The following is a 65,368-nucleotide window of genomic DNA, read 5'->3' as shown; positions in this document are numbered from 1 at the left end:
TCTCTTTATTAAGCGTCCATAGCAACCGTTTCTATTGCCATGTGAGCGAGCTGGTGACAAGTTCAACTTGGTTTCAATTAAGATAACACACACACACCCACACAATTATAATTACGGAACGAAGTCTCTCTGCAGATATAAATGGCAATGCAGTTTCCCGACACATAGGCACCAGAATCAACAGGGGAAAGCTTCTTGATCATTATCAACATGATCAATGTCAGCAGTAGATAGCATTTTCATCAATATTAGGATAGGATTGAATAGCTATTCCATGAATACAAAAACAGAAATACATTATCAGATAGCTATTTCATTCAGCAATTAGATAAAGTACTTCTTCAACACTGATTCAGCAGGAGATTTTTCATGCAGGAGGTATTTCATTTACCATGTTTACACTGATATAAGCAGTAGATAGATACTTCTTCAATATTTATCTCAGCAGTAAATATTATGCACTTCATTAACACTGATATAAGCGGTAGATATATAGTTACTTCATTAATACTGATATCAGCAGTAGATGGGTACTATATTGTACTACCGTGACAAGTTCGGGGCACGGAATAATAATCCTAATTTCTCGACCCAATGTTAATACTGATATCAGAAGTGGATTTTATTGTTACTACATGTATATTTGTTGTTGTTTTATTAATTGGTGTTATTTTATCAATGTTTAATTGTTTCATTACTTCTTCAATATTTATATCAGCAGTAGATATTATGCACGTCATTAATACTGATATCAGCAGTAGATAGGTACTTCATCAATATTTATATAAGCAGTAGGTATTATATGCACTTCATTAATACTGATATCAGCAGTATATAGTTACTTCATCAATACTGATATAAGTAGTAGATAGTTACGTTATTACTACTGATATCAGCAGTAGATGTGTAATTCATCAGTATTTATATCAGCAGTAGATAGCTACTTCATCAATCCTGGTATCAGCAGTAGATAGGTACATCATTAATACTGACATCAGCAGTAGATAGGTACTTCATCAATACTGATATCAGCAGTAGATAGTTACTTCATCAATACTGATATAAGTAGTAGATAGTTACGTTATTACTACTGATATCAGCAGTAGATGTGTAATTCATCAGTATTTATATCAGCAGTAGATAGCTACTTCATCAATCCTGGTATCATCAGTAGATAGGTACATCATTAATACTGACATCAGCAGTAGATAGGTACTTCATCAATACTGATATCAGCAGTAGATAGCTACTTCGTTAATACTGATATCAGCAGTAGATAGGTACTTCATCAATACTCATATCAGCAGTAGATAGTAATTTCATCAATATATTATACACGTGATTAATACTGATATAAGCAGTAGATAGTTACATCATTAATACTCATATCAGCAGCAGTAGATATGTACTTCATCAATACTCATATCAGCAGTAGATAGTTACATCCTTAATACTGACATCAGCAGTAGATAGGTACTTCATCAATATTTATAGCAGGAGTAGATAGCTACTTCATCAATACTCTTATCAGCAGTACATAGTTATATCATTAATACTGACATCAGCAGTAGATAGGTACTTCATCAATATTTGTATCAGCAGTAGATATTATACACGACATTAATCCTGATATGAGCAATACATAGTTTTATCATTCAGTAGACATGAATAACGACATTTCATTGGTTAATAGCCAAATAATATAATTTCGTATTGTTCAGCGTTCATAAATTGCCGTACAATATATAGCCGTATTATTCAGCTCTTAATCAGTACCGGCAATTAACGGGCCTGCATACTCGCGTTGTATTGTACACTGTGCTGATCGCGTATGCGGTAGAGACGGCAGTTACGCGCTACCTCGCGTCGCGTGCTAAGTGTGCGTCACGCGTTGGCAATGGCGCGCTATATTACATGGCCTGGCGGTAGTTGCATGACAGAAAACTGTAAAGCATGCATGGAAGAGTTTGGAGTAGGCCTATAACTTGATCATTTTATGACTTATTTATTTATTTGTGTTAAATTCATGTCTATACTGAATGATAAATTCGTTACCCCCTGTCTGTTCATATGCAATACGAAAAATATCACTGGTTTTGAGGTCGTACCACACGAGGCCGCATGGAACAGCTTGGAGTAGGCCTATAACTTGATCATTTTATGATTGTGGTATTATTTAATTATTATTTATTTATTTATTTATTTATTTATTTATTTATTTATTTATTTATTTATTTATATATTTATTTATTTATTTATTTATTTATTTGTGTTAAATTCATGTCTACTGAATGATAAATTCATGTTCATATGCAATACGAAAAATATCACTGGTGTTGAGGTCGTATCACACTCGGCCTGCGGCCTCGTGTGATACGACCTCAAAACCAGTGATATTTTTCGTATTGCATAAACAGACAGGGGATAACTAATAATATCGATATGAATTCGGCAGAGTGACGAATCGAGAATTTTGAGTAAATTGAGTTATTGTACGCTTATGATTATGTTTCAGGTGATCTTTTATTTCCACCAAAAATTAATGGTAAATCTTACTCCCTGACGTAACTACCGAAATTTTAAGTTGGACGAATCGCCCCTTAGTGCTATTAATGAATTTGACCAAAAGATGAATCGTATACTTAGCTGAACAAAATAATCAGGTTGATCTATAGTATTTTATAGCTAGAAACACCGAATTTGCTATATTAAATGTCCTATATTATTCTATATATTTGATACCAATGGATAGCTATGGGTATCTTCTATCCAGTGATATCAATATAAGTACAAACATTCCCCATATGATATTGCTATGGCTTAATAATGTGAGTGCGTCCTCGTGAAATACCATAAATTATACGCAAAATATAGACCAATATTGTTATTTGTTTATTGCTTTAAAATCCTCGAGTTTTTACTAAATATTACAGGGATGATTATTTATAACTTATTTATCAAATTTAAAGTCTACAGCCTTAGGCCAACCAGTAATTTCTACACAAAAGCACCACATTAGAGAATGAATTTGGAGAAAACCTTCTGAGAATTACAAACACTCGCAAGACCTTCCCTCTAAGCTTTTAATCCCATAAGCTGATTATCTATTTGTTTTCATGAATTGGAAGACATTCTTTGATATATTACTGAGCTCAATCATCTGAAATTACTGGAGCGTGAGCCACCAGGCTGGTGGCTCAGCATAGTATTTTATTAACAGAAGGTTTTCTCCAAATTCATTTCCTAATGAAATCAAGAATACGTGCCATGGTTTACACGTAGTTGAATGCGTATTCGACCTAATATACAAATGTACAACTATTTGCGCAGCGGTAAAGACATTTTGGATTCAGCATAAAGCCGAATAGCTGGAAATATCCGTTTGGGAGGGATATTGATTGTTTCAGAACATACAATTATTGCAAATAATTAGTGCACATTCACTTCTATAATATACATTTCTAATGAGTGCTCGAGGAATGTTCTCAAGTTTAGAAGGACCAATGGGATAGTACCAAGATTTTCAAACGCCGTTTACTCAGAACAGCAATTTTGCGTATTCGGCATAACGAATTATCATTGATACTGATATCAGCAGTATTTATTTATTTATTGATTGCATCATATTTACGCAGAGTGGCCCGATCAGCTAAAATGCTGTTCTTAATCGGGGCCCTGCATAACATTAAAAACCATCAGTAATATAAAAACCATGAGTAATAAAATAAAGCATAAACATATAAAGCACAATTAAATAGCGTATACGAATTTACAAGTACTTAAACTAATACAATGTTAAGAACAAATCAATCCAAAGTTGAACTAATATTGGAAACTCAACATGGCACAAAATTATAAGCAAATATATTGCACAAATCCGAATCAAAAGCAAACTCATATTGAACTCATATTCTCATATCACCCTCAAATATCCACCATTACACTACTCCCCACACACCATTATCGTCCTCATATCCCCACTACCGCACAAACACATACACATCCCACACTACACCCCTCACGTACAACTCACACCGGCACACCCTATAACACTCACCCCCCCCCCCCACACACACACACATAATTATATACAAACATAAAATGAAGATACTCATAGAATGAAGATACTGTTTATCATGATGTTTTGTGCGCATCAACCATGATGAAATAATTAGCAGTAACATTAAATAAGATACAAATAACAACCAAATTCATAAACATTAACCAAAATATACGATATACTCTTAATGCAAATTAGACCAATATTGGTCCTAAAGCAATAAATGTTATGTTCATCAAAAAGTACATAATAAACTACATAGAAATATACCATTTGATCATAAATTGTACATGCGCTTAAAACATTGAATACAGTAGGTAGCTACTTCATCAGCAGTAGATAGCTACTTAAATTTCGTTATGAATTCGGCAGAGTAACGAATCGAGAATTTTGAGTAAATTGAGTTATTGTATGCTTATGATTATGTTTCAGGTGATCTTTTATTTCTACCAAAAATTAATGGTAAATCTTACTCCCTGACGTAGATACCGAAACTCTGATTTGGACGAATCGCCCCTGAGTGCGATTAATGAATTTGACCAAAAGAAGAATCGTATACTTAGCTGTACCATGGAAATAGTAGATCTACTATTTCCATGGCTGTACAAATCTATATCTATAGCATTGTATAGCTGGAAACCCCCGAAGTTTCTATATTAAATGCCCTATACTATTATATTTGATACCAATGAATAACTATAGGTATCTTCTATCTAGTGATACCAATATAAGTACGTAAACGTTCGCCTAATGGCGCTTTTGGATTCTTAGAAATGTGAGAGCGCCATCCTTGTAAAATCTCAACAGCATTAAGGATACGTGTATGTTAAATTGAGCAACCTGGACATAATGGCTCAGAAAAATATCGTGACATGACCCAATACTTTAGGTCACTAGGTTAGTTGCTAGAGCAGCAAATGTTTTGGGGTTTCTTCAGGTATTCTTTCTCAAAGTGCCATTGGACTTAATTTGTAAATCGATTCAAACGTTATACCTAACTCATTTTGGTAAATCTTTTTATAACATTGTAATTTCTTCATATTTTTTTAATATTCTTCAGTTCAAAATTACACCCTTCTATTGTCTGACGACCTGTTAGCTCAGTCGGTAGAGGGTGCGCCTTGAATGGTGAATGCTACTTGTTCGAATCTTGATTTCTGCCCCCACTTTTATGTGAAGAAGGGTCAAGAAATGTTTTTGGATTTTGTCCCCATTTTACGAACGAATATTGTGAATTTTTTTTAATTTAATTTAAATTTTCTTATTTTTTTTTTAGATAAATAGGCACTGCGAACAAACGGCAACAAAATCCGCTGACAAAATTTGCTCCACCTGCTACCTATCAATGCGTGATATATTCCACTACATTTAAGGGCGTACTACACCCATGTATTGGTTTGATTGGTCTAAAAAAATATTTTTTCATTTATAGCTAGGCAATATATGCACGGATCATGTGAAATAAAGAAAAAATAAAATAATAATAAAAAAGGTGCTTTTAAACCATTGTATAGTAAGTCATTTTAGCCCTATATATTTTTTGTTTACATGTATCCTGGTAACTCAGATGTTTGTTTCATAACAAACCATAAATTGTCCATAATTTATTCTTTTCAACATGTTCAAGTAGGGGGCATGAATAGAATACATTAAATCCTTTGTTATACCATCTATAGAAATGTACTCACTGATTATAACACTGAATAAATTAAATAGGCCTAATCTCTTACACATAGACAATTTAATAGTACACCATGTATTTATCTTCTATAATGTGGTGTTAGGAAAAGAGATTAAAAAAAGGCTATAAGGTCATCAAAGGTCAGGTTATAGGTCAATTGGTTCAGGTCAAATTCAGGCATCAACATGTGGTAGTCTGTGATATAATACATGTCATAATGAGGCATCAATTTTGATATTTTGTCTGTTACTGGATATATAATGGAAATATGTGAGGTGGATATACTAAAATACCTTGGGATGTAAATGGTGAGTACAATTTAGATTGCCTAGTTGAGATGAATTGGGCAAATAAATATAAAATAGTTACCAAAATCACAAAAATGAAGCTTACGGTAAACTACCTAATATGGTGGTATGGGTGACAAAAAATACAATCTTTTTCAACATTGCTGTAGTGTGGTTGTGGTAACCTGTTACCTATGGCTTAATTAAGTTTCAGTGAAATAGTGTCGCAAGTTCAAAATACAAAATATAGCTCAACATTGAAAATAGAAGCATTTTAACCGGTTCGTTTTTTGATAGTTGTGGAGCACCAAGTTCATGAAGTCATAAAAGAGATCAGGGACCGCTTATTCCCATTTTACATATCAACATTATTTCCCTAATGTGTTAGCAACACATATCCAAAATTTTAACGAAATCCGTTGATAGTAAGCTTTCCAAAATGAAGTGGATTTAAAACATCGGTGATGTACCACCTTTTGGCTTATATCATTAGAAGCATGTACGCTTCATTGATACTGATGCCACCAATTGAACGAGAAGATTTGCCCCTTCATTTTGCATACCACTTTGTCCAATTTCTTTTTCTCATTTCTTCACAAAATGCAAAAAAATGCAAAAAAAAATGCATGGGTGTAGTACCCCCTTAACAGTTAAATGACCTTCGAAAAATAGAACGGCCTCAATGTTTCAAATTGTGTAACTACATTACTTTATTCATTTATGCATTATAAATGATCAGCTATTTTTCTTTTCTTAAAAGGATCGAACCCAAGTAGATCAGACCATTGATCATATAACTATCAGACCACGAAGTAGTTACGTAACTCCGTGATGGTATCGGAACCAAGCACTGTTTGTATGGCGATTATTACGATCACGCTATTTTGGTATGCCTTTTTTGTGTACTGATTGTTTCGATCGTGGTTCATTACTTAAGCGCGTGATCCCGTTGACATAGTAACATTACGTAACTTCGATACCGGGCTTCGATACTGAATAGTTGTTGAGTGCACATAATATGGAAAGCCATTGGGGTATTGTGTGCCTTCCAAAGCGCCTTATAACATGTTCTCATTGTGTTGTGGAATCCTAGCCAGTATTCAATGATAGCTATAGAGGCCTTGCGTTTATCGATTGGCTCCAAACAAAGGATTTGAACCGGTTTCTTCCCCGTAATCATGGCGCAGTGCAGTCCATTCAATCAAATGTTGTCATCAACCTATTTGATCGTAGTGCATTTTGTTATGCGTGTGAGACGAACTGTCGCGGTAGATGCAATCATGCTTTTGTTGAATGCATTTGAGTAGTTCGCCATATTTACGGGATGATACGTCATATGCACAGCCTCTATTCAGTTGGTCGTTGTATGATTTTGTTCGTTCACTCATTCAAATTTTATTTATATCATTTGAAGACTGAGCCTATTCCTCCGTGGAACAGTTTCAAACAAATATAGCTAGGGATTATTGGGGCAGAGGTTATCTTTTGAATCCTCTTAGAGGGCTATCATTTTTTTTCTGAATGGGGGGGGTCCCAAATTTACAAAAAGTCTGCGTCAATAAAATTGCGCACCCCCTATTTCGGCAACAAAAATGTTATGATCCCAAACCCCAAAATTGTATTGAAATCAGTCTTTTTGAATAAAATAACACACTTTCTGTGGTCATCGTGTGACTCCCTACATTTTGGTCATAAAACATTTAATGACTCCCTCCTATTATTCTTTCCAAGACTTTATGACCCCCGTATATTTGGGACCCCCCCTTTCGAATAAAATGATATACCTCTTTTGACCACTGATGCATAGGCAAGGACACTCGCGCGAATTGAAACACTTGTCGCACGCGACAGTTCGTCTCACACACATAACAAATGCCTATACAATCAAATAGGTTCATTACAACATTTGACTGAATGGATAGAGTTACTCTAAAATGAAACGATAAAAACAAGAATCATGAAAAAAGACACATACAAGATAAAATAATATAATTATATAAACAATGTTAAAGATAAAATCAAGAAAATAGAGAATAAAATTTCCTCAAATCAGAAAAAAACCCATTGACAGACATCATAATCTGTCAGAAATTCAGTGGCGTAACTCCTATGGGCTCTGGGGGGCGTGCCCCCGGGCACCCGGGCTAAGGGGCACCCAAGCCTGGATAGCCTTTGACACGATAGTACTTTATTATAGGAAATAAGTGGAAAATTTTACCCACCATGCATTGAATTACTCTTCATTTGGGTGCCCCTTCAACACAAAATTTTTCGCGCGCTTCGCGCGCATTGCAACATATAAATTGTCATTTTAAAGACCTAAATTCAACTTGATTAAATACCAAATTAGTGGTATTTATGCACATTTTCGCGCGCCCGCACGCAATTGTTTTAGGAAGAGGGGGGTATTTTGTATTCTTGGCCCTGGGCGCCATATGCTACGTCACTGCAGCTAGTGACGAGTCTCCAAAGTAAAGACATTAGAGAATATGAAAACATTTTGTTTTATTAACATGAACTGCATTGAAACATGATATAAATTTAATCTGAAACACTTCGTAAGTTATTCGGTAGGTCTATGGCTTTCAATACTAAAATTGATTAGCTCTGCACCATGTTGGTCAGGGGCACCCGAACTACTTTCGCCCCCGGGCACCCTGACCCAAAGTTACGCCACTGCAGAAATTACTGCATGAGATTCGAACCATCAATCTTCTCCACAAGTTCTCTTTATCCTCGCACTATAGTCTAATGCTCTGCTCACTGGGCCACAACGTATCAGGTGAATGATTACCGCATTATCATGAACAAGTTGGTTCGATCTTGTTCATAATTGTATGTGTCGATAGGTTTCACCCTTTAACTACACGTACCCTTAATGATCAGTGATAATAGTCGGCTTTTACAGGGATGGCGCTCTCTCATTTCCATGAACTCCATAGCGCCATTAGGCGAACGTTTACGGTATTATACAAACATTCCCCACATGATATCGCTATGGCTTAATGAGTGCGCCCTCGTGAAATCCACAAAATTATACGCAAAATTTAGGCCAATATTGTTATTTCTGCTTTAAAATCCTCGAGTTTTTACTAAATATTACAGGGATGACTATTTATAACTTATATTCTGAAATCTACAGCCTTAGGACAACCAGTAATTTCTATACAAAGACACCAAATCAAGAATGCGTGTTACGGTTTACACGTAGTTGAATGCGTATTCAACATCGTATACAATTATTTGTGCAGCGGTAGAGACATTTTGAATTTAGCATAAAGCCGAGCAGCCGTTTTGAAAGATGATATCGATTGTTTCAGAACATACAGATATTGCAAATAATTCGTACACATTCACTTCTATAATGTTTAGATGATTATACTCCTACATCTAGGCTACAAAATAAAAGTTATTTGATGAAGATGTGATTTTTGGTTGTTAAGATGTGTTGGTTAAAGCGAATACAGATTTGGTACGTCGGAAACGGTTAAAAACTGAAGCCAAAAGTTTAATAAGCACCATATTGTAACCTTAGATACTCTCCATAAAAATATTTTAAAGATGCGGTTGCCCAACTGCTTACTCAGGATAAATATTTTGGTCCTATTTGAGCTCCCTGGCATGCTTTGGGACTTCAAAACAAAATTTTCCAGATTTTGACTAGACGCTTATGGGTAATTCGTAATTACGTCATATACCCTATTCTATTACCCCCCCCATCAATTTCGTGCCATATGGCACGAAATGGCTTAATCAAAATGTACATGTAAAAAAATATTTACAGAAATGTACATGTAAAAAAATATTTACACAAAATAATAAGGCCTTCTCTTTTGAACAGTTTTGATAATTTATCACTTCTCTATCAACAAAACACCTTTTTTCCTAATATAACTACCATTTACACATCATAAAATGGTTTAAAATGTTGTAAACTTGCCTATTTTAACCATTTTTAGGCCAAATTTTGCCCTAAAAATAGCCCAAAAATGTGCATAAAATTTTTAAATAAAGTCCAAATAAACTCGGATTTCTTTTTTATGATGTGTATAGAAACACGGCAGTGTATTTAAAACTGCATGAAAGTGACACATTGATGTACTCATACACTTCAAAAATCTAAATCAAAATATTTTTTCATAATATTTGGCTATGAGCTCATTAATTATTCATGAGCTAATTTGCATAAAATTTACATAATTAATTATTAAACTTGTTTTTCTAAAAGCTTAAAGTCCAAGCTTGCCAATGGTATGTCACTTATTGGTTTTTACCCAACCGATAACACTGCAACGCAGTGGTTAATATGATACCTCCACACCACTCAAATATACCACTTTTGTGGGGGTAATAGAATAGGGTTAAAGCAATGGGTGCATCTTAACGTGGAAATAAGATGAACAGTTTGTTAATAACCTTGTATTTTTCATATAATATACTTACAGAATACAAAAATTGTGCATAATACTTATTTGATTTTAACTTATGAACTAATTAATATGACTTGAACCAACAAGTGCTACCTGATCAAAGTCAACAACCTATGGAAAAGGGTAATTTGAAGGATATTCTGAACATGTATCGGTGTTTTGTGTGCAAAAGACACGATACCCAGTAAAACTGTACTATATATCTGCAAGCATTAGATATTGATTAAATTATTTGAACACAAATAAAGCAACTTAATCATTTAGAACTAAATCTGCAATGAGTGACGAATCGAGAATTTTGAGCAAATGGAGTTTTTGTATGCTTAAGATTATGTTTCAGGATATCTTTTATTTCCACCAAAATTAATGGTAAATCGTACTCCTCGACATAATTTGATATAGATCATCAGCATAACTTTTATTACAAAAGGTGGTTGCTGTACTTCCCAAGAGCCAGATTAAATTTTACATCGAGATTGCCAGAAATAAATAATTCCCATACCGTATATCGACGCCATTTAAACTCCTCAACAAAAGTTTGGAAAGTTTTTTCAAGCATCTGTATCTCAAATTATTTGTGACATATTCTTTTCGTGTTGCATATCATTGGATAGCTACAATACTCCCCTTTACAATGACACCCTATTGGAAACAATAACATTCTTCACGGCTGAGTACACGCCTTGTGAATGTAGTGGGGTCTCAAAAAGAATTTGCCAAATTGACCATTATTCTGTGCTCAAACAACGCTAGCCACTAACCATGCTGCGCCCAAGGAGGTTGATGCTGGCGGCCTTTTCTATTGTTGTCAGGGCTGTCAACTCTCAGGCATTGGCCGTGAGTCTCACGCATTGGGTCACTTTCTCACGGTCTCACGCCAAGGTAGTATAATCTCACACCTAGGTAGTAAATCTCACGCAAAAAGCTGGAAAATGAGTAAAATCTCACGCATCGTCATGAATAACTTGTTGCTCCTACCCCCCCTGCTTTTCACATTCTCGAGCGCCGTGGCTCAAATAATCATGGTACCAAATGAACATTGGAGTCGGCAAATCCCGGTACGCCTCTGTCTCACGCCAAGCAATTCCAAAAAGTTGACAGCCCTGTTCAGTGTTGTTCGAAAGATAATGAACAGGAGAGGACCAAGGATGACTCCATGAGAAACACCTCCATTTGTTGGTTTCACTCTCTGGATGCCTTTCCATTTAGCATTATTTTCATAGGGCTATTCAAGAGGTGATACTTTTGCCAGTCAAGTAGCTTGTCTGTAAAGCCTAGGGCAGATACCTCCGATAGTAGGCCAGACTGCCATGTCCAGTCGATGGCTTTGCAGATATCAAGACAACCTAAAGTATTCTTGACGTTGACGAAATTAGTGAGGCATTGACCTATTGCAGGTCAAAGCATCAGACGTGGAATGGAATGTCCAGCTCTCCATAACTTTGGAAAGTATGGATATAGAAAATGGACGATAGTTACTGGGACTGGGAGTGTTTGTGACCCATCTTGTAGCCGGGAACAACATCAGCTATTTTCCAGGCTATTCTTTTATCACACTTGCTATAACGGATCAACTGTATTTCAGTATTTCACATTGACCCATGTATCGCCATGATATCTACAACCATCTCACTACTAATACAAACGTACCTTTGGTCATCCTTGACCACTCGTTTTGTGAGAGTAACCATGGTGACGAGCGATCAGCTTTTATTGGAGTCACTTCATTCCGGTACATCTTTGTAATTCGCTCTGCACGAATCCGGTAATACGTTTCACCGTAATACTTTATACCGTGAGACATCAAAAAAAGTTCCAAAGAACCACTGGTAAAATAACGCTTGCAGTTGTGAGTGGTATTTTGAAGCACTTCCGGATATTTTAAGATTAGACTCGCCACAGTGGATCTTTATTTATTAATTAATATCAATTGGCCATTAGCAGTTCCCATGTCGTCGACCACATTGGTGTGTTTAATTACTCTTTATCGAGAGTCCATGGCAACACTGGTGTTTTATTACAATAATATTATGGAGCGTTAGTGCTGATCATTGGAAAACCATTATCAGATGCTACTCTCTATAAAGTTGATTAAATGCATCGCAGTAGACCTAATTAGTGCCCGCTCCATAAAATTAGCGCCTCTTTGACGGGCGTTTTTACCTCCACCTGTTAGCGCTCTTTTCAGTAGCATGAAAATTATATAGCACAAACAGAACACCGGAACTTTAACTTGTTAAAGGATGACTCCGGCAATCACAACATTATGCCTTATATGTAAGAAAAATAATTATCAAGCACGAATCACATGGTTTTATTTAAAACAAACTCATTGTGACCATAAAAACGAATAAAAACCATCCATCTCTCAACACGCGATATTCAAAATTCCCGGGCGCCGAAATTGTCGAGTGCAGTGACGTCCCAGTAATACAATGACGGCTGATGACAATTGAGGACAAAATAACCATTACGTCATTGCACTTAGACAATTTTGAATATCGCGTGTTGAGAGCCGACTGTTTTTATTCGTTTTTATTGTCAAAATGAGTTTGTTTTAAATAAAACCATGTGATTTGGTCTTGATAATTATTTTTCTAACATGTAAGGCATAATGTTATGATTGCCGGAGACTCCCTTTAAGAGTCAAATATCTAAATTAAATCGCAATAAGACCAAAAGCCGGTACTGACCAAAAGAGTTGTTACGGTCATCATGGTTTTATAACATTTTCCTTCAGTCCATATTTCTCCTGAATAAGCGCCCACCTTAGGTTCAATAAAGTATGTCGTACCTGAAGACCAGAACTAATGCAGGACAATATTATATTGCATAATATCAATATATCAATAGTCCGTGTAATCAGGGGTCAGTTTTGAGCACGGTATTAAATTAATATTATTATTGTAACACAACAAATCAATATTGTAGTTGCCATGGAAGAATTATTAGTGTTTAATTAAATTATGTAGTTTAAATATACAATGACCACTTAGCAACACAAACACAATCAGGCAATTTCAGAGGAAAGTATAAAGGGCTATTCCCGTATAAAATTGCACCTTATACCTCACCTCACCTAGGCTGTTTCATCCTCTGTAGTAGTTCAGTTTTCAGTTTCAGTAGTATGAAGCCATCTTCAAGAATCTTCCATTTCTGTCTGTCTTGCGCATCCCTTGCCCATGTGGTGCCTATATATGCTGTTAAGTCGTCTCGCCATCTTCGTCTTTGCCTTCCTCTTCTACGCTTTCCTGTTCTTGGTTGCCACTCGGTGAATTTTTGTCCATCTGTTGTCGTTTTTTCTAATTGCCACATATCCTGCCCATCTCCATTTTGCTTCACCAATCCTTTGGATGATGTATTTGACTCCAGTTTTACTTCTTATGTCACTATTCCTGATTATGTCACGTAAAGTTGTGTTTAGCATGCGTCTTTCCATGGCTCGCTGTGTCGTGGTGAGTTTCTGTTCCAGATCTTTAGTTGTCGACCAGGTTTTTGCACCGGAAGTCATGGGAGGTAACACACATTGATCGTACATACGCCTCCTCAATGTCACCGGTAGCTTTTTTTTTTTATCACAAATGATGTCTGTGTATCTGCCAAAACAACACCAGCCAGCTTTGATTCTCAGTAAACTGACTTCCTCTCTTGTGTTGTCTTCCATTTTGACTCTCTTGCACAGATACTTGTAACTATTTACTTTCTCTATCAGTTCATTGCCAATTTCAATGGACTCTCTAGTGTCAAAGTTGGTCATGTATTTCGTTTTTCCTTTGTTTATTGTCAGTCCAATTTTCTTGCTCTCAGTATTCAGACTATTAAGCTGAACTTCCAAGTCTTTAACTGAGGGTGATGCAAGGGCTACATCATCTGCAAACGGTTAACTATTCTCCATCGATGTTAATACCTCTTTCTTCTAAATCTAGTTGTTTAAAAATGTGTTCCATGGCAGCTGTGAATATGTTTGGAGAGATTGTGTCCCCTTGCCGTACTCCCCTCTGTATATGGAGTCTTGGAGACATCCTTATCTATGTGGATTGTAGCTGTAGCATTTGTGTAAATGTCTTCTATAATCTTAACGTATACCCTTCGTTAACTCCAATCCTTCTTAAGACTGTAAATAAGTCACTATGTTCCACAGAATCAAAAGCTTTCTCATAATCTATATACCCTATACAACGCTTCAGCTGATACTCATTTGCTTTCTCAATCAGTTGGTTCAAGCATGCAGATGATCAGTTGTTGAAAAACCCTCTCTGAAGCCTGCCTGTTCTCTAGGTTGATTTTCCTCCAAGATTTTCTTGATTCTATTCTGAATGATACGTGTGAAAATTTTATATGCATGTGATAGCAGACTAATTGATCGGTAGTTTTTGATATTTTCTTTATCTCCTTTCTTATGCAGAAGAATAATCTTGGCTTCCTTCCAGGTTGCTGGTATCTTCTTTTCTGTAAATATTTGGTTGTAAAGTCTTGGATATATCATCAGTGCCAAGTGCTTTGTTGTCTTTCATTTGTTTAACTGCTGTCTCTACTTCTTTAACAGTTACATTTGGTATGTCTGTTTGATCTGGAGACAAGAAGTTCGGTTTACTTTGGTTAGAATGAGAGCTACATACCCAGCAAACACAAAAATGTTAGCCTTACTCAACAGAAAACAAGCAGACGTCGACTATCTACTGATGCAACTGCAGAGAGTTTGCAACAAAGTATGTTGCCCCGTACCTCTTTGTGGGATTATTAAATTATTTATTTATTTATTTATTCTTTTTATATGCTAATGAGAGAAATCGGCGCATATATATTTTTTGACCCCTGTATAACCCTAAGGGGGTCATTTTGACGGCAAAGACTCAAATTAACGCTTGTCACTGCATTTGTTGTATTCAGCAGGTCCAAATTAGTAAGGATACCTTAAGTTATCCACTTTTACTCAAGAATACTTCAAAAAATTTATACAAGCACATATTTCAGATTGCCCGAGTATATCAACTGTGAACTCGGGTGGTTAAGGGGGTACTACACCCCTGGCCAATTTTGAGCCTATTTTGGCATTTTTCTCAAAAATTATAGCGCATTGGTGACAAGTAAGATATGTGTATTAAAGGGGCTAGGAATACAACTACTGCACTGAAAATTCAGCAACTCAAGGCAAGAAGCTATTGATTTATTGATCAAATATTGGTTTTCCCTCATTTTTGACTGTAACTCCACAACTAGCTGTTGTCTATGCTGAAATAAAATTTCCAGTGCAGTAGTTGCAGTCCATGCCCCTATAATATACATATCTATACTTGTCACCAATGTACTATAATTTTTGAGAAAATGCAAAAATAGGCTCAAAATTGGCCAGGGGTGTAGTACCCCTTAAGACCACTGTGGGTTAAGACTCTGGGCCGGTTCGGGGTTCAGTTCCCGCAGAGTCCTGATTTCCCCTCTCTCGAAATGTTCATAATTGTCAGTTTGCTCGAGCTCTAAAATCCTCATTGTTTTTGTTTGTTACAATTGTGATCTGGTCATCTGATAAATATTAGTTGATTCTTGCTGTTTATGTTTAACAGGCTTATGTCAATTCCATTGACATTGGACTCAATTCCATTACAAACGATTATTCTACTGTTGTATAAAAGAGAGTACAAACGGTTGGACACTAGTTGCACAATAATTATTAGATTTACTGACACCTGACACTACAATTACAAAATGCAATGATATTAGTTTTATACTATAGCTAGTACCATTAGTAAATGCAATGATATTACCATGGTTATCGCTACACTTCTACAATAAAGCCTAATTTGTTGCCATGAAACCCCTGGTCACGCATTCTAATGCAGACATGTTTATAATGCAGTATTTTTCAAGAGATTAATCAAACACAAGCTTTGGTTGAATTCTTTCTGTACCCGTAACCATGACGATGATTGGTCAACTGCTAATTCTAATAATATAGCAACTAAATTTTTATATAAACACGGAAACTCATTCAACGATAAAAGAAGTTTGTCTTCCATGAGGCCGTGCTCATGTTACAAAATAACAGAGTACACATGATATAAACAAAATATTTACAATCATATAATTTCATCACAACATAAAATTACGAGCTGCTTCAAGTTAAGTTTATCATTCAGCGAATTCCAAGTCACTGCTTCCCTGTAACTGAGGCTCCTTAGTGTTTGGTTTAGGAATATTCAACATTATGTGAACCTCGTAAACTATAGTACTCATTATTTCTTTAATGATAAAACGATTTGGAGGTAATCTGTCTCGAAAGTTCAGTTCTTTATGATTAAGTCTTCTTTGATTTCTTTCAGCTCGATTTGAATTGCTATGCTGATATTCACGTAGTTTTTGGTTCCCTCTTGGTCGTTTTACGTGTCGTTCGTATTCTTGAAGAACTTGCTTTGCTGGGGTATCCATCAGGTAGTCTCAGGAGGTGTCCTAACCGAAGGAGCCGCTGATTTTATTACTCCACTTTGGTTCCTTGGTTTTAAAAGGATCTCCAAGTGTTATCACCATTCCGTTTGCTTTATTTTCTTCCGTTTTTGTTTCATTTACATGCAGGTTATAGGTCTTCAGCTGTTGAGGGATGTTTTTACGTTTTCTATTATATGTTCAGCATTTGTGATCCAGCTGATATCAATTAGTGGGTTTTTAGCTGAAATCAATTAGTGGGTTTTCAGCTGATATCGTCTGCATACTGCAGATTTATGTTGAGGTAGATGTCACGATTTACTGTGTAGTTATGATCTTTCAGGTGTTTGGCAAGTAAGTCTTCTCCTGTAGTTGGTTTATTATTGTCATCAAGTGTTGCGGCAAGATTAAGCGTAAATAAAACTAGGCTAATGCAATCACCTTGTGGCACTCCGACATTCGTGTTGATGGCAAGTCCAGTATTGCTTCCTATCTTGACCTGAAGTTCGACGTCCTTTATGAGTATTTGCATTATGTGTAGTTCGTCTTTGTCCTTAATACTTGTCAAACGTTGTCTTGAACCAATAAACATGACTCAGATTTGGTCACATTTAAACTAAGTTTGTTTTGAGCAACCCATTCGCTGATTTTAACCAAATCTTCTTTGACAGAGTCTTCCAGGTTATCCATATTACTAGTTACATACAAAGCAGTGTTATCAGCATACATTACATTAACATGTGAAAAGGTCATTTATGTGCATAATGAAAAGGAGTGGTCCTATGATTGAACCTTGTGGAATGCCACAAACGCTTTCGGTAGGATCTGACTTAATACAATTTACAACTGTGGTGTGATTTCTCTCAGTGTGGTAGTTTTCAAACTATTTCAGACTACTCTTGTGGATGTTGTAGGCCTTAAGTTTATTAACACTTCATGATTTACTGTGTCGAAGGCTTTTTTCAAATCAGTCATAATCACCCCAACATACTTGCGATTATCAAGTGCATTATACCGATCCTCCGTAATATTAAGCAGTGCAGACAAGGTGGAATGCTTAGGTCTAAACCTAGATTGCTTTTTGTGAATAATGTCATTATCATCGAGGAAAGGGTTTGCATCTGAAAAATATTTAAATAGGCCTCCTATTGAAGAGATTCATCAGGAATACAGATATTATATATAAAAGTTTTTAAAATAAAATTCAAACTCTAGGGCATTCCCCACTGAAAAAGGCAACAGATAGGATTGCTGAAACTTAAAACAAGCGAATTTTATTATCAAAACTTTTATATCGAATACTTCTGATCAGAGTTATCATCAGTCACACACCCTTTACATGGAACAAAAACTAATATTAATAATTATGCAATCGTAGAAAACGAACCAAAATATTAGTGAAGCTCTATAACTACTTCTGTTCCAAACTTAATCCTCTCCAGCGGTTAAAAAACAACTGTTTGAGTGTTGTTCGCGAGCCATACAGTTAGCCACTTGACTCTGGCTTTCCCTGTCAGGGTTCTCTTGTTTAGGTTGCCAAGTTCCCACATGCTGCAATGTTTTCTGATGTAGCACTTTTGAATGTGCAATATATGTATTTCTAAGTTTGCTTTCGAATAAAATGAAATGAAATGAGAAAAAAATGACACCAAAACCAAAAGTAGGTCAAATTAACAGGGTTGGCGATTTTTTGATTTTTTTTTTTAAATCAAAAAAATCGGATTTTTTTGATTTAAATCGGATTTTTTGATTTAAATCGATTTTTTGATTTTTTTATCCCAAGAACTGCTATACCCCATGATAAAGTCTAAAGAGACCAGTAGAATGCTAGACATATGCACAATCCTATCAGGTATTTACAAAAAATCAAAACATGTTTTCAGATGTGAAAATTTCAAAGAAAAAATTTGGTAAAATCATGGGAAAAAACCTGTTGAATTCTGCACCTTAAAAATTATTTTTTATCAATAGATAAAATGATATCATAGAGGTATTTAATTGTATCCGAAAGGTGTAGACACATTACAAATGAAGTAAAACAGGCAATTCAAGATAGAAATTAACTTAAATTTATCAAAAACGGTAAAAACTGAAAAAGTTGATTTAAATCAGTAATTTAAAAAAAAAATCATTTGATTTAAATCGTGATTTAAATCAATTGATTTAAATCGCGCCAACCCTGCAAAATAACGTCAATGTTTTTTAAGAGTATTCAACAAAATTTAGTCACCAATCATAGAATGATATTTCAGAAGGAAATAACATAGGACTTCATTGACATTTTGGTGTGTTCCATAAGTAGCCATGGTAACCAGTAAACAGAAGAAGCTTTTCAAAATTTATTAGTATTTATACCAGGTGTATAAAACAAATCTGAGCCCCCCCCCCCCCCATAGTGAGCTGTACATCAATCAATCAGTCAAATTCAAAATTAAACTATGAGTTGATTTTATTTATTTCAGTATATCAACAGAATAACAATCCACATATAAAAGTTGCGTATAAAATACTTTTATATTAAAAAATATATATATATATAATATATAATATATAAGTACAAAATGACACCAAAACGACATACTACAGATAACTTTTAAAGTTTTTTCTTAAAGGTTTGTTTCCACAGGGGTCCTTTACACAAACACAGCAAACATCAATAAATACTATACTTACAAGTTTAAATTACCAACTCATTTTTACTTTCAAGATGAGACTCAGCTGCCTTCTTAAACCTGTCTCTTTGGGAATTTGGCTATAATTGGGCTATTCCATGGAAGAATTTGGAAATATCTTCCACAGGGGGATATGAATTTCAAATGGAATGAACACATCAACAGCTCCATTTGAAACACACACACACCTTCTCTCAGTAAAAGATGCAGGTTGAATCTTTCTCAGAGGGTGTATGAAATTCAAACAGAGCTGTCTAATGTGTTCATTCTATTTGAAATACCTATTCCCAAAAATGTTCCACAGGGGTAGTGTGGATAATAAATGGAATGGCCCATTGTCATTGTACTATGCAAATTGGTGCAATCCTGGATGGTATTGAGTTGACTGTAACATTGTGCACACTGTTTTTATTAGGTCTCCTGACGACCACTAGACCATAGTAAATATACACTTTTAAAAGTACTCAAGATCAGTCTCAAATAAATTAGACATGATTTCATCACAACTGCTTGGTTCTGTGAAGTTCAGAAGATTAAGATTGTGCACTTCGCTGGTTATTAAATTATTAGATTATTTTTAGATGATTATATCATGTAATAAACCATTCACAGGCACTGTAAGAAAGGCAGTAGTGCCCATTGGGTAAGAAAGTATATTAATAAGTAAGCTCTATTTTGATTGGATCCTCAGATGATCATGTAATTAACCAATCAGGGGCACTCTAAAAATGGCAGAAGTGCCCATGGGATTAAATCTGTATTTTGATTGGTTACTCCGATGCCCTTGGGGTTAACAAAGCAGGCACTGTCATGTATTTTTAACATGGCAAAGTAGAATTATCTTAAGTTACATACTTTCACAATTAGATTGTACTGATACTGCATATTAAAATAAATTAATTAAAACTTTACTTACTGACACAAGAATTCCAGTAAATGACTTTATTCAATATAGTCTTTATATTGTACAAACCTACAATCAAGTGCAAAATTTTCTAGTACACTTGCTCCTATTTCTTGGATGTGGTTAAGTAAAACCGTCCATGCAAAGTTCACCATTATGATATTTAATTGCTAGATTCCAACCCATTTCAGTAGCCCTCTCCAACCCCCACCAAGCACTGTTGGGGTAAACATGTTAGGCATTTCAAAATTGAGCTGTTTTTTATATTTACTGCTATGAGGGGCATGGTTAAGATTGTATAGGGTGATTCGGATAAGTATGGACTAGGCAGATGATCAGCTATGCTGCCCTCAGGTAGTTATCATTAGCACTAAACATCTGGGTGTCAATGAATTTTGAAGACAACATTTCAGCCTCCGTGTAGAAACTTTCTCCGTGGAATTGGAGCAATATTTTTTCATGTTCAGACCATTTTATGCAGTGTGAACAAATAACTTCCGGTTGCATCTTTGATTTAAAGGGAAAATAGTAACATATTTCCCTCATACTGGGACAAGAATTTTTGGCCAAGAAACAGCCCTGACCTCAATCCAGTTGAAAATGTGTGGTCCATAATGGAAGAGAAAGTCTACTGTCCCCAATAGCCACAAACAAGAACATGCTGGTCAAAAAAATCAAGGATGCATGGGATTATGTGAAATTGGGAGGTTTTACGAATGAAACGATTCTTCCAAATCTTCTCGAGGGAGAACGCGAGTGGAAGAATCGCTGCAGCAAAGTGATAGAGAACCAGGGAGAGGAAAGTTCGTAAACATTCAGTTCTTCAGTTTATAAGCTTCAAATAAAAGTAGAGTTTTGCCACAATTCATGTAAATATATTGTGTTCTATTCATTTAAACATACGTTATAGTATAGGTGGTCCATTCTTATCCGAATCACCCTATAGGTCCAAAACCATGCTATAGCATGGTTTTGAGATCACTGCAGGCCTATAATCTTAACCATGTTCCAAATATAAAGCAGTCAATATTTGTTTTATATACCAAATGGATACTAGGGATGTTGCGATTGCGCAGTTTGATCGGGACGTATGTGACAGGTCAATAGTTCATTTCTATGACAGGTCAACAGTTCATTTTGAGGGCATAGTTAATTCAATGACTGCACTTTCAAACAATCAGATGACAGGAATCTATGAAGTATATAACATTGAACACGGGAGCGGTGAGGGTCAATTTTGCCCTTGATTGCAGACGAAAGATGGAAAATCAGCTTCTTTATATTGCCGTTTTTGTTACAGAGACTGGACTAATTGGGCTTGATTTCATTTCGTCATAACCCTCAAGGGATGTACGTTTATGAGATGGCGCATACAACACCAGCACTGCCAACACATAGATATTCCACATGCCATATACTCCAGTGAAGAAAGCACTGGTATACTGCAGGGTGGATTTTGCCTCGTCCTTCCCCCATTTCCATTGATCCTCGTTGATTTGAAACAAGATGAAGAAGAGAACGGTCATGATGGCGCACAGAAGAGTAAGGAACATGAAGAATCGGACGCGGTGAATCAAACCCTGGAAAAGGTCAATAATAAGTCATTTAATTTTGTATAGGTGTTAGATTTTCAAAATGGAACACTATTGATTGTTTTGGGTCAATTTGAGGGCGCTGGATAAGTTTGAGTCCACTGCATGTAAAAATATTATTTTGGGAATTGCTCAAATTTTTCAATTTTGCCAAAATTTCTATCAAATACAAGGGTGAAATGTCAAAATTTGCTTCTATCTGGTTTCTTGAAAGAGTCTCAATTTCTCCTGGTCAATTTTTTCATTAAAAAAACAACAATTCAAATTCAGAATGGTTAGTCAAATCAAGGATGTTTCTGTCATGAGTGGGGACAAGCTCAACCTAGTCAATCTAAGCACCCATTATATCTCCAGGACCATCTTCCTGGTACTACATAAAAAGCCCAGAAACATTGTATACAGATTCTATGGTGCTACTTTGTGTGTGGGGGTGTGTGTGCAAGGTATATAGCTAGGTTAAGGTTAGAGGATCAAGAACAGAGCCCTGTGGTACATCTGTTGTGACATATACTTGCCTCATAGTGGAGCCTCCTAGCCTTTGCCATGTGTGTCAGAGTAGCCTGTCGCATGCATTATTTTTATACAGTTGCTCGGGAGAGGGGGCATTTGACATTGATATGGGAATGCTGAAGGATATCCCCTGAACACATATGGCAAGTGTCTTGATTCTGACCCATCATTACCCCAGGGATTTGAGATTTCCCTGATTATACTGGAAAACCCTTAAACTCACAAGGTCAAAAAGGTTACCCGGTTTCATCAACCGTTGTCTCAAAGACCTATGATTTATTGAGCAAATAAGGAATACCCTATTTCTCAAATTTGCTTGTCTTACATACCCAATTCACATCTATTTATGTACAGCGCTTTGATCTTGAAAATGATCCATTATAATGTGAATCTTTGTTCATGGTCACCGTTCCCCCTAGCCATATAATTTGAAGATTAAAGGACCAAGGACAGAGCCATGTGGTACACCTGTTGTGACATATACTTGCCTCATTGTTGATATTCTTGAATACTTTATACATCTTGAAGCACAGGAAGAACAAGTAGAGAATACCACACAATGCTCCTGAGATGATGAACGCAAGCTATGTCCCAATAAGAGGTCAGAAGTTAAGGTTTATGCTGAATAAACTGGGAAGTGATCAGATAGTATGATATAAAATATGAACAAAGAATATAAAACATTCTGGATTAATTAACTATAACTAGGGCTTTTGTCGACAAGGCAGTTGTTGGCAATATTGTTGACAAAAAACTAGTCATTAAGTATTAGAGATAAGCTTAACATCGCCAGATTCGTGCAGATTCTTTCCATTACAATCCCAAGATACTTTGTATAATATTCTGATGTAAATAAACGATGTATAACTTGATATTTTGACTTTATCGATGTATTGCTTTGTCGACGTCAGATCTTGAGATTTGATGAATGAAAGTAACTACTCGACAAAAGCCCAAAGTATGACAGATATATTTAAAGGAAGGCTTTCAGATGTTTCACACTAGCCCTGCACTTTATCTAAAAAGAGGGAGATTCGTTAAATTTTTTATATAGTGGGTACCAGTTTTGAAACTTATTTCTTATTTCAATTTAAGGATACATCCAGTTTTTTTCCAGTCTCTGCATCCCAGCTAGAGTAGAATGGGTTGGAAAGACGAAGACCTCTGAAAAATGAGAACATAGAGATGCTGATTACCATTGAAGATATACACTCAAAGATAACATTAAGGTGGAAACTTTCTGCTACTGAGAACATTTCCACGGTTTGGTTCAAGCGGCCTATCTGCAATAGCTGCCCTATAGAAAATTTAGCCTTTCTGCATTCTATATTGCACACGTATGACACCTGGCAGCTATTACAGATATGCCTTTCTAGCTCTAAACCCCCGATTTATAGGTAATTAACACTGTCCATATGCATAGTTGACCTGATGTGAAGAGCTTAAAAATAGGCACGAGGTAACATTGGGCTATTCAAGCTGAAATCTTTAACCCCCTATTTAAGACATGGCCTTATTAACCCACACAGCGAGTGTGAATTTCAAATAGGGTTAGCTGAATGGGTGGCTCCATTTGAAATCTACACCAACTGTGTGGAAAATTAAGGTCATATCTTCCATAGGGAGTGCGTGGATTTCAACTGGAATAGCCCAATATTTGCTCTCAGTTCTTCTTCACAGCATGTAATATTGAGTTGGTCGGTGTAGGGCAAGAAATGTCAGGCTGCATATTGGTTGAAAAAATAACTGATGCAAGGTTTGGCATTCAAGTCCTGTAGTAGCTGTGACTTGATGCCAGTAAAGGAGGCTATTCCCCTCTGCTTTCTATCTTCATGATCTTGGAGTACATGGGAAACTTGGTCATTTCTTTTCTCCAATGTTGATACCAAAAAACAAAAAGACCTACAAATTCACATGCAGAAAAACGTTAAGAGTCCCACGTTACATCGCATGGTAAAAATTGTAAAGAAACTGAACAAAAAGGTGTTGTTCAACGATGTATTTAATATAAAATAATTCACTGACGTTTCGTACAAAAGTACTTTATCAAAGTACCAAATTCACATGCAACTTCTTCTTTTGGTCTTGACAAATAAACTTGAGTCCAGTCCTCATTTACGGAGTTTAGGGTCAGGGTTTAGGGTTGGGGTAGGGTGGTCTTGTAATAAGACTAGTAGAGCTGCACCCTATTCGGCAATCGCTCCAAACTTTGCAAGTAAACAACCTGAGAAGATATCTTATCTTGCCCTTCCCAGAATCCTTTGCAACATGATACTTCACCTCATTTCATCAAATTTATTTATTTATTTTATTTATTAAAACTTCTTTTGCCTGGGTAACAAAACTCAGTGTAAACACTGTTTTTCAGTTTGGCCCAGGGGTCAAACGTAAAACATCAAAAAATAAACAATACATTTTAAAATACAATACATAAGCATATATATCAGATTGCACAATTTAACAAAATTAGGAATACAATCAAAAACTAGACCAGCTAGGCATAAAATTTACATACAAACAACAATGATATATAAAAACAGTGATATTGCACTATAGGACATCAAAAGGTGCAAATAACGCACCCATTACTTGCACATGTTCCATTTGTTTTCAAGTTGAGAATAGACTGGCTAAACATAGGTCGATAATCATGAAATCTACATATTTTGCAAGATCTGGATGTTCTCTTGTTCATCGGGATACCCTTCGTCACAATCGACCCATGTTGCACTAAATAGCAAATTAGTACAGAAAATACAATATCTTCTATGATTAACAACATGGACAAATAAACCTCAGGCCAACAAATGTGATCCACTCAGGCCAAAGTTGGAAATTTTGAAAATTGAGTTACTACCATTACTAACTTGTTCAGTACCTACACTTACTGATGTTGAATCACCAGGTCTCTTGAATAATTGGTTTCAAAGATATCCTATGTTTTTTATTGTTTTTTCTCTTCAATATTTGTCTATATCTCGGTTTTATAATTGCTCACTTTAGCCTGATTAGATCAGATCTGGTCACAAATAGTAGCCCTGTGGTCCTGAGCCTGTCATGTTTCTTTTCTTACCTTTCGCATACATCAAGGAATAAATCAAAGCTGAAGAGACAGAAGCAGACAACTGTGATGGCAGTGACTTGATGCCAGTACACCTTGAGTTTACTCTTCTCTGCTTGGTCCTGGTATAAAAAGAAACAAAACTAGTGAATGCAAGTTTTGGAATTCAACTGTGACTTGATTCCAGTATACCTTGAGTCTGTTCCTCTCTGCCTGCTCCAGATATAAAACAAATTTAATACATCATAACTAGTAAATTGAGGTTTGGAGTTTTGTCTCTTGTGGTACATATGACCTGACCAGTACTATTTGAAGTAACTCCACTCTAATGTATTAGGAATACACCCAAATGTACAAGGTGTCCCAGAATGATTTATACCGTGTTTGAACAAAATATCAAAAATATATAGTCAACAGTGTATCTAATCTTAATACATGCAATACAATGTCACACATGTCTCCTACTTATTCTGTGACTTTCATGGAAATAGCTTGATTCGTTTTTGTGTGACATTGCTATTACTGAAAATGGACGAAAACTGCATGTGCGTAATTTACAGTGCAAAGGCATCATAACACATGGATCCTTTATCACCATCGTCCAGCCACACTGTGCAATATATTGGAGAAATCCTACATTCTTTTATAGGAAATACACCAAATTTGGCACAGATGTAGAGCTTGCAATGTTACATAATTCTTGATATGGGATTAAGTGAAACATTTCAATATGACATGAGATATTTAGGTTGAAAAACATACTTTTTATGTGAATTTTACCCCAATTATTACCCCAAAATGTCATTATTACAGAGGATATAACTTCCTGAAGGATCCTCCGCTGTGAATTTTATTCTTCTTCGTTACGTAGCTGTGGGTTTGCCAATATACTGTGGACATAAATGCATGCTGTGATACTAAAGGCGAACCTTCTCTATACTTTTATCTCTGCCGGCATTTCAAATGATGAAACTCACACTGCCGCCAAAGAAAGAATAGTTTCAGGTCACTCAAGCGTAGCAAATCCTTTATTCCATACAAGGATCGCTTCGTAACATCATAAATACACGATAGATATCGACTATTTAGTAGAAGTAACAACAGGACAACAAATATACTGCATAACACTTTCCAAATAATTTTGTGCTGAACGGTTAGTAATTTTACAGATTTTCAAAATAGGTTGCTTTGTCAAAACTTGGAATTCACCATTTTTACGCAATCCTCTCTAACTTCTACTAGAAACGTCCAATTTGTAAAATCTAAAAAATCTGAGAAAGCTAAATATATGTAAAACTTAAAATGCAAAACAATATGACCAATAAAAATGCAGATCATGCCTAAAAAATTCCATCTTTCCCGGTATAAATCATTCTGGGACACCCTGTATTAGGAATACACCCAAATGTATTAGAAATACACGCCAATGTATTAGAAATACACCCAAATGTATTAGAAATACACCCAAATGTATTAGAAATACACCCAAATGTATTAGAAATACACCCAAATGTATTAGAAATACACCCAAATGTATAAGAAATAAACCCAAATGCATAAGAAATACACACAAATGTATTAGGAATACACTCAAATGTATTAGGAATACACCCAAATGTATCAGGAATACACCCAAATGTATCAGGAATACACCCAAATGTATTAGGAAGAATACACCCAAATGTATAAGGAATACACCCAAATGTATCAGGAATACACCCAAATGTATCAGGAATACACCCAAATGTATCAGGAATACACCCAAATGTATCAGGAATACACCCACATTTGTATTGAATCAATAATATCTTACCATGAGATGTTCACCAATAAATATGATCCAAAATGAAAACATCGCGGCATAGAACGCCCACTGTCTGAAATCATTGACCACTGTGACCATCAGATTGACAGTTGCTGACGGGGCCAAGATGGTAATCCATTCTAATGGAACTGAAATGAAAATATAATGTCCCCTTGATTTGTCACAACTTGTGACAGAGAGAATAGAGCAGAAGAAATCATTTGTAAAATCTTCTGTAAATATAAATAAAATAGGTATTCCATTTGAAATCAACACTCACTCTGTGGAGGATTTAACTAAAGTCTTTCACAGATATGGGTTTCAAAGTAGAGAATAGATAATTGGGTAACCTCCATTTGAAATACTCCATTAATGGAACATAGGTCAAGCAATACCCAGGAGGTGCCCTATATAGTTTTTCTTCTCAGACGGCGATTGCTAGATTTTGTATTTATTAAATTCTAGAATAATTCTAAAACTACAGAAAAATACGGAAGCTTTGGCAAATTTGAAATAAATAGGCCTATGTAATTCCGTATAAATACGGAAAATTTACACCTCTGAAGTTTTGAACGATTTTCTCAAAATATCGAGAGCTATCTCTTGAGCCCCTGAACCAATACTATAGTCCACATGCCTTCCTTGAGGCCATAAAGTAAAATTAAATTTTGTGATTTTCTCAAAAAGTGTACATTTTTGCAGGAATTTGTTAAGCTAGTTGGATTCCTTACATCACACCCTTTCTCTCACCCAATGGCCCCCTTTTTGTTTTACTGAACTCCCTCTCACCCAATGAGCCCCTTTTTGTTTTCTTGTCACCAAAAGATCCCCTTTTAAAAATAATTTTTGACAAATTTCTCACCGAATACAAGCCTAGAAATATGCGGACTCGGGGAGCAAATTTGCCCTCGTAAAGCTACCAATTGCTCCTGGTTTTTGTAAAATTCACATATACCAGGAGCAATTTATTTTAGAAAATTGCTCTTTATGCAGTTGTCCTTGTATGCTATATTGTATATGCAGAAAAGGATTAACTATTTGAAAATTGCTCCTGTTTCTTCAAATATTGCTCCTGGTGCTGGTAAAATCCCAGTGAACCATGAGCAATATTCAAAAACAAATTGCTCCTGGTTTCAGTCTGCTTATTTCCAGGCTTGACTGAATGACCGTATTTTAGATTGTAACATCCACCAATTAATATCTGTGCAGCTCCTCAAATTCCATTGGGTCAAGGAATGTTTTTGATAACCAAACAACTAATCACCGATTTTTTGAAAGCAGGAGGAAACCGGAGATCCCAGAGAAAACCTGCTAGAGTGAGCATGTAATCTGGATAAACCAAATGCACATACAGTCCTTGGACACGGCCAGGGCTTGAACACGGGACCTCAGCCGTGCAAGGCGAAGGAACTACCGCTGCGCCAACTCGCTCTCTTATACCAGTCAAGACTTTAGTTTTATTCAGCACTTACAATTCAGGATGCTTACAACAAATGCCAATTCCAAGATGGTTCTGTAATAAAACAAATTCGGGATTTATTGGTATTTCTATTCTAAAAGTACAGGAGTGTTCAGAAATTTCTTGGTGGTGGCAGTGGAAATAACATTCAAAATTCAATTATTTAAAACTTCAAGCACCCTCAAACATGGGCAGATTTTAATAACTCTTGTATGTTTTTTTAAATATTGTTGAATCGGGATACAGACATGCAAATTGGGCATAGCCATTTTTGACCATTTTTTTACTTTTGACCTCGGCATGTGTCCTTGAACACCACCATTACATGAAAGTTCCCATAACTTTGGCTCAAGTTTGATTGCAATTGGATTTGAATTATTCATGTGAGACCAGAATTTGTATTTTTCAGCCTATCTACAAGCTGACATCAAATGACCTTTGACCTTAGTATGTGACCTTGTGTACCACCAATACACAGAGGTACCCGTTCCATAATGCAGCTGTGACCCAAGTTTTATATAAAATTGGATCAATTGAGCCATATTTATTGGTTGAGCTGTGACTTTTATAATCAAGACTTACCTTTCTAAAAGATGCATTGGTCTATCTAGCATCATAACTCTCCTCATAAACCACATCATGGTAAGCAAGACTAAGGGAAACAGCACTGTCTTGAGACTCAGCCACACCTTGGTAAAGCCACCATTTTGATGGGCTTCCTGTAACAGTTAATAACATTGCTAACATTTAAATGATTTCAATAAATACAAAACCAACTATTCATTGTTTGATTGAATGTAACTACAATGCTTCATAAATGAAAGCTTCAGATCGATCTAGTGTGAAACCAGTGGGCATAGCTCCGGGGGGGGGCAATGGTCACCTGACAACTCCATCAGTTGTCGAGCTGTTCCTTTGTAACTTCAGCATCTTTACAAAGGAGGACTAGTTCAAAATCATGCTAAGACTTTGCTTTCCTTGTTCTGTTAGTTTTGAGGACTAAGTATCCCCCACCTCAACATACGCTTGCCACACTTGACAAAAATCACTGGGTGAAATATCATTGAACATGACACCGATATTTAACCACCAAAAAAGTTTCATTCAGCAATACAACAAAAGAAGCATGATTTTACAGTGTAAGTGCACCCAAACACGCTCCATACATACTCTCTCTCTCTCTCTTTTTCACACATGCACATCCCTATATAATTTTTATAGGCCTATAGCCTAGTAGGCTATGACCTAACTTTACATCATGTTTCCAAAGCTTAACTTTAAGTATTGTCATTACCATTATTATTATTATTATTATTATTATTATTATTATTATTATTACATTTTTATAAAGCACATATAAACGTAAAAAAACATCTCAATATGCTAACAAGCAAATTAACAAAAGCAACAATAAAGAGCACGGTACTCATTAACTCATAACATGGCAAGTTCAAAATGGATGTGGAAAAAACTATGCCAAAAGTTACACAAGGAAAGCAGTTCTGTACAGGCGTGAGCTGCGATTTGAACTGAAAAAGAGTGGGTGATTTGAGGATGTGTTCCTGAAGTGAGTTCTACAGTATTGGGGCACCAACAGCAAACCTTACATACCACAATGTGCATATCAGTAAGTGCCCCTATATCGGTGTTAATCTGAACATTATTTTCATCTACCACTGGGAGTCTTATGTTCAGCAAATAGTGTGAATACACCCCTACACCCCCCCCCCCCACATACCCCACTACATATCTACATACTTACCACAATATGCATATCAGTAAGTGCCCCTATATCGGTGTTAATCTGCACATTGTTTTCATCTACCAATGGGAGTCTTATGTTCAGCAAATAGTGTGAATGGTGAACAGATCCAAGCTCAAAGAGTGGCATTGGATCACAGTCATACTGATAACCTGCGCTCTCTGGTATCTGCAAAGAAAAAAACATTCCTCTATTTTAAAAAATCCTTTTGAATATTATTGGAACAGGGTTGGTAGATACATGCTTTAAGTTAAGAGCTGTTAAGGGTGGTCTTAACCCTGGAATCACAGAAACTTTTGGGCCTCATCTGCTAAATTGTTGGTCTGAAGTATATAAAGTTATACATAATTAGAATGGGAAAAACTTGATGAATTCATCTGCAAGGTCAAATTTGGGCAAATACTTTTTGGCCCAATTTTTTTCGGACCACGTACCAAAAAATCTTGAGTAAAAAATAAAATAATTAAAAAAAACTAGATACAAATATCTAGGACCAAAAATTGAGTTTTGGGTGGATTTTCTCCAAAACAAGCATTTTTGCTCTGGTGGCATAGTCTATAGTTTGTTCGGCTTATTATAATAGGCAAAAAAATTAGACTCATAACATTGTGTATTGATATAGAATGGCATGCGTGCGTGCAGCACTTACGCTAGTTGCGAGTGCGTAACTAACGCACGCTAATGTGAATTTAAGCGAGCGGAACTTGGGACTTTATTGACGCATGCAGTAAAAAAAAGAATAATTTTGGTCTATTACAATCCAAACAAACTTTAGCAACACCTAGCTACAGCAACTCGTCAAAATGGTCCACAAGCCAAGACACGTTTAATATTTCACTTTGATACAAAACTATTTTTATGTGACAATATATAAATTAATAGGAGAAGCACTGTTTACATTGGACTGCAGAGTTAATAAACCTGACCTTTAAGTTTGTGCACAGTGATTCTCATCACTTGTTCTAGTGCACTTTTGAATTCCCATTGATCCCTGTTGCTTTTGCAGGTTTAACTTCTCTAGGCCTTGGAATTGGTCATTTTTGGCTATCGAACTTTACCTGCTTCTATGCCTACATTTATTGTTTTTTGTCCCCCTCTGTTTACCATCTAGTCTATATTTTACTTGTTTCCCCATGGCAAGTTGATGTACCTTGCTCTTTTTTTTTCTCGATGTATGTACATGATTCATGAGAAAATTTTATCTCTTTCACAAGTTATGTATTTTTAAGAATTGTCATAATGCTTAATTTTTCTGTAAAAGCACTACTGTGTTGTTAATATTGAACAACATTGGACAAATGGGGTAACAAAACGCATGTAAATGAAATCATCCTTCTTTCCATGTTGAAATATTATGAAAACAAGTATCATTCCTGACGCTATAGGCTTATAACAACTGTGTTACTATTTGTGCAGTCTTTATAACAGTTATTTTACATCACTCTACAAAAGTTGTTATATTCTATCTTCATCTACTAATATTACAATAAAGTGTTACTCTACAACATCATCAACACGTCATTTCTTCTGTTTCAGTTTCAATTTGATGCATCGAGTATATGCCCCCACAGTTAAATCATTGAACCTCACAAATAACACATCGATTACAAATTTGTCTACTTTCTCAGAGAATATATATACATGTATGTATTATATTGTGAAACCGAGGATTGGTATATTGAATATTTATTGAATAAAAATGAATTGAATTCAAAGCTATGCCCTTCTTTAGAATACTGGTTATATAGCCATGATTTCAAGTATAGTGTTTATGTAATTATCATGAATCAAATATGCATGATAGCATTCCACTACTGTAAGGCTAGCTTCAGACTCCGTATTGTACGTACAATATTGTATGTACAATACTTTTCGTGACGTCAAAAATTATTGCACGTGCAATAAATATACGTGCCACGACAAGTTGAATCAGATTAAATTACGCGCTATAACCCTGACGGTTCATTGTTTGCTAAATCCAAGCGAGGACACCAGAAAATCTATGCAAGATAAATTTCTACTGCTGCTGATGAAAAATCCTAGAGTGCGTTTGGAGGTTTTTTCTGCACTTTACCAGTAGGCCTAATAAATTCATAAAAAATAAAAATCAAATAAAGATTTAGGGTGAATGTTTTTAATCACTGCTCATCTGATCCACTTTCCCAGGAAACTAAATACCGATACTCCTTAGTTTTTCCCTGACTTTCCAGACATAATTATGAGTAAACATCAAATTTAATGTTTACAAAACAATAAAATATATATACATTCGTTTGCATTTTGTACATAAATATTAATATTAATAATGTACAAACATTAAAAAAAGGGCCTAAGAGTATGTCTATTTTAATCATATACTAATTCCGCCATGCCCAAACATATTTTATATAATATGAAATCGTGTAATGGCACCCAAATTCCAATCAAAAATAAAAACAAATTTGTTATCAAATACACTAGGCCTATGTTGTATTACAGGAATTTAATAGATGGTGCATTTTAATAAATAAATAGATTAACACGGGTAATGGACGATAAATATTTGGCAATACGGATTTACCACAGAGCCAGTGGATAAAGAAATTAATTACAATTAAAACAAATTAAATGAGAAAATGAAAGCAAGGACATTTTGGTGTTCAAAGTTCCGGTTCAAAGTATTGTTTTAGAATGCGAAGGAGTCCTAAATGTTATCCTGGCCCAGGACACTGATTAATGTAAATTTGACCCATAGTTATTTTATCTACTTTTGCCACCATTCAACCTGTTCAATGTGATTTGTGCCTATTTTTAATACAATTCCGAAATCTGACGTATCAACGTTGTATCGGTCCACAAACTATGATCCGAGACTATTTCATTTGACACGGTTGTATGGATTTCAAAAGATCGGTCCTATAATAGATATCGATTAGAGAATTACAGCATGAGGCTTTGAGGATGCCGTAATCCTCTTGACAATCAACCAATCAGAGAGACATATTTCAGTATAGTTGAAACTCTTTCAACTCTGAAATATATATTTCAAGTAATCTCGTTTCACATTAACACATTTATGGATGTATTGGGATGATCATAAGTAGGTCTATAACATACACCATCATAACATGCCTCAACGATATCAACATGTAAAAAGCTGTAATGTATAATGTTATATGCCAAAACTTAAAAAAAAATAAAAATATCGGTATCAATCAAATCAAAACCAGAATAAATACATAGGCCTACAAATAATACTTAAGAAACTGACTAAATCAATATATGACTAAATGTCGGTATAAATGAATCGCTAAATCAATTAATCAATCAATCAATCAATCAATCAATCAATCAATCAACCAATAAATAAATAAATAAATAAATAAATAAATAAATAAATAAATAAATAAATAAATAAATAAATAAATAAATAAATAAATAAATAAATAAACAAACAAATAGGCCTAAATAAATAAATAAACAAACAAATAGGCCTAAATAAATAAATCTATAAATAAATAAATAAAAACTGAATGTGCCATTTATATTATTATTACAATTTTAATATTATTAATATTATTAGTATTAATAGGCCTTTTAATATTAAGTACAGTTGAATACAAGAACACATAAAAAGATGTTCATCATTCCGTGCACGAACACTCACTAAATTTACCACTCTTAGAAATTTGGCAACTCCATATCAATTAAGCAACCAATGATTGTAGCAACATATATATCTTCCCGGTACATACTATTTCTTGCCCGTGTCATACTTTTTGACCTCACGAAAAGTATTGTACATACAATATTGTGCGTACAATACGGAGTCTGAAGCGCTTAAAAGTGTAAATTTCTGTGCTATATTTATTTTCATGTCGTTTGTGTTCAGCTACCGCAAAGCTTATGAAAAGATGCACCCTTTTGTATATGATCAATGAAAGGAAGCTAAGAATTGCTGCATATAAAATCAAGCAAAACAGTTCAAAATTGGCATGGCAACGTGCAAACTTTTAGTGTGCTAAGACAAGAATATAGGTTGCCAGTTGTTTTGTCTACGTTCTGTCAAGGGGGATTATTTATTACATACTCAAGTATCAAAAATGTTATTATAGTGCACGGTTGTTTGATGTATATAGAATTGGCTTCATTATTAACTAAATGCAAACTATAGATGGCGCTATTTAACCTAAATCATATTTCTTTATTTGCAAGGGGCAGGTGATTAATACTGCCATTAAAACAGCTGGAACAGGTGAAACAAGCAACAAGGAAATTTTATAAACATATCTTATCAAACAATAAAAGGAGTTATTTGTATTAAAAGCTTGAAAGGGTAATTTCCAGTAACTAAATAAGCGCCACCAATTTTGTCATTAATAGATACATTTTATATCCGAAAAGGCTATAAAAATGCTATAAAAGTGAATAATTTTGTAAAAGAGGGAAAATTTAAGTTGAGAATGACTCAAAAGCATCTGTATACATTAGCAAGATATCACATTTAGCTGTTCAGGCCTAAAATTTGGTTGTACATAATGTTTTGTTTGAAAAACTAATAAATGATCCCATCAAACAACCGTGAGTGATAGTGGGGTGTATTAAAAAAATACATTGTTTACATAGCAGAATCAACTTAAAGTTTAAAGAATTCGAAATGGCTTGGTAGAAAGATGCTACACAATCACAGACTATTAATTTAGTATTATAGACTATTCTCAAACAGCCAAAGTCCTCATGCTTAATGACTTGTATGCTGTGAATTCTAGACAGTACAAAAGCACAAATAAATAAATTATGAATGAAAAAAAAACCCAAAAAACTGTGTGGGATACTGTAGTTTGGGAGTGATGGATATCTGTGAAAATCCAAAAACCTCTGTGAAATCATTCATAGGCCAACCTGAATACTTACATATTCATGGTTAAATGTGCACTCCAGCTTACGAGTCTCATTCACGCTCACTATTTCTGTCACTTTGTCTTCATCATAATAGCCAAACCTGATAAAAAGCGTCGCTTTGGGGTCAGTACCTATATCATGAAAAATAAAAACCAATCAGTTAAATATTCGTTAAACCAATCAATCAATCTTGTAATCAATCAGTTTTATCAATTAGTTTACATTAACATTCACGCAAATCACACAGACGCTACTGACCACCCTTTATTGTTATGCATAGTCATGCTGAAAGTCGATCGATACATGTGTTGAAATCAACACAAAATTGAGATACACCTTTTTACTTAGAAATTAAAAAATAATTGTATTTTTCAGTAATGTCAGATAAACCCATAATATATCTTTTGAAAACAAAAAATCCTGGTGTTAAAAGTAGTCATGAAATTGTGTCTTTTAGTGTAAATGTTTGATTTTTACATGCCTGAACTTCACCTGTAAGCTTTTTTTGGTGTTAACTTTTTAACATTTCAAACTAATAGTTCGCTGAAGAAAGATTTTCCCCACCTCTATAAGGCACATCGGATGGATCTATATATTATAGTTTTGGCCATGCATTTTGAACTGAACACCCAAAAAGGGTGGTGGTGTCACACTTTTCACTATGATCGTTTTGTTTTTTGAGTGTATCTTTGAAAGTAAAGAAGCTATGGCAATTAATATGGTACCAAATGAAAGCTAATATATTAATGAGGAACTATGGAAAGTTACATGAAGGTATCATGAACAGAAGCAGAATGGCATTGAATCCAATGACCCAAGTCAGGGGTGGTGGTGGCAGCGGCTCATGAGGCAGCGGCTCGCCATGTACTGTACAAACTCAATGGGAAATTTCATTTTTGGTGCATCGCAGTGCAAAAATGTTGAAATTTTCTTTAAAAACTAATGTATATCAATAAATTTGGTATCAAAAGAAAGCTGACATTGTTATCTAAACTTTTATTCTGTAAAATAGTTGAAACAATAAACTGTCTTGAGCTAATGATTTTTCACTGTGGTCATTAATTTTTTTAATGTATCATTGGAATAAAAATAGATTTGATAGTAAATTTGGTATCAAATGACAGCTAAAACACCAATTATTAATTATGGAAAGGTGTCAATAAGATCTATAGAATGGGACTCAATCCAATTGGCCAAGGCAGGGGTGGTGGAGGTAGCGGGGCACTCTGCACAAAACTGTAAGCCAAGTTTTCATTTTGGGAGCCTCGTAGGCGGTGTGCAAATATGTTGCTATTTTCCTTAAAATGAGTGTTTATCAATAAATTTGGTATCAAAAGAAAGCTGACATTATTATGTACCGGTACACTTTTATTTGTACAAAGTTAAAATAGTTAGCTGCTTTAGGGTATATGATAGGCCAATGTTCTCTAAGACAATAAGAAAAATTAATTCAATTTCGGTCACTTTTTGAAGGGTTGTATCATTTTATGAAAGTGATAACCCCCATACATTTATATATTGCAGGAAGGCCCTTACTCTAATCTATTAGAAAATGACATAAAATAAGATGCAGGGGTAACACAGAAATGTTAGTGACATCATACCCCGGTACCACTGTCAGTTGATGTTTTGTCTCATTCACATAAATGTAGCATTAGATCCTTACATCTGTCAGTGTTTCTGAGTCTTTTGTTGGATTCCTTGTTCAATTTCCTTTCAGAAAATGTATACTTTTATCATGCTGGGGGGTATAGTTTGAAAAATATGGGCATTTGAAGGTGAAAGAGTGTCGCGAATTTCAAAAATCTGTGTGTGACGAAAAGTCGGCTAGGTTAAAACACATGGCCTTTTATCAGAATTTCTATTTTGATTTAACCGTTTTTCACTTCAGACTGCTAGAATATCCACTCAGTGCTTGTATTGTGAGCTTGAAGTAATTACATGTAGCAGTAAGAATCAATATTTCTATTGTGTCTTCCAGGTGTGGCTTCCAGAATCATGTGTTGATTTTGACAATTTTCAGTCGGACTCGGAAGTGAAAAATGGTGAAATCAAAAATGGAACCTCTGACAAAACTGTGATAAATAGCCACACTGCAAAAACAGCAGAGCAACACTTAATAAACACTTTAACACTTCATAAACACTTGTTTGTACAGTGAAGGTATAGGGATGTTAATTTATAAACACCAAAACACATTTAGAAATATGAAGATGTTTATGTTTTTTAACACAAGATAGTGTTTAAAATATGTATTTAAACACTATCTTGTGTTGTGCTGTTTTTGCAGTGCATTAGCTGCCGACAATGTGCATTATAGAGTTGGGAACAGGCCAAGTTGAAGCATGTCAAAATCAAAAATCTTACACTAAAAGACTTAATTTCATGGCTAAAGTATACAGCATCATGCATTATGGTGTTTTTTCTGACATTTACTGAAAAAATGAATAATTTATTGCTCCATTGCTTTTCATTTGGCCAAGAAAATTAATGTTTTAGTGAAAAGGTGTAGTTAGTAACTCAAAAATGTTTTCATTTCAACACGGAATTTGATCGTTCCCCTCCAATGCCTAATTTTATGACTGTGTGGGTCTTGTATAACAATAGCCAGTGTGTTTTGAATATATTGTCCTTGCTGAACAAATTGAAACTCCAACAGTAAGGAACAATCACACAGAAAAGGCTATAAATATAAAGGATATAAAATTACATTACAATGAACTAATATTGCACCTTTTAAACAGAATTAAATATAAAAAGATAAGAAAACGTTTTCAAATAATACACTTCAGACATGGGTATTAAAAATGGAGATTGCACAGATACTGTATACAAGGAGTATTAAAAAATACTACATATGTACTTCTACTTGTTTAGCAAGTTCACAAAGTAGGACTATTATGGAAGCAAAATGTCCTGAAAAGCAGCTGGATGAGTTTATGTGCATTGCAAAGGCCTAACTGGCACTAAAAGCTGAAATCTCAATTAATGCAGATGAATAGAAATTAAAATATGCAATTTTTAATTTTTTGTACAACTTTTGAATTTTATCAAAAGCAACCATAAAAAATGATCTGGCAACCTTTGGGGTCTATGAATCCATGAAAAAAGGGTATAATTTTTGTGACACAAAATTAGCTTAATATTACAATTTTGGCAAAACTATTAATGGATTATTTGTTAAGGTGTAGGATCGATGCCACTGGTATGTGGAATACTGAATGGGCTAATTAATACTTACCCAATGGTCTCTCAGAATCATACACAATATCTAAAGCCAACACTCCAATGAGATACTGGAACCATGGTGTCATATGAAATGGCCTATTTGGCATCTGGACTGAAAACACAATCTCATTGGCCTGAATCCCTTGTCTAGTAGCTTCCTCAAAGTCTCTCACTTTTTGACATTGTTTTGGACCCCAGGGTTGAAACCATCCTGTAAGGTTGAATGTTTTGTCAACACACTTTGAAGCAAGATGAGTGTTGGCTGCGGTAGGGTTGGGAGCTGAATGGAAAACAAAGACAAATTATTTCATTTTCATAAGTTTCATTTTAAAACAAATGATTTCAAGGAAAGTCTCTTTTTAGGACAATACCAATGAAAAGTTTCTTTTTGAAACAAAAATACGCAGTGGTATCAGAGCCAACAAATCAGGGGCATAGCAAGCAGGTGAACAGGTAGGACGAAGTTCATGGGCCCCGAGGGTTCAGGGGCCCCGAGCAAAGGCAAAAATGACATAAGTGCTGATAAAGGAGTCGTTAAAGGGCCCGCACTGCTCCTTGTGCATGGGCCCCCGAGGCTCTTGCTACGCCCTGCCAACAATATCGGCGGATGACCAGGAAGTTCCTCGAAAGCGCTCCCGGTAAGTGAAAATAAACAAGTCTAGTGTTAAAGTTTACTTTAATTTACTTTAAAAAAAGAGGAAGGTTTCTGTTAAATGCAAGCAGAACTTTTTTTCCCAAAACACAAAAAAATGATAGGTCTTTTGGGGAAAAAAATCCATATCTTCAATTTATGAAAGCTCAAAATTTTCAATTGATCGTCAGCCTTTCCTCCCAGCTACATACACTTTAAGAATATATCATCAGATTTATAAAATTTACTTTGAGGACTGTTATATATCCAAAATGTGAAAAATATCAAATTTTAATAATTTGTCATAAAATTTGTATAAATATCGTGAATTTCAAAAAATGAAAATTATTTGATATCAGAAAGACATTCTTTGTATTCAGAATGCAATTCGATATGTCTGATGTGCTCTGACTGCTCTCAGTCTCATGTCCCACAAAAAATACTGTTGAAACGCTCAAAACGCACATTCCAGATCCCTTAATCGGCCCGGATGTCCGACTGACAGAATACCGGTAATCCATTAATTCCATTTCATATTGAAATGCCCCCCCCCGACTGTAACTCAGTTTCTTTATTATGGTGTTTTTCAGTACCCTGTTAATTTTCCATGGATATCTGCACTGCCCATGGATTCGACCCTAAACATGCCATAAGCATGCCTTACAACATATACAATACTGCTTTTAAGCGTATCCGTTATTATAACTAAATAAGCTTTCATGATATTAATGGTTAACTCACCGATAAGTCCTCCAAGTAGAAAACATACGACCTGCAATACGAACAGACCAGCGACGAACACCGACAACTTTTTGGTGCTCAAATCCTCCAAAATTGCTCCTGCCATGATCCGTTATTGATATCAACCAATTCTGAGATTTCAAAACATAATAATAATGTTAATGGTCGATTTTATCGATGTTTTATTTCGCCACAAATCATTCAGTTTTCAGAGGGGTTTCCCCATGCAATGGTGTAATCTTGACTCTTGTTGACAAATTGTTATCCCTGCTTTCAGGACGCACACCACTAAATAAACGTCCCATTGAAATATACGTAGTCCTTAATTAAGAAAATAAAGTCCCACGGACAACCCGCAGGTTGTAATTTCTGGTTTTTGGTTGTCCAAAAGCTGCCACAATCTGAAACAACTAGGCCTACATGTGACCAATAAAGTGGATTGAGTAGTCAATTTATGAACAATTACTCTTAAATATAACAATTCATCAGTCAGTGTCAGATTTGAGCAAACTAACAGCTGAAAAGGTGACTTATGGCTGTAGATATTTCCCGGGGGGGGGGGGCACTAAAACTTTGGAGGTGACGCGTATGTAGGGCTGTTAAGACCCCCTTTTTCAGCATCGCTGTCACCCAAAGACCCCATAGTTTTTTACGAACACATGCTCTGTCACCCGAAGACCCCATATTTTTCCATTTGATCTGTCACCCAAAGACCTTTACAAGTTCAATTTGAACAGCAACTTTCATTTATCACTGATTTTGTTACTTATTTTGAAAAAATCAAGAAATTTGAAGCCATTTAGAACTAGAAATTCGATTTTCGAGGTTTTTGTGTCGCTGTTTCGGTTCTCACCCAAAGATTCCATTTAAAAAATAGGTCATGTTCTCACCCAATGACCCCATATTTTTTACATTTTGCTCTCACCGAAATGCCAAAAATCATGCTCTCACCCAATGACCCCATATTTGTTACATTTTGCTCTCACCGAATGCCCCTTATAGACTATGGGACATGGGCATTTATCTTTCACTTCCGTAGTCCACTCTTGGGCAGAACATAAAAACATAACAAATCAAGAGTAAATATATGTCTGAATTAATATCCAAAAAGTTCCCACGTTTTACTTTACTCATTTAGGAGTTATTTGGGGTTAAAAATGAGTTTTTCGTGATTTTTTTCCATTTTTGCCCAAAAATGTCAAATATTAAAATAGCTGTAGGGGAGAGCGGGGAGTGTTCGCCCTATTTTTTTCTGACCCGCCTAGCGATGTCAATTTTAAGGTTAGGGATGACCTGATTAGCCCATGTGAAAGCCCTATGTCTTAGCTATATACGACCACAATCCCAGAACTATAGTCCTTACAATAGCAACAGGATAGAGCAAACAAAAGATATTGCAAAGTGGCAGGTTCGCCCATATTGGGGCAGGTTCGCCCATATGGTGGGGTAAGTTCACCCTAATCACAAAAAAGGTTTAAACATTGTGTAACAATAACATATCCAATGCAAACATTTAGCAAGAGTATACAGGGCATTTATTCTCTTCTGGGGAATCACTAAATTTGTTGCAGGGGTCGGGTCAGGGTAAAATGTAGGGGTCCAAAGTGAGTTTAAACGTATCATGTTTACAACTTCGGGGGGATTATGGATTAGGACATAAACGGTGGTATGAGTAATACTGATACCACATAACTTAAAAAAACATGCTTTTCAGTAGTTTTACCTTGTTTAATGGTATAATTATCAATATTTTGCATAATACGCTAATGGGGCATGTCCGCCCTCCAGTTTGGGGTAAGTCCGCCCGGGGAAGATATGGGGCGAACATGCCCCATCCTCAAAGGGCGAACGTGCCCTTGTGCACATTTTTGTATTTTCTTCAGGGTATGCAAAATACAAATCGAATAAGGAGTTTATAACTGCATTAAATCTTTTACAAATCCCATATGTTCCAAATACAGATTTCCATTAAAACCATCTGTATGTATGTATCAATGATAATACAACATTATTAATGCAAGAAAAAAATACGTTTTGGTGTAATTTTTTTGTTTTGGCTGCAGTTCGACGAACACGTCCCTTTATGTCGCGTAGCTAATATGAGAAGTTTATAATGACCTATGTCACCTAATTTTGCCATCATCAAATTCCCCGAAAGCCGTAGTGCTGAGAAACAAGGGGTGGGCGAACCTACCCCTAGGGCGAACACTCCCCGCTCTCCCCTAACTTTAAAAATAAATTGAGTAGAAATTTCATTTCTATTGTAGATGTTACATGTCATGTGGATTTCCAACACTGGTGAATAAAAATGTCACAGCACAACTCTAAAATATAAAAAATGGCAAAAACCATATTTTTGTGCTATTTTGGCCATTTTGACCTAAAATGTAATTTTTTTGCATGGGGAAAAAAAATAAATATATATTTTCTGGATTAAAAAAATATGTCATTATATCAACCTAGTTATTCTGAACAAAAAAGTTAATGATGGTGAATGTCTATGACCTATAGTTTTTGATCTATGGCCCTTTCAAATTCACATATGGACTAAAATATCATGTTTTTGTCATTTTTTCCAATATTCGGCTGAAAATGGTACTTTTTTGTAATTTTAACAAAATTTTCAGTGTTTGGAAAGTGGGAACTTCACATATATTATGGATATATTATAGTACTTTCATTTTAAGCTAGTTGTAGATCCACTGGTAGCTTGGTTTTCATGGCAGAAGCAATTATATCATCAATTTTACTACTTTCAATGCAGCAAAATCATTTTAGTCATCATTTTACTGCATTGAAAGTAGAAAAAATTGCTGCTACCACGGTAGCGGGCATACTAGTGGATCTTGAAATAGCTTAACATTAAAGTACAATTACATGTCCATATTATTAAGTGAAGTTCCCACTTTTCAAAAACTAATAAGTTGGTTAAAATGGCCATAAAGGACCATTTTTGGTGTAATATTGGAAATATTGAACAAAAACATGCTATTTTAGTCCATATATGAATTTGAAAGGGCCATAGATCAAAAACTATAGGTCACAGACATTCACCATCATTAACTTTTTTGTTCAGAATAACTAGGTTGACATAATGACATATTTTTTAAATCAATCAAATTTATATTTATTTTTTTCCCAATGCAAACATTACATTTTTAGCTCAAAAATGGCCGAAATAGCACAAAAATATGGTTTTTGCCATTTTTTTTATATTTTAGAGTTGTGCTGTGACATTTTTATTCACCAGTGTTAGACATCCATGTAATATGTAACATCTACAATAGAAATGAAATTTCTACTCAATTTATTTTGAAAGTTACAGCTATTTTAATATTTGACATTTTGGGCAAAATGCAAAAAATCACGAAAACACATTTTTAACCCCAAATAACTCCTAAATTACACAGTAACGTGCAACTTTTGAAAGTGGGAAATGTTATATTATTGATCAGTGATATAATAGCTATATTTTCATGTATAAACCATCCTCTACCCAGAAAGGAGAACGAAAACTACTTTCTGAAGCACTTAGCAAGCCTTGTCCCATGGTCTATTAGTGCGAAAGCGCCAGCCCTACATGTATATCCATTTCAAATTGAAGTGCCCCCCGTTTTCAAATTGGCGGATAAAAGAAGGCAAGTAAAGGAAAAGGGACTTGATAAGGATGATAACCGCCAGGATTATCGTGATCCGAGCAGGAGAATCCAAAAACATGCAGGTCAGGAGAGATAAAACTGACTTCATCAAGCAGAAATGTGCCGAGGTTGAAGGGACAGTGTAACAAATAACACCAAGGACATGTATAGAAACATCAAGCAACTGACCAGCAAACCAACTCACAGGCTCAGTGTGCTGAAAGATGAAGCTGGCAACATCCTTACAGAAGAAGAGGAGATCAAAACGAGGTGGAAACAATATTGTTAAAACTTGTATGCATCTAGAGAAGGAAATACATCAGGAAGATGCAAATGCTGACCCAGACATCTTGATGTGTGAAGTTGAGCAAGCCATAAAAAGACTCAGGAATGGTAAATGATAACATCCAGGCAGAATTGTTGGAAGAAAGTGATGCTGAAGGAGCCGCCATCATCCACAAACTCTGTAACAAGATATGTAGAAGTAAAGAATGGCCGGAAGACTGGAAAAGAGCAGTATTTCTCCCGTTACCAAAGAAAGCTCCCGTTACCAAAGAAGGGGGACACAAGGGAATGTGCAAATAACCGTAGCATATCTCTCATGCCAGCAAGGTGCTGCTCCATATCATTGCTGAAAGAATTAGGGTCATCTAGAAAGTGAGTTACCACCAGAGCAGGCAGGTTTCAGGAGAGGACCATGAGGACGGGGAACTAGAAACCAAATTGGAAACTTGAGAAACCTAATGGGGAAAAACATGGAATTCCAGCAACCTTTATTTCTGTGCTCCATCTGCACATGTGGTGGATTTGATTAGATCTCTATACAAAGGACAGGAAGCCACAGTAAGAACAGAAGGTGGAGATAGTGAATGTTTTATAATTGGCCAAGGAGTACGCCAGGGATGCATTTTGTCACCATACCTGTTCAACATATATACCGAGCATATCATGTGGAATGCACTTGATGGCTACTCGGGTATGGTTTCAATTGGAGGACGACAAATAAGCAACCTCAGGTATGCTGACGATACCACCCTCATTGCAAGAACAGGATCTGATCTACAAGATCTCATTAACCGAGTTAAGAAGGGCAGTGAGTAGTATGGAATGTTCCTCAATGTCAAGAAGACAAAGGTCATGATTTGTGGTGGAAACGTAGACCAACAAGTAAAGGCAGGTGGAGAGGACATAGAGGTTGTTAATACTTTCAACTTCCTTGAAATCCCTCATTGTAGTGGAAGGAGGCAGCTCCCAGGAAATCAAAAGACGCTTGGCTATGGCAAGAACATCTGTCATTGCACTCACAGACATTTGGAAAGATAGAGGAATCTCTAGAACAACAAAGATGAACATCATGGATGCCCTGGTCTTCCCGATTGCCACATATGGGTCTGAAACATGGGCTATTGGAAGAGCAGATAGATCTAGAATCCAAGCTTTGGAACAGTGGTGCTGGAGGCAAATGTTGATAATTTCTTGGAAAGAACACAAAACAAATGAATTTGTTATCAGAAGCCAGAGAGGAGATCACACCTCATTATGTGAGTGACCGGAACAAACTTCAATATTTTGGCCCTGTTTCTAGAAGAAACGGAGATTGCTTGGAGAAGATCATTGTTCAAGGTCATGTTGAAGAACATCGCAGAAGAGGTAGACAGAAGACACATTGGACAGATGGAATCAAAGAGTGTACAGGACTCTTATTGCAGCCTATCGTCTTGCACAAGACCGAAATAGCTGGAATAACATAATCGTCAAAAGGGTCACAACAGGTCAGACATGACTCGTAGGACGACGACGACGATACATTATGAGCCCCATAATGTAAACTAATGGAAAGCACATATTCTGTCAAAAAACTATTTTACGCCATTTCCCGACACTCTCTAGTTAATATTTAGCCCGTGCGGTTTATGTAGACCCCTTCCAGACCAGTCTTGGAATTTTGCGTTAAAATATTCCATACTAAATGTCAAATTTGTAAGATAACAAGACATTTGATAGTTTCCTTTATTGCCACGTGATAAGGTAATACATATGACTCCTTTGGTCTCCATTCATGCACCAGATCGTGTCACAAATATTGATTCGTAGTTGCATGTTAATATTGAAGAAATAAACCTCTTTTTACATCCAATTTGGGGTGTAATACTAATACTTTATAATATTCCAATATTTTCACTACAAATGGGGTGTACCGTGTAATAACCTTTCACAGTAATGAGTCCCCAGATAACACCCAAAGGTGTTAAAATAAAAATATAAGCCCTCAACAATGGAAGTAACCAAGCTGGGCTGAAGATCAACATGAGCAAGACAAAAGTATTATGTTCAACAGATTTGTCATCAAGAAGCAAATCTATATTCACCAAACAGCACTAGAAGAAGTAGAAGAATAAGTGTACTTGGGTCAAGTTGTCAAAATGAGCTACAACCACTTTGACGAAGTTAGAAGAAGAGTATGAGCAGGATGGGGTATTTTTGGAAACTTGAATGTGGTGATGCAGAGCAATATGCCATTATGTCTTTAAAAAGTCGTCAACCAGTGTGTCCTCCCAGCCATGACACATGGCTCAGAACCTTAGGCTATGACTCAGACAATGGAGCAGAAGTTGAGAGTGGCTCAGCACAGTATGGAAAGGAGCATGCTAGTGATCACAAAAAGAGACAGAAAAACAAATGAGTGGATCAGAAGCATGACACAGGTCACCGATGTCATCCAGACTGTGAAACAACACAAGTGGTCTTGGGCTGGTCACCTAACTAGAACATCAGATGGACGATGGACCAAACTGGTTACAGGATGGATACCTACAGTTATGCGTCTCTGTTGCAGGTATGCGTGCCTTCAAAGTCCGCACAATGTGCGCGTCCGCGTCGATACTTTGTACTTCAGAGTAGACTGACTGTAGAAATGGCACTAGACACCCACGCAGGACACAGAAAGTAAGATGGAGAGATGAAATTACAAAATTTGTCAATGTAACCTGGATGAGAAAGACGTGGGATAAATCAGAGTGGCGTCACCTTGGAGAGGCCTTCACCCTGAAGTGGGTCGACGATGGCTTAGGATGATGATGACTCCAGCAATGTATAAAGCCTTATTTACATGGAGACTCTATTGCTTGAAATTTATTTCCCGCAAGGGAGAGTCCCCGTGTATATTGGTAATTTTGCCAGGCAAGGCTCCTGGACCTCTGACCTTTCATAGTTTCCTCAAAATAGAACCGGGGCTATTTTTTCAGGACAGTATACACTCTCCAGAGAGTTTTCTCTGGTATGTTGATGACATATGCACACTTTTGTTATGTATTTACCTGGTTATGGTTTTATAGGTCACATAGGGGGCCCCAGATATAGTTGATTGAGGTCATAATTGCTGGACTCTATGTCCCCATGTAAATTGCATCGCCAGGGCAAGTAATCCATCAAAATAAAATTTATGGTTATTATGTAGGCAAGGGTAAAGTCCCCATGTAAATTAGGCTTAATGTACATACCGTCAAGTTTCGCTTAGTGGGGTATAATGGGCTTTCTTTAAATAATTGGAATTTTAGGCACAAACTAGAAGTGCCCTCCCGTAAAAACCACCGGCAAATAAGGGCACGGACCATTAATTCTTGTTTAGATTTTTAGAGGAGCAGGAAAGTGAAATTTAAGGAGCCGCTACAATTGACGTGAAGTTAAAATATGTGGCAGAACTTTCTGAATTACCCTTCTATATCATGTAAATATTTTGAAACATGTAGAGTATCCTGAATTTGTATTGCACCAACAGGGTGAGTCAAAAAAACTTCCAAAATGCAAGTAAAACTTACATTAGAACCAAGTTGAACTTTTCAGTTTAAAATATTGAAAGTTAAATGCTACATTCAATAGTCACCGTGTATGAACCAATGAAGTGAATCACATATGTTTTGTGTTTACAAGTCATTATACTACGATTCCCAATTTAAATTTTGTCCACGTGGCACTATGTATTTTAAAGGAAGGTGACCTGATATATTTGGAAAATCAAATTCTTTAAAACTTACGTATAACATAAAATGTCATCCCTTTCAAGGACTCATGCAAAATGAAAATGTAAATGTTTTTTGTAAATGTGACTAATTCCTAATTGAATTACCGACATTTATACAGTGTGATATTGGTAGTCTACAGTGTTTCTATTAATGATTTATCATGATAATCATCATGATCATGTAATATATTGATTTCAAGTGAAAGGCCCTATTTTGCTCATAAACATATTGAAATTAGAAGTTCAAACTCAGTGTATTTCCCAAGATATCATCAAAAAACTGCCTAATTAGTCTCAACTATGGTATACATATTTCAATATGTTTATGAGAAAAATTTGAGCTTTCATCTGATACCAAAATCATCATTTTGATGGGGGGATGAGATTTTCAATCAGGTTACCCACCTTTAAATGAGAGCACAATAAAGACACCAGATCTGAAACTCACTTTTTGTTTTGTATTATATTCTCATTGATCATTGATGCTTTTTCTATGATCCTCCTCTTCCAACCAATAGAGGTTTCACTTCACTCATGTGTGACTTCTAACAAAAGGCGCTGGTTCCCGTAGCTGACATATTGGAAAATGTTGCCAATCAATATTCATGAGAGTGTACATTCAACGTCCAGTTTTCGAAATTGGGTGACTTGTGTTTGGCAGGTGTGAAATACATCTGACTTGGTGTTTTAATTACGTAACGCATAAAGGTTTTGGCATCATTGAATGGCTGCCTAGTGCTGTTATGCTTAATTTCTATAATAATAATTATTTTCTTTATTCATCACTTTCTTTTCCTTTCTCTGCACTTATTCTTTCTTATTTCTACACTTTAGCTGTGGCGCGCGAAAAATGTTACCACAGGCCTATTGAAACTAAACTGTTGAAATATGCGACAAAAGTGGAATAAATTCGCGCGAAGCACTAAAAAATTGGCATTTTGTGGCTAACATGGCCAAATATGAGGTTGATTTTGACAGAAACCCACACACAGGCGTCAACATGGGGTGGGGTGATTGTATGGACAATCCCCCTGGCAAAATATTCGGGGTATTTATCCCCCCCCCTGATCTATACGCCATCGCTCTCCGTCTCCCTCTCTCTCCTTCTCCCCATCTTCCTTTCTTTTTCTTTTTGTCTTCCTCCCCTCCCTACAATCACAATCACCCATCCGCTTCTCCACTTTTCACCCTCGACTCCTCCTTCACTACCTCAATTGCCTCTACTGGCCTTTAAAATGGATATTCGTGATATTAAGAAACCCAGTTGACTTCATTGAACAGGCCCATAACCATGATAACAACATAATATAGGCCTACTGCGAAGGAGTTATTTATAGATAGTGACACAGATAGACCATGGAAATAGTAGATGAGAAGGAATCACAACGAAATCGATCGCCTGTGACTAATCCCGCTTATCTATTCTTCATTACAAAGGAAGAGGACTCAACAAATTCCCTTTTGAGGACATTCATATTGCCGCCATCAGCGTGATTTGGTAGCATAACTGGAAATTCATAGCGATAAATCTTTGCGCACAAACAAATTTTGAACCGGTTGTTGTGACCTTAGTTGATGAAGCGCACTTTTAACGTTCATTTAGACTGGATTTTATAAACATTTGCAACAGATTTCTGCATTTTCAGATGCAGAGAAGTCAAAACAATACAAATATTGGGAAATTTAATCAAAATACGTTATATTTTCGACTAAAGATACTTTAAAAAAAGTTTTACATTTTGTAAGGATAATCGTATTTTCGCCGACCCCAAATTTAATTAAAATGTAAAGGTATAAAACAAGTTGTTCCGATTGTTTCCGAAAAATGGGAACAGATTCTATCATAAGACAAACGGAAAATCAATTCTATCAAATTGCCTTCACATGTGCCCCAGACCGCCCACATAGGTAAATTTGCCCTAAATGTTTCAAATATATGACTTTCTACTTCCGATTTTGGTAATACATCCTTCCCACAAGGCAATATTTTTGGCTATGTTATCCCATCTGTCCCATAATGCATTCATATTTCCCGCCCTTTCCTGCTCACAAGGCCGCATTTAGTCCATAAGCATTGGTCGCTTGACTGCAGCTTTAGAATTGGAAATGTCATGTCATAGAAATGTTACGTCACCGATGACCATCGTGTTGGGATATAATCCCGAGGATTATGATATAACTATAGCGGTTGACGTGTATAGAAACGTCAATGTACATGTCGGCAATGTGTTTGGAACTTTGATGATGGTTAGTTGTGATTCCTTCTCATCTACTATTTCCATGATACATCATAGTAGCTATGTATGAAGCCTTATTAGTATCATTTCGCTTTCGTGTTTCGCATTTCGCCTTCGCGTATTTCGCCTATTTCGCGCATTTCGCCTTCGCGTATTTCGCCTATTTCGCGTATTTCGCCTTCGCGTATTTCGCCTATTTCGCGTATTTCGCCTTCGCGTATTTCGCCTATTTCGCGTATTTCGCTTTCGCATATTTCGCGTATTTCGCCTTCGCGTGTTTCGCCTTCGCGTATTTCGCCTTCGCGTATTTCGCCCTATGGGCGCACACCAGAAATAAAGTGCCCAATTGAAATATCGCAAAATATGACGTTTCTTTGCTCGATCTGAGGTATTTTTGGCCCGCTTTTCGGCAACAAATTAACCATAAGAATACTATTATAATCGAAGAACACTAGGCTATAATAAAATCAGCCAAAGGGGGTTTCATGGGATCCCAAATTCCGTTTTTCTGCGATATATTTTGCAGTTTAAGACAAAAACAAAACAAACCAAATCTTGCGATTTACCATCTAAAATGGTTAAATTGCATAATTTTAAATATCACGGGTCCCTAGCACCCCTATTGGCTACCTTCGGGAGGGTGAACTAAATTACTGAAAATGATTTATTAAAAGATAAAACCATTTTGATTTTTTGATAGACCAATGTGTAAAATTCCCCCGGAAAATTTCACTTTTATTTACAAAATTGGAACATGAATTAACATGGGCTGTGACCACTGGCCGTGGGGGTCTTTTAATATTAAATCCAATATAGGCTACATAAAAACGCAGATGAAGTTGAAAAAATCCTAGTTGAGTGAAGTCGCAATGCACGTAGGCCTACACGTTGAAACATATAAAATGATGATAGGCCTATATTAATAGGCCTAAACTATACTATGATATAATATTTGATCAGATGGACCAAAGTATGGACAACCAATTGACTTGATGTAGTATGGAATGAGTTACCATGGTTACCAGGTCAAATTCAAGGAATTCAAGGGAGCATAATATGCTAATGAGCTGGACAGGAAATACGCAAGGTCAGTGATGTAATGTCAGGTATGGGTAACAATAATGCCTGGAAAAGGGAGGAGGCCTTTTTTTATTTGTTGTTCTGAGATGTAGGCCCCCTCACAAAACCTTCCAAAAGTGTTTCTTATATATAAGGCTATTAGAAAACATCTCTACTTCCTAGAAATATTTTTTTCAAAAAATAAAAATATAATTGAAGAAACCTCAAAAAAGGAAGCGGGAGGGGACGTGAAACATGTTTATTTTTTTATTTGGCCTTAATATGCACATCAGCTAAAATCAACATGATTTCATATTTGTTGCCTTACACGATTTCGGTCAAATTTTAATTTGATTATTCTTTGCCAAATATTATAAAATATTATTATTAGTAACAACTGTCAGGAAAGTTTTCTGTGATTTTAAGCCAAACAAAAGAAAGAAAATTTACTTACCAATAACTATGGTGTTCTATCTGATATTTAAAGTCATAATATGACCATGACGTTAATTTAAATTTGCTCTATTGTCCTAAAAATACAATGAATTTGGAAGAATCCAATTAGGTGGAAGGGATATGTGTATCAAACATTATGCCAAAACTTATGTTTACGTACATTGTGCCTTTAAATCATTTTAAATGTTTTGGTAACCTCATCCCGATGGTAGCCGGGAGAGAGTCATGTCATGCTTAGGTCCTATAGGGAGCCATACTATAAATTATCTTAATTGGTCAATTGCAACAAGGTCTATGATTAAATCAAATCGTGGGTCCCATTGTTAATTTATTTAAGTATTCATGATTTGGAATCGATGAATGTTAATTTTATCTTCAATTTGTTACCGAAAAGACCTCAAATCGAGCAAAGAAAAGGTGTCTTCTTGCGTAAAATTTCAATGGGACGAATAACTATTGGTGTGCGCCCATAGGGCGAAATACGCGAAGTAAGCGAAGGCGAAATACGCGAAAGCGAAACACGCGAAGGCGAAATACGCGAAGGCGAAACACGCGAAATACGCGAAGTCGAAATACGCGAAATAGGCGAAATACGCGAAGGCGAAATACGCGAAATAGGCGAAATACGCGAAGGCGAAATACGCGAAACACGCGAAATACGCGAGGGCGAAATGCGAAATACGCGAAGGCGAAATGCGAAATACGCGAAGTCGAAATGCGAAGGCGAAATGATACTAATAAGGCTTCATAGCTATGGCACGTTGTTACGGTAATCGATCAATAACTCTATTGAATTGATTTAAATGAGGTGCCTAAATAAAGATGGGTCGTAAATAATTGTACTTCGACGGTATGGTGTGATTTTGTATGCTGGCGAACACTCAGTCACACCCTTGGGTTTAATCAGGACAATAGGTACCTCTCAGTCAAGTGGGCGCTTTCACATGACATTCTTTTGATCACTTATTGACAGTAGCCTGTCTGGTAAAGCGTTAATACGCTGTCAGGTTAGTTACCGATTTAATGACGGAACTCTTTTGTCTTGAACAAAAGGTACCTCTCGATGAATAGCTTGGCGGATTTTCAAATCGGCACAAAGTTACAATGCGTTATGTAATCCATTGCGCCTCCACGAATATGATACCTCCGTGGTTGCACATGTAGGTACTTCTTTTGAAAGTCCTAAACAAGGTATAGCAGTCGCTGGTAGGATATGCAGCTTATAGAACACGGACAACCTCTATTGTTGAAATGATGCTTGAAATCAACAAAATCCAATTTTTGTAAGAATTTGCATAGAGTGGTATATAAGCACATTAAAAAAGAAAGTCTCCACTTAGAGCAATTAATGCCGATCATAATTATGGTGAACCTCGTTTAATTTGATCAATATGCATGAGATGAACCTATTGACAGTTTATAAGGTTTTTTGCCAAGGGTTCAGTTGTTGGTGTACGTGTTCCAACAGCTCATGTTTTTACACTTTTATCCTGTTTATTTAAAGGCCCATTCAGTGATTCCAGTGAACGTGTAAAATGAAAGCAAACTAAGTTTTTTTCGTAACTGCTCGTAACCTTGTAGTACGTTATAAGAATTTACTATCTTAGCTATGTTAGCGCTAGTGCGCCATCTATGTATTTTCTTATGTGTTTTGCTCTCTCATACCCTGGAAGGGGTCGAAAGAGATCATTTGATGGACTCCATACCATACCATACTAAGGGACGCATCATTAGATATTATGGGGGGGGGGCTAGGGAGTTTTTTGAAAAAAATAACTTCGCCCACCAGTGAGACGAAAAAAAACCTTTGCCCACTAGCGAGATGAAAAACAAAACAAATTTGCCTCACTGATGAGTAAAAAATTCCTACCCAACTCAGTATAAAGGTATACATTAAAATTTTATTTAAAAAAAGACAACTTCTTGTAAAAAAATTGCACCCCAAAGGCAGGGGGAAAATCCACCACGTCCTAAATGGTGCGTCCTAAAGAGCACGTAGAGCACCATGGACCCTGGAACCTCCAGGGTCTACATGCGCACAGGTTTCTTCTGCGTAAAAACAATACAATAGAAAAGAATAAATTGACCCACTTTTTTTGCATGCTTCGTTTTCATGGCCCCGAATGAGAAACGGCCATTGGTTGATTGGTTGACGTATTTCCCTCCTGCGAATTAAGTCGAGCCCCAGATTTCATAAATCTGTGAAAGTCATATAATAGTTTTGTTCCACCAAGTTATCTAGTTTCGAGATCGGGGCCGCATCTTGAACACAATACATTTTCTGAAAACAAGCAGTTTCTATTCTCAATCATCTTCTCTGCTTCTTGTCAAACAAAATTGTCGAAGCTTCAAAATGGTCGTTAACTACCATGATGATTTGGTGAATTTAAAGTCAGTTTTGGTGCTCGTGTTGCTATTTCTGTTGGTTGTCTGGTGGATTCAGCAACCTCGCAATTTGCCACCAGGACCATGGCGTTTTCCAATCATTGGTTTCGTTCCTCAGATGATATGGTCTACGTTCTTCAAAAGAGAAGAACTGCATATGCTTGCAACACGACTGGGACAGATATACGGGAAGATTTGCAGTTTTGACTTATTTGGAATGGTGTTTGTGGTGATCAACGATTATGATGTCATGAAGGAAGCAAGCAATAATCCAGTACATAGCGACAAGGGGCACAATAATGAGTTTGAACGCACATTGTTTGGCAGTGTATGTAAGTAATCCAATACCGTAAAACCTCGTCTACAAGCAAATAGAGTATTTTCGATGAAAGATAAATTAATACGAATCACTTCCGGTCAGAAAGGAAAACTTTCAAAATGTCTCTTCTGTAACAAACAAGATATATCAGACATACTGCAGTTACTGTCCGTTTTCCTATACACAATACACAGAGCTCTCACAATTGACGCGTGACCTCTACAAGTAGTGTATGTTAGAAGTATAGGCAATTGCCTAGTTAACGTCACTGTGTGAAAAATAACCGGCCAATATTTAAAGTATTCTATGAAATTCTAGAAAATATAGTTTTGTAACATGTCCTAAATTTTTAGCTAATTTAGGTGTTTGGAAATATTCGCACTTTGGTGTTTTAGTGTATGTTATAGGTAATAGGACATTGCCTAGTTAACGTCACTGTGTGAAAAATAACCGGCCAATATTTAAAGTATTCTCTGAAATTCTAGAAAATATAGTTCTGTAACATGTCCTAAATCTTTAGCTAATTTAGGTGTTTGGAAATATTCGGACTTTTGTGTTTTAGGAAGGATATGTAAACGACAGATAACACCAAAAAATATGAAGAAATTATTTCCAAATCGTGTTAAGTCTGCAAACCATTATGCTTCTCATTTTCAAGAACGCTGGTTAACAATAAGCAGACTATTGTCTCATTTCGTAAACAAAAGCCCACAAGTATTCTTACCTTGCGTTCGCTTTATAATCGTACACCCAACTGAAACTATAATACCAGCTCATTGCTCATTGTACAGGTAAAACAGAAACAGAGAAGATCTGATTTAATCAGTTGAGCTGTTTTCAATTAGTGTTATCTTGCTTTTAATGGGGTTTAAGTCCTGCAAAGGTCGTGGTGAATTCTACTGTAGACATGACTGCATCATGAGTGATACCACTTGTACACATGCATTGATATTAACCAGTGCCTTTTGGGTTGGTCACAAATTTGCGTGTTTATACGAAACGCAAAAGCCGGTTCATGCCCAATGGTTTGTAATTCGAGAACCGCCCTTGTTATTTCATACATAATTGCAACTGAATTAAAACGGGGTTAGCAGGGAATATGAAAACTAACATATCACCATTATTATTTACTTGCAGTTCATTCGCATAAACATATGGCCGAATACAGGAAATTTGCTTTGCATACTTTTCGAGCTGGGAAGAGCAGCATTGAGGCTAACATCGCAGCTGAATCCAAGATCCTATTCCAGAAGTTGGATGGTCTCAAAGGCAAACCTTTTGATCCACACCACGTCCTCGTCACCTGTATAACAAATGTACTATTTGCTGACGTGCTTGGAAAGCGTCATGATTATGATGATAAAGAATTCCGCTATCTTGCTGATTCCAGTACCCGTATAATGCATCTTCTTGGCGCGGGCGCGAGGTCTATCATGCTTCCAAAATACTATCCAAATAGTGACAGTAAAGAAGTGCTACGTCTTATCAAGGATATTACTGATTTCATTGACAAACGTGTCGAGGAACACCGGGAAATTTTCGATGTCGAAAACGTGAAGGATTTCATAGACGTATATCTAAAAGCAATTGAAGAGGCGCCAAAACCAGATGACCCCTTTTCATATCTCCAAGACGAGAACATGCGTGCTGCATTGTACCTCGTGTTCTTAGCCGGAGCAGGCAACTTGTCCACCACTCTAGATTGGTGTTGTTTGTACCTGATGGCATATCCAGGTATCCAGAAGAAAATTCAAGAGGAAGTGGATTCCGTTGTTGGCCGCAATCGACTACCACAAGTTTCCGATCAAGACCAACTACCATACACCAGAGCAACCCTTCTTGAGATACAACGTCATGTTACCTTGGCACCACTAAGTTCTTTTCATACGGCCAGTGATGAGTCCTCAATTTATGGATACCGTATTCCAAAGGGCGCGACTATAGTTTCAAATATATATGCTGTGATGAGAGATCCCAAAGTGTTCCCAGAGCCAGACCAGTTTAAACCTGAAAGGTTCATCAATGACCAGGGGAAATATTTTGAAAGAGAGGAAGTTTGTGTTTTTGGAGTCGGTAAGTAAAACAGTTCGTATACTTAAATTCACATATGGCTGATAATTTCTTCGGAAGGGGGGGCATGAATATGTCGGTGATCAAAGTCAATTTTATAAACCTCTAGCGGGGGCTGATTTTTTATGACTCCCCTATAAGCGCGCGAAAATTTTGATTGTAACCTTTCATTAAAAAGCTGGTGAAAATCACATATTGCCCGGCGCCGGGGGAAGGGGGTTCTTCCTGGTTGAAGATGTACGGTGATGTGCCGCGGTTTTGGGGTACCTTTTCAACGATTCTGTATGTCGATGGGGGTGAGTTTTCAATGGAAGCAATCAGGGGCGTCGCTAGACCAATCGAATTCGGGCGGTGGGGGTGTCCAGCATATTTTGCCGACGGAATTGTACATTGTAGACCCAATTTGTTTAGCCAGGAAGGCGCTAAAGATTCAACATTTTTGTTTGTTAGTAACTACTATTACATTAACAATATGTCTATATTATAACGACAATAGCACAACTTGGTAACACATTAATCTTTTATATCACTCTTGTAATTTACCGAGAAACCAATCATGCCAAATGGTTTCGCCGAAAACAGTAAATTTAGTGCCGACAAAATTATGAATTGGGTGGGTGTGACACACCCCATACCCCTCCCTCCTCGAGCGGCGGCCCTGGAGACAATAGGGCGCATTTTGGAAAAAGTAACCTTAAAAGCACCCAATTTGGGTGCTTTTTGGTTACTTTCTGTGAAAAAATGGTATACTGATGGGTTGCAAAGAGTAGCCACAAAGGACGTAAGCGTCCGAAACTCTGCGTCGCACATCCCCCATCCATTTTTTCCCGTGACCCAAATTTCATAAGAAATTAATACAAATGCTGTTATTTTCCGAAACTTATAAGCGGCGTACCGGGCAAAATTTCCAAAGGGGGTACAATTTCCAATTCGTCCGAAAATTTCAAAATGGGGTTACATGACCAATCAGATGGTACCCTGCTCTTTTAAAATGCACGGAGATGTGTTTTTGACAAGTCCCGCGACCACTTTTGGAAGAGTCCCCCAAAAGGTTCGCGACCCATGTGCACAGTTTGCGAACCGCTGACATAATATCGTTATGAATTCGGCAGAGTGACGAATCAAGAATTTTGAGCAAATTTTGAGCGAGTTTTTTTATGCTTATGATTATGTTTCAGGTTATCTTTTATTTCCACCAAAATGTTAATGGTAAATCTTTCTCCCCGACGTAGATATTGAAATTTTGATTTGGACGAATCGCGCCTAGGTGCGATAAATGAATTTGGCAAAGAGACGAATCGTATACTTAGCTGTACAAATCAGGTTGATCAATAGTATTGTATAGCTGGAAACCCCGAATTTTCTATATTAAATGTCTTACACTGATATATTTGATACCAACGCATAGCTATAGATATCTTCTATCCAGTGATACCAAAGTAAGTACAAACATTCCCCACACGATATCGCTATGGCTTAATAATGTGAGTGCGCCCCCGTAAAATGGGAAAATCCCAGAAAATCATACACAAAATATAGGCCAATATTGTTATCTCTGCTTTAAAATCCTCAAGTTTTTGCTAAATATTACAGGGATGACTATTTATAACTTATATACCAAGTTAAGTCTACATAACCTTAGGACAACCAGTAACTTCTGCACAAAAGCCCCAAATCAAGGATGCGTGCTATGGTTTACACTTATTGCGCATTCGACATTTCGGATACAGCTAAAGCCGAATAGCTGTTAAAACGGGTTTTGTGGGATATATCGATTGTTTCAGAACATGAAAGTATTGCAAATAATTCGTGTCCATTTACTTCTATAATATACATTTCAAATGAGTGGTCACGAATGTTCTAAATTTTTAGAAGGACAAATGGAATGGTACCAAGATTTTCAAACGTCGTTTACTCAGAACAGCAATTTTGCGTATTCGGCACTCGTCTGCCATGTTCATAACGAAACAAAGACACACAAGCAGTCAAGCAGAGTTAAAGGTAAACATACAAAATAATATATTTAAAATACATATCGTTTTCTTACAGGTCGCCGCAACTGCATTGGTCAAACCTGGGCAAAAATGGAGTTGTTTGTCTTTGTCACTCATCTTCTTCACCGCTATTCGCTAGTCAAACCAGAAGATGCGCCACCAATAACCTTCAAAGGAGATTACGGAATTACTTTTGCACCAAAACCATATACTATCAAATTTGAACTTAGAATGTAATTTGTAATGTAAACTAATAGCAAGACATTTGATAGTTTCCTTTGGTGTCACGTGATCAGGTAATATATGATTCCTTTGGCTTCCTTGCATGCACCAGATCGTGTCACAAATATTGATTTGTAGTTGCATTTTAATATTGAAGAAGTAAACCCTTCTTACATCCAATTTGGGGTGTCATACTAACACTTATTTATCTGTATATTATATACATCTAATATCATATCCAGCCTTACATTCATGACCTTTTGGTCTAGATTTTAGCTTTTTTGGTCTAGATTTTAGCTTTTTTGGTCTAGATTTTAGCTTTTTTGGTCTAGATTTTAGCTTTTTTGGTCTAGATTTTAGCTTTTTTGGTCTAGATTTTAGCTTGAGCAAACTAAATTGTGAATACGGTTTGGTTTTGTGCCAGATTATCCCGCAGATTATAAACTAGACTAGCTTGCCAAGTATCATCAATAGGAGTAAATAATGTAAACCAGTGGGAACGCAGACCGTGGTGAACTTATGCTATTCCAAAGGTATTTATAAGGCTAATTAACAAATGCCAAAAGACATGGGTAACATGTTGTCTGCTTAATGCATAATTGTATTTATGTGCACACTCAGGCATTCCTATCCCAAAGAACTTTTTTCAAAAAATAAAGCATGTTCTAGCTGGTGAACCTTATGACATCTTTTTGTATACTAGCACCATATGCAATCTGCCGGTTGCGGAGGACATTTCCTATAATTGTATGGGTTGTTTTTATTTTCGATGGCAAGCACCAAGATTTACGGGTCGGTTACGAGATGTAAAAATGATCAAATCGTATTTTTTTTTGTCTTTTGTCGTCTCTTGCTTAAATTTCAACGTAAAATTTATGGTGGCCGAATATTATAAAGAAAATCAAGAAAATTAAAATCTGACAGGCTGGTTTAAAAACTTGTCTCGCTCGCTTGCGTAAAGCTCTCGTCTCTCAAATATTCAGAAGGGTTCAGACCATATTTGGTAAGTAGTAAATAAGGGCACTATTCCCCACTTTTTTGAAAGATATCTGCAAGCAGTAATAATTAATTCTCCGTGCCAATTCGACTTTCTGATGGGGTAAGATGAGCTGTGAATATACTAGATTGGGATATCCGAGATTACAAAGGAAAATATTTCGTCAGCTATAAAACTTTAATAAACTTTTAACAATTATTTCAATCGGCTCGCAACTTTTAAACAAACATATGCCCGTTTTTCACTCTGTCCACGGATAGCAAACAGTGGTTGGGATGAGTCATGCTTTGGAGTGGCCTGTAAGGTCACCTGACCTCACACCACTTGATTTCTTCCAATGAGCGGTGACCACCAGCTAGCCTCCAAGATCTTCGCAAACGTATTATTGCTGCATTCGCAAGTATCCAGCGCACAAGGATGGACAGAGGATGGTACGCAACGTAATTGATGCAATGAGGACCACGGCTGAAACCGGTATTCGCCAAGTAGGAAACCAGGTAGAGGGCAGAGCAACAAAGTAAACTCACTTCAGAAGAACCAAAGACAAACCAAACGGCCCTTTTCAGGGCTACCTTTTATCCCCCAAAGAATAATGACTTATGTTGTTTATAATAAAAATTCCTTTAAAAAGGAATAGGGCGAGCCACTGAGGAAGTGCCAAGATAAAGGTGTAGTTATTTTATTCGAACTGTTTTTATAAATGGGATTGTTAATAATAAGCACGTTTGTACGTTTGTCAAATGACAAGTAGGGCATGTAGTAAAAACACACTGCATAATTCTTGATAGGCAATTGTTGTCAAAAGGGTGGTTCAAAAGAAACACAAATAATTACTACAGACACATGCAATGTAGTTTTGTAATTTTAATAATACTGGAAAAAGAATCTTATAAAGATCGAGATAACATAAAAGCACCATCATAACACAGTAGTTATTACGTTGACATTATTATGTAAATAAGTTTATGTGCATCAGTCATATCCATAACAAAATATGAATGTCATTAGATTATTGACCAATGAAAACACAGGTAAATGAAAGTCAAGTGTTACGAAAACTAGGCGGACATCTTCCACTAATTGCCTCAGCCATGTTTGGCCCACTCACACAGCAACACACAGAGCACGTATAGGGACCCAAAAAACTTCACCCGATTTAACACACTTAGCTCTATCGTATATCTTCAGGACCATTGGCCCACTCACACAGCAACACACAGAGCACGTATAGGGACCCAAAAAACTTCACCCGATTTAACACACTTAGCTCTATCGTATATCTTCAGGACCACATTCAGATTTTACCTCTACCCTTCAGCTTCTCAAAACTAGGTGTATTTTAAAATTTTATAAGAAATTACTGTGCAATATTACTATTTTACTAACTCATCTTCCAACTGATATTAAGCCCGAGCAACTGGTAATTACATAGCCATAACACGGTCACCTAGCCACTGTGCAACACTGGGAACCAATATTTTTAATGAACCCGCTATATTCCTTTCCCGTGCTCAAATATTTTGTGAACCGGTCTCATTTTAAAGGCCATGTAAACATAACAACACGTGTGCAATTTCAACCAATAAAAATCAATAGATGTTTGCAAAATTAGCATATTTAGGTGTCTATCATTTACCGGAAACCACCGTGCTCTATCACTGAAAATCACGCATGACGTAACCAGTAGTGCATTATCAGTGGTACTTGCTGCGTGATCAATTACTGGCATTGTGCGCTGATTGGGTAATCTCGATCGGTACCTACTAAATATTCATATCAATCCATCTATGAGTCATGCATGGTTGTAAATGTCCTTTCCACAGTGTGAAGTTTTTAGTGCGTGATCAAATCGTGTAATTTACCTGATATCATGATGACCATGATAATGACTTGCGTGTGTTGTGAGAAGTGCATAAATCTTCTAAGAATTCAATGCTATTTTATCTCCGTGTTCTAACCCCGGTTCTAACAATAAATTTCATCAGAATAACATTTTCACATGTCATTTTTGTCTTTAGCTTTAAATGTGTCATAATATAAATGACGTTCTTTAGTTAACTTCCACGTTTACCCAGATATTAGGCCTATTAGCAGTATCAGGTCTCTCAATCTAGTATATACACAGATTTACAGCTCATCTTACCCCCCTTCAGAAAGTCCAATTGGCACGATACATGTATAATAATTTACTTCCGAATGGTACCTTGCGCCTTTTAGCTCCACTTATTCATTACACCGATTAAAGGATTCTCGTTAACCCAGCAAGCCTGAGGGAGGGCGTTACTGATGTTACATCAGCAGAGCCAAGTGAAGGCCAAGTATCATTAACATATTCTATACGCTATAGAAAAAACAACAAGCACATGCAAGCAAGTATTTTGCCAGTATCAATAAAACTATAATGAGGCTATTAATGTAGCCCAACTGTACGTACAATCTGGCAATACCGCTCAGTCTGAGAGAAATGAAAAATATCTGTTGCAATTTTCTGATTTGCATAAAACTAATGCTAGTTCATGGAAGTTGTAAAACAATTATTTCTTTTAATACAAACATATTCCTTGGTAAGACAACTTTATAGCACTGTTTGAATATCAACATAAAGTAGTAATGACAAATTTAAATGGACACTATCGCCTCTATAGTTTCCTGATTACATAGACAGCACGAATATTTCATTTTTATTCTGAAACGCCGTGAAGAAGTAAGTAGTACAAAACCCAGCGCAATATGGGTCGAAAAGAAAGCAAGAAACAACAAAGAAAGAATGTAACAAACATAATAAAAAAAAGGCATAAATAATCAAGAAAAATTGCAAGTATAACAAAAGAAGTCCCGTCCACACCCACAAATTAATAATCCATAGCCCATAAGCCCATCGGTAAAGCCCATTCCATAAAGTTATTTCATAACGTTATCATTGAGGAATGTTTGATATTCATGCCCCGGATTCATGCATGGTACGTGTACTCCTTTTCAATCTTTGAAGTAGCCAAACCTCCTCCGTGGACAGGGTGAAAAACGGGTACATTTCTTTAAAAGGGCATATCTTCTAAAGTTGTGAGCCGATTCAAGATTTCTTTACATACCAAAATATATTTTCTCAAACAGGAGATAAAGAGGGCGCAGTAAGGGTTCTGATTTTTTTTGGGACACCCTGTATGTAATATCTGCCCAACCGTCCAATCATCATCAACTTGTACCTTAAGATACTGTAAATATGTTTATTTTATAAACAAATCATTCATATTCAACGCAACTTTGTTTTCTATTTGTTGTACTTTATTACCGCACAAATATATATTTTTAACTTTGTATAATTGTAGTAGTTTCAAAAATAGTTTGGTGTATTACTTTGTATCCTTGTGATAGATTCAAATTATTAGATGTAATATCAAGAATTCCATAATAATAATAATAATCTTCCCAACTGTACTTAAAAAACTTTATACACATGCAACATTCCCATCCAAACATAAAATTATTTCTTCTTTTATACAGTATGTTACATGTTTTCCAATCAATGTATCTTTTATCTAATGTCATTATAACAAAGAATTCTTAACAAAAAATAGCATAAACAACCTCTCTCATCAATTGGAGCTTTCTCTGTTCCATTTTCTTGATTAAAGTAAAAAAATGCCTTCATTTGTATTATTCAGGTATTTTTATATCATCGTGATACTGTTTTTTTATATAATGCAACTCTCTCACCAAATAAATGAAAGTTCACATACCAGCACATTCTCCATTTGCTTTCTTTGTGTCCACGTTAAAGTTTCAATAATTTGTGGTGAGATCAAGCAATGCAGTATGACTATGCAGCACTTAATTTCGTATCTATCTTTCTACTTTTCAAGACTGTATTTCATGCTTCATTTTGCACAAAACATAACCCAATCAAACAATTACAATAAACGTATAAGTAGCTACATAATTAACATACAGAAAATTCCAATATCATTTCGTAAATTTGATTGCCCTCCTTGTCTCTTCGCCATTTACTCTAATTCATGAATTAGATAACTTCAAACACCAACCTTCCTAGTTCAATTATTTCAATCAAACTTTCACTCTCCTTAAATGATGACAAATGAAAATCGAAGTAACACTGTATTATCAACATCATAACTACACCTTCATCTTGACATTTTCTCATTTGCTCACCCTATTCCTTTTGAAAGGAATTTTTATTACACTATCATTGTGTAAAACGTCAGTTGGAAAAATGTTCAATATGAAGGCTCAATTGAAGCAGTTTGCAGTTCATTTCTAGTGGCGTGCCAAAATCACCCATAGTGAGCATTATTCCAGCCCCAATTTTGCTGGGATATATGCGTGCGAAGCGCATGAAAATTTCTGTTTCATAAAGTAGATATACATTGGGTTCATTGCGCGCGAAAAAAATTGCATTTATCACTATTTTATACCCAAATTAGGCACCAAAGACAAATTTGTTCGATCTTTGGATCAACCGTCGATGCTGCTTCGATGCTTGTTATTAATGAACTGTCAACTAATTAATCAGTATTAACACTAAATTTATATTGGTCACTATCACTACAGGCATAAATTACCATCACAGTTAACAATAGTTAATTAATTGATTTCATAAATAATAAGGATCGACCAGGCATCGATGGTCGATCGATCTATTGCCTTAAGGAGTTTACCAAAATGTGTACATAATATTAAACAGCACCATATCGAAATGGTTTGGCTACAAAACGATTCTCTTATAAACACATCTATGCACATCTTTGAACAAGTTCATTTGGATTGTTAGATTTCACTGTTGACATATTTCTTTTTGTACAAATCCAATAAAAATGAAGATGTTAAACTCACATTTTAGTGACGTTTCACCACTACACTAGTGGTTTCATCAGACTGGCAACTCATCACATCTGACTGCTTCCTTTTATAGGCAACAGGAAAACCCTCACCCTTCACATACTCAAAGAAAGACTTAACGAGGACAAAGATCTCAAAAATAGAACTCTCCTCACTACTGATGACATAATAGAACTTACTAAATTTTGTCTCGCTACGGTTGCGTACTTCAGCTATTCAGGTCAAATTTATCGACAATGTTTCGGCATGGCCATGGGTAGCCCCTCAGCCCCTTGCTTGCAATATCTTCATGGAGTGGCTTGAGCAGAAAGCTATCTCTACAGCCCCGAAAGCTGTCGCCCACGTCTCTGGAAGAGATACGTCGATGACGTGTTAGAGATCATACGCAAAGGACAAGTTGACAATCTAACTGATCATTTAAACACCATTGATCCTACCGGCAGCGTCAAATTTACTTATGAGCAAGAGCAAGATGGTTCTATTCCCTTCCTTGACACTCTGATCACAAGAAAACCTGACGGGTCAGTGAAACTCAGTATATACAGGAAGAAAACGCACACTGATCAGTACCTTCAGTTCTCCTCCCACCACCCCCTCCATCAAAAATTAGGTGTCGTCAGAACCCTACTTGACAGGAGTGAGGCGTTAGTCACTGAGGAAGTGGACAGACAGAAAGAGGAGTCCAATATCCGCGAAGCGTTATCTGGCTGCGGTTATCCAGATTGGTCAATTAAAAAAGTCAAACAAAATAGAGCCACTCCAAAAACAAAGTCTAACTCAAAGAATAACGATGACAGTGAAAAGTCGAAAGGCATGGTGGTAGTTCCCTACATAGAGGGACTATCTGAGCGAGTTTCTAGAGTTTTCAAAAAACATGGTTTTTCTACTGCTATGAAACCCCACCGTACCATCCGCAGTATGCTTGTTCACCCGAAGGACAAACTCCTCCCGCAACAAAAAGCAGAGGCGATCTATGAAATCCCCTGCGGGGACTGT

The 65,368-nt window shown here is 36.2% G+C and overlaps 2 protein-coding genes across 2 annotated transcripts; one reads left to right on the top strand and one right to left on the bottom strand.

The window, feature by feature from the left end:
- Positions 1-22,897: 22,897 nt before the first annotated feature.
- On the bottom strand, positions 22,898-40,365 carry LOC140169027 (protein wntless homolog). The gene is made up of 10 exons (XM_072192317.1): positions 40,121-40,365; positions 38,762-39,028; positions 35,533-35,651; positions 30,640-30,807; positions 29,460-29,596; positions 28,891-28,931; positions 27,428-27,567; positions 25,627-25,736; positions 23,654-23,717; positions 22,898-23,137 (listed from the first exon to the last, which is right to left on the bottom strand). The coding sequence occupies exons 1-10, from the start codon at positions 40,224-40,226 to the stop codon at positions 22,898-22,900; spliced, it is 1,392 nt and encodes a 463-aa protein (XP_072048418.1). The 5' UTR covers positions 40,227-40,365.
- Positions 40,366-53,760: 13,395 nt separating this feature from the next.
- On the top strand, positions 53,761-61,724 carry LOC140169440 (cytochrome P450 2U1-like). The gene is made up of 3 exons (XM_072192703.1): positions 53,761-54,248; positions 55,373-56,308; positions 58,355-61,724. The coding sequence occupies exons 1-3, from the start codon at positions 53,885-53,887 to the stop codon at positions 58,534-58,536; spliced, it is 1,482 nt and encodes a 493-aa protein (XP_072048804.1). The 5' UTR covers positions 53,761-53,884; the 3' UTR covers positions 58,537-61,724.
- Positions 61,725-65,368: the final 3,644 nt, after the last annotated feature.

This window comes from Amphiura filiformis, chromosome 1 (genome assembly GCF_039555335.1).
Source record: "Amphiura filiformis chromosome 1, Afil_fr2py, whole genome shotgun sequence".
Taxonomy (NCBI): domain Eukaryota; kingdom Metazoa; phylum Echinodermata; class Ophiuroidea; order Amphilepidida; family Amphiuridae; genus Amphiura; species Amphiura filiformis.
This window is presented reverse-complemented; position numbering and strand designations above follow the sequence as displayed.

Coding starts and splice junctions, on each gene's coding strand:
- LOC140169027 (XM_072192317.1), bottom strand. CDS start 40,226: ATGGCAGGAGCAATTTTGGAGGATTTGAGCACCAAAAAGTTGTCGGTG. Junction 39,029..40,120: donor TCTACTTGGAGGACTTATCG/GTGAGTTAACCA, acceptor TTTTCCATTCAG/CTCCCAACCCTACCGCAGCC. Junction 29,597..30,639: donor TTACTGATATGCATATTGTG/GTAAGTATGTAG, acceptor TAACTGTTACAG/GAAGCCCATCAAAATGGTGG.
- LOC140169440 (XM_072192703.1), top strand. CDS start 53,885: ATGGTCGTTAACTACCATGATGATTTGGTGAATTTAAAGTCAGTTTTG. Junction 54,249..55,372: donor CACATTGTTTGGCAGTGTAT/GTAAGTAATCCA, acceptor ATTTACTTGCAG/TTCATTCGCATAAACATATG. Junction 56,309..58,354: donor AGTTTGTGTTTTTGGAGTCG/GTAAGTAAAACA, acceptor GTTTTCTTACAG/GTCGCCGCAACTGCATTGGT.